The 72,089-nt window shown below is 43.9% G+C and overlaps 1 long non-coding RNA gene across 1 annotated transcript; it reads right to left on the bottom strand.

Annotated features, from left to right (window-relative positions):
• Positions 1–15,621: 15,621 nt before the first annotated feature.
• LOC120970329 (uncharacterized) lies at positions 15,622–44,458 on the bottom strand. The gene is made up of 3 exons (XR_012188486.1): positions 44,316–44,458; positions 16,466–16,552; positions 15,622–15,967 (listed from the first exon to the last, which is right to left on the bottom strand). It is a non-coding gene; the product is annotated as an uncharacterized lncRNA (long non-coding RNA).
• Between the last annotated feature and the right edge of the window lie 27,631 nt (positions 44,459–72,089).

Below are 72,089 nucleotides of genomic sequence, written 5' to 3' on the forward strand. Positions count from 1 at the left end.
AATTGTCGTGGGTGCTGTGGATGGTGATGCCAACGTGTGAAAAAAGTTTCGTGATGTTTTACGGAGTAGAAAAAAAACCCGTAGTTGCGCACCCCCTCTCCGGTAGACCGAAAAGTAGCTGGTTGCACTGGGGCTACGTGATCGCATGCATGCAAGTGCACCAAAGTGTGCGTACATGTGGGCACGGCCAACGTAGGCCCCCACGCAAGGTTAGAACGAAAACGGACACAAAACGAACGTTGCGTCACGTCCGGCCAGTGTTTTAGTGATTTTTGACCGAGAAAATCCTAGGAAATGCATCAAGCGTCGAAAAAATAAGCAAATTGTCGTGGGTGCTGTGGATGGTGATGCCAACATGTGGAAAAAGTTTCGTGATGTCTGATGGAGTAGAAAAAAAGTAGTTGGGAACCCCTTTCCGGCAGACCGAAAAGTAGCTGGTTGCACTAGGGCTACGTGATCGCATGCATGCAAGTGCACCAAAGTGTGCATACATGTGGGCACGACCAACGTAGGCCCCCTCGCAAGGTTGGAACAAAAACGGACACAAAACGAACATTGCGTCACGTCCGGCCAGTGTTTTAGTGATTTTTGACCATGAAAATCCTAGTAAATGCATCGAGCGTGGGAAAAAATATGCAAATTGTCGTGGGTGCTGTGGATGGTGATGACAACGTGTGAAAAAAGTTTCATGACGTTTGACAGAGTAAAAAAAAAACATAGTTGCGAACCCCCTCTCCTGTAGACCGAAAAGTAGCTGGTTGCACTGGGGCTACGTGATCGCATGCATGCAAGTGCACCAAAGTGTGCGTACATGTGGGCACGGCCAACGTAGGCCCCCACGGAAGGTTGGAACGAAAATGGACACAAAATGAACGTTGCGCCATGTCCGGCCAGTGTTTTAGTGTTTTTTGATCGGGAAAATCCTAGGAAATGCATCGAGCGTCGGAAAAATATGCAAATTGGCGTGTGTGCTGTGGATAGTGATGCGAACGTGTGGAAAGAGTTTCGTGACGTTTGACGGAGTAAAAAAACCCGTAGTTGGGAACCCCCTCTCCGGCAGACCGAAAAGTAGCTGGTTGCACTGGGGCTACGTGATCGCATGCATGCAAGTGCACCAAAGTGTGCATACATGTGGGCACGGCCAACGTAGGCTCCCACGCAAGGTTGGATTGAAAACGGACACAAAACGAACGTTGCGTCACGTCCGGCCAGTGTTTTCGTGATTTTTGACCGAGAAAATCCTAAGAAAAGCATCGAGCGTCGGAAAAATATGCAAATTGTCGTGGGCGCTGTGGATGGTGATGCCAACGTGTGGAAAAAGTTTCGTGACGTTTGACGGAGTAGAAAAAAAACGTAGTTGTGAACCCCCTCTCCGGCTGACCGAAAAGTAGCTGGTTGCACTGGGGCTACGAGATCGCATGCATACAAGTGGACCAAAGTGTGCGTACATGTGGGCACGGCCAACGTAGGCCCCCATGCAAGGTTGGAACGAAAACGGACAGAAAACAAACATTGCGTCACGTCCGGCTAGTGTTTTAGTGATTTTTGATCGGGAAAATCCTAGGAAATGCATCGAGTGTCGGAAAAATATGCAAATTGGCGTGTGTGCTGTGGATGGTGATGCCAACGTGTGGAAATAGTTTCGTGATGTTTTACGGAGTAGAAAAAAACCGTAGTTGCGAACCCCCTCTCCGGCAGACCGAAAAGTAGCTGGTTGCACTGGGGCTACGTGATCGCATGCATGCAAGTGCACCAAAGTGTGCGTACATGTGGGCACGGCCAACGTAGGCCCCCACGCAAGGTTGGAACAAAAACGGACGTTGAGTCACGTCCGGCCAGTGTTTTAGTGATTTTTTACCGGGAAAATCCTAGGAAATGCATCGAGCGTCGGAAAAATATGCAAATTGTCGTGGGTGCTTTGGATGGTGATGCCTACGTGTGGAAAAAGTTTCGTGACGTTTGACATAGTAGAAAAAAAACGTAGTTGCGAACCCCCTCTCCGGCAGACCGAAAAGTAGCTGGTTGCACTGGGGCTACGTGATCGCATGCATGCAAGTGCACCAAAGTGTGCGTACATGTGGGCACGGCCAACGTAGGCCCCCACGCAAGGTTGGAACGAAAACGGACACAAAACGAACGTTGCGTCACGTCCGGCCAGTGTTTTAGTGATTTTTGACCGGGAAAATCCTAGGAAATGCATCGAGTGTCGGAAAAATATGCAAGTTGTCGTGGGTGCTGTGGATGGTGATGCCAACGTGTGGAAAAAGTTTCGTGACGTTTGACGAAGTAGAAAAAATACCGTAGTTGCGAACCCTCTCTCCGGCAGACCGAAAAGTAGCTGGTTGCACTGGGGCTACGTGATCGCATGCATGCAAGTGCACCAAATTATGCGTACATGTGGGCACGACCAACGTAGGCCCCCACGCAAGGTTGGATCGAAAACGGACACAAAACGAATGTTGCGTCATGTCCGGCCAGTGTTTTAGTGTTTTTTGACAAGGAAAATCCTAGGAAATGCATCGAGCGTCGGGAAAATATGAAAATTGGCGTGTGTGCTGTGGATGGTGATGCCAACATGTGGAAATTTTTTTGTGACGTTTGACGGAGTAGAAAAAAACCATAGTTGGGAACCCCCTCTCCGGCAGACCGAAAAGTAGCTGGTTGCACTGGGGCTACGTGATCGCATGCATGCAAGTGCACCAAAGTGTGCGTACATGTGGGCACGGCCAACGTAGGCCCCCACGCATGGTTGGAACAAAAACGGACACAAAACGGACGTTGCGTCACGTCCGGCCAGTGTTTTAGTGATTTTTTTACCGGGAAAATCCTAGGAAATGCATCGAGCGTCGGAAAAATATGCAAATTGTCATGGGTGCTGTGGATGGTGATGCCAACGTGTGGAAAAAATTTCGTGACGTTTGACGGAGTAGAAAAAAACGTAGTTGCAAATCCCCTCTCCGGCAGACCGAAAAGTAGCTGGTTGCACCGGGGCTACGTGATCGCATGCATGCAAGTGCACCAAAGTGTGCGTACATGTGGGCATGGCCAACGTAGGCCCCCACGCAAGGTTGGAACGAAAACGGACACAAAATGAACGTTGTGTCACGTCCGGCCAGTGTTTTAGTGATTTTTGACCGGAAAAATCCTAGGAAATGCATCGAGCGTCGGAAAAATATGCAAATTATCGTGGGTGCTGTGGATGGTGATGCCAAGGTGTGGAAAATGTTTCGTGACGTTTGACGAAGTAAAAAAAAGTTGGAAACATGTTTGTTTTTCGTGTAAGGTTAAAAAATACACAAAATTACAAAATTATACGAATAAATAAAAACATATTTAATAGTGCGATGTGACTGTACATAACTGCCCGGGCAGTACCAAGACAGTGTACTGCCGGACAGTTATGTAGAGTCATATCACAATATTAAATATGACCATGCATGGGTTAACCGACGCGGCTATTTAAGCTGGTCGGGGCGTCCTTCGGCGGCCGAGGTGGGACTAAACTAGCATGCCTGCCGCCCGCCGACCCTCATCCACCCGTGTCGTCTGGGGCCCGGCCCAATCATTGAGGACGACAGTGGAGACAGAGGCGACGTGGGCCCGACCGAACCTATCGTGATTATGTAGCGACCAGACCTCAAACAGTCTGATCTCTGTGCATCAGTGTCATCCCTAGATCGGTAATGCTGACACGCACAGTACTTGAAGGATTTAAAATAGAGTAGCAATCACACACTTATTACATCGGATGTCTCAAAAGAGAACTTATTACAATAAATATGGCTTAAGGCCATCTGAAAACGATAACAGCGGAAGGCTTGGAAGATAAAGTGAGTCCATCAACTCCAACAGCATCACTGAGTATAAGACCACGACCTACGACACCTTAATCGTCGTCTGAAAAGTCTGCAACATAAACATTGCAGCCCGAAAACGGGTCAGCACATGGAATATGCTGGCAATGTAACACATAGAGAGTATTGAACAGAATAATGCTATCACTACATGCATATTTGGCTGGTGGAAAGCTCTATGGTTACAGTTTTGCGAAAAGCCAACTTTTCCCTACTGCAAAGGAATAAATTTTATTTAACTATCATGGTGGTTGTTAAACATTGAGAAGGTACCTCCAACTCACTCCCAATTAAAAACGTGATCAAACCCAATCAAATTTAAATTAAGTAACATGATGATGAGATCCACATGATAATCCAAGAACTAGATACTCAAGATATCCATAACCGGGGACACGGCTAACCATGATTAGTTTGTACACTCTGCAGAGGTTTGCGCACTTTTCCCCACAAGACTCAATCTCCTCCGTTGGATTTCTCGCACTACATGGTGTTTGAGAAACGGATGACCGAGACACAGTCTTTCAGAAGCATTAACTCTCTACTCCGGGTAGACAGTACCACCTACATCCCCTACATCTACTAGTCTACCTCTTCAAGAGCTCACACAACCTACTCAACTATGCTAGAGCCCATAATAGCTTGTGGCTGCACACGGAAGTTTCTAGCATGAATAATCTTTCGATCCCTTAGAGTCTGGGTGACGGTCCATAGGATGATCACACGGGTACTCCGGGATATCCAAAAATACAGGCAACACTGGGTTCTCCAGGTGCCTCAATCCACCCAGTGGTTTATTTAAGTAGCCACCTTAAGTTGAACCATTAATTAACAATCTCACATCTGTCATGAATTCACTCAAACCCAATCCACATCTACTAGCAAAGCATAGCAATATAAGCAACGTAGAAGTAACTCCCAAAGGTTTGATAATAAACAGGGCAATAGGTACTACCTCATCTACTTCCCAATACCCACAATTTAATTAGTTCCTAATCATGCAATGTTTGAGGATTGAAACTAATGCAATAAAACTGGGTAGTAATGGGATATGATCAAAGTGTTACTTGCATTGCTGATGATCCGTGAAACCTAGAGACTCGTAGTAGCACGCTTCGCACTCCGGGTACTCTATCGTAAGCAAACAACAACATACATAAGCAATCAAGCAAGGGTGCATGGGTAAAACTCAAATAAGAGATCTAACCAGAAAGTTCAACTTAAGAACTCCGGTTTGCAAAAAGAATCAAATCGAACGAAGCAACGAAACTCAAACTGCGAAAGAAACAAGCTCCGTTTACTAATCTGGATTCAAGTCAAATTTTACAGTAGCAAAATCTTGTTTAAGTTGGTTAAACAGAAAGAGGGTTTCAAGATGAAACTCTAGGCGCTTGAATCGCCTGATTCCGATAAACGAGCGAAAAGTTATACTAAAACGAAAATCGGATCAGAAATCGCGATGGGAAATAATCGCGGAAAATCCGAGAAAAAGAAAAACGGACGAACAGGCTAACGAACGAACGTTCGCTGTCTGCGGCTAAACGACAAAAACCGTTCGTTAAAACGAACGTCCGCAAAATAAATAAATAAACCGGAAAAAACTAAACCGATCTATAAAAAAAAATAAACCGCGGCGGCGGATGGCGGCTCCGACGGCGAGGGGGATCGGCGGCGGGGTGGCGGAACGGGGCGGCGGCGGCTCCGGCGGCGGCGGCGGGACTCGGTGGTGCGGGCGGCGGATCGGAGGCGGGGCTAGGGTTTCGGGGGGGGGGGGCTGGCGGCTCGGGCCTCCCGGCTTATAAGGCCGGCCGGGCGAGGTGTCCGGGACGGACACGGCCCGGTAGGTCGGTTCGTTTTTTTTTTAAATTCCAACGTACAGAAAAAGAAAGAAAAGAAATACTAAACGGACTCCAAAAATTCCGAAATAAATTTTCCCCGTCCTTTAAAAATAAGCTGGACAAGATGAATATTTATTTGGGCCTAAAAAGCAATTTCGAAAAACATGTATTTTTCCTATGCAAATAAAATAGAAATAAAATCCGAATAAAATCAAACATTTGTTTTTAATATTTTTCCTCCAATATTTCATTATTTTTGGGGAAGTCATATTATCCCCTCTCATATATTTTGAATATGAAAGTATTTTCGGAGAGAAAAATAATTAAAACAAATTGATCCTCGTTTCGATATTTGATAAAATTCAAATATGAAAAATCGTGAAATCCTCAACTCTCTCCGTGGGTCCTTGAGTTGCTTAGAATTTCGAGGATCGCAAATCGAAATGGAATAAAATATGATATGCATGATGATCTAATGTATAACATTTCAAAAAATGAAAATTTGGGATGTTACATATTAGGACCTGGCACGCCCGCCGCCATATGCCCTCGTCACCCACGACGCCCTGCCCCAAGCCCTAACCCACGCCGCCATCTGCCCCCGACCCCCTGACGCCCCTCACCCTATCCTCGTCAGCACGCCGCCGTCCATCCTCCCCCTCTGGCCCCGTGACGCCGCGCCGCCGTCCGTCCTCCGCCGTTTGAGAACACGCCATCCGCCGTCCGCCGATCGACAGCACGCCATCCGCCGTGGTCGTCCGTCCACATCTGGCTCATCACGTCGCCCGAAGTGTCTGACGTAGCCGGCCGCAGTTCCACAGCACGCCGCCGTCGTCGCCCCCCCCGGCCGGCCACCTACGGCCGTAATGGTGGGAGGTAATTTTTTGTTTTTCGAACGGTGCATTCATCATGTTCATCATCTTGACATGTAAAGCAGCTAATATTTTTTTGCTCCTATTCGTAGTGATGGAGGAGTACGGAGAGATTTGTTGTTCTGTTGAGAAGTGGTGTCTGCTGGTCAGCAAACTGACCTCTAGGCAAAAAAAGCGTTTTGCAAGCACTAGACTAGAAAAAATATTGATGATTCCTAGTGTGCTCATGCGCAAGTGTTTGCTAAAGTTCATTATTAAATCATATGCGTTGGACAGAAAAAGTTTCATCATGCCATCAAGAAACGGTGCGATATCATTACGCACTGAAGATGTGTTTGATATTTTTGGGCTAGAGAACAAGGGCAGAGATGCCATGAAAGCTTTAGGTAAAGGGGGGGGGGGTTAAAGGCGAAGGTGAAGGTGCCGAGTCGTTTCATAGATTCCAGTACGAATGAAATAATGATAGACCATCTTATACAGGACATCACTACTAGTGGCACGTATGATGATGATTACCTGCGTCGAATTGTGTTGGTTCTTCTTGGCACGGTCCTTGCACCACACTCCACGGTAGAAGTTCCTAATGCTTTTTACAAGTTAGTGGAGGATGTGGAGAGCATCAAATCATTTAACTGGAATGCGTTTACTTTACGTGTTTGCGTCGATGGCATCACGAAGACTGTATCAGATCTTACAAAATTTACATGGCTGGTGGGAAACCTTGACCTCATACAGGTAAATTGTATGTTATATATTTTATTTTCAACTATAGGTTGTACTGTTAAGATTGCTAATATATTTCATGTTCATGCAGTATTTGTTTTGGGAGAAAGTGCAGCCACTTGATGAAGAGACATTCAATCCACTGGCTCATGAATATCCGCTGATGCTTAACTGGCTAGAAGTTGAGGCTATGAAGCGTGACGCGTACGACACATCATACGGCCGCGGGAATGGGAGGGTAAGTATTTATGGTTCGCATGCATGCAGTTATGGAACGTTTTTAATGTTGAGTAATTTAAACTGATTTAACATGGCACAAATTGATGACATAATAAGTGAGAAGTACAGACAGACATTAATTGCTCAAGAGGGGAAATTTGTAGAGGAAGAATCTGAGCCAGAAGATAGAACAGGTCATTCACGAAAAAGGAAAAATAATAGAGACGAGGCTTCCTCGAGCAAGGACACTACCTTAGATCAAGTGATGAAATGCATCAAAGATATGCAAAAAGAAATTCGCCTTGTCCCTAAAAAATGTGCTGAGGTAATTACTGATGTGTACTTCAAATTACATGGGATTATTCATAATGTTTGCATGTACTTAATGCTTCCCATGTGTTATTGCAGATAGTACTGTAAGAGCTGGAGAAGAAGGTCTTGTCTTCAAGACAAAGAGAGGGTTTGGTGATGATGTTGAGTTTGTGGAGCATAGTGAAGACTGGATGAGGAAGTATGGTCCATCAAAATATTTTCCAGATGTAAAATCAACTCCTGCAAAGGAAAATATGGACAACGTGGTGGAGGCATCCTTCACCAATGGGAACGGGAAGAAGTCCGCACGTGAGAAAGGTATGCATCACAACACACCCGGTACATGAGATGAAGGGGACCCCTTCGTTTTGAGGAGAATGGTAATTCAACCGACCCATCTTTTGCAACAGTAGACACGAAGAACTCTAAGCACAATTTTCTGGAGCATTTTACAAACCAAACTAAAATGGTGTCTAGAGTTAATGATGAGTATTTCATTAAATATAAGGTACTTCACTTTTGTATGATCCTTCATAGTACATAACTATTTGTGTGTCCAAGAACTTGAATAAACTTTGTTGCAGGCATACTTTCCTTTTCATGTGGAAGAAAATCACTGGATAACAATTCTCATGCACAACAAGAAAAAAGAGTTTCAAGTTTTAAATTCTACTGGTAAATGGAGCAAGAGAGTTCTTGCAAAAATTACTAAGCTGGTAAGCTTCTTTCTTTACATGAAACAAGATATATAGTAATTAGTTATGTACTTCATATGAACTTCACATTTTATTTCAGAGGGCAGAAATAGCTAAAGATACGTTGGAGGTGAACTCCCTTATACAAACGGAACATCCAGACGTATCTTCCTGGCCAATAAATGAGTATGATATGCCGTTACAAGAGGACGGGTATGTTCAACTGTTTAATTTCTAAGTACTTCTCTGACCCAGCAATGCCTGACTCGCGGTTTTTTGCAGAGTTTCTTGTGGTTTGTTTGTGGTGAAATGCATTCAAAACTGGAACGGAGATGAATGGATATTTGACTTTGATCAAGCTGAGGTTAATGCTTCAAGGGACGCATTCTAGCTGAAATACTTTTTCCAGAATGCAACACGATGGAAACTGTGAAAGAGAAGATTCTGAAGATCATGGACAAGAAATTAGTCCGTTGATGGGTTTTTGGCTACGAGGACATTATTTTTCTTATTATCGCAACTAAATAAACGTGCCGTTGACAGCACTTGGAACAATTTGGATATTAAGACATTTTTATTGTAATGGGGCATGATTATGCACGTCTCGCAACTAAATAAAGGTGCCGTCGTCGGTACTAGCTACAATATTGATTTTCCAACTATATATGTTCAGCTTCTATGTGCTATATGCTTATGTGATGATGATGCCGTCGTCTGTTGGCTCTTAGAGTCTCATATAAATGGAGGCGGATGGCTGCCTGTATGTGCAATATTATTATGTGATGATAATGCCGCCGTTTGTTGGCGGTTAGAGGCACATATAAATGCAGGCGGACGCCTGCTTGTTTGCTGACAAAAAAATTTGACTTGAAAAAAAAACACAGCCCGACCTTCGCTTGTGGACCCATAGGGGACTGTGCAACCAACCCAAATCTAGCCGATAGGCGACTCGTGCGGTCGATACGTACCCCACAAGGGCCCACAAGGGAGGCCCAACGGGGCTGACAAGGCGCTGGTAATAGAGGAGTTCGAGAGAACAAGCCAACACGGCTATTTAAGCCGGTCGGTGCGCCCTTCCATTGGCGAGGTTGACTAAGTAGGAGCCGGCTTTGCATGCGGTCGACGCAATGCTGACGAGGCTCCATTTCTCCAATGTCGCCGCCCGGCCCATGTCGGCCCAATACGAAAGGCCCAGTCACCGTCGCCTCGCGCGCCCGACGTAGGAGTTTAGTCCCACCTCGGAAGCTGACGGGGGAGAGGACCGACTTAAATATGCCGGCGTGGTACAGAGGTCGAACTCCTCTGCTAGTACTGCTTGACATCGCCGCCCTGTTGGATCCGGCTGCTGGGCCCTTGTTGGGCTCTATGGACCTCCCGAGTCGCCTCGTCGGCTTGATTTGGGGGAATATATCCCAACTTGCGGTCCAGCAGCTGCCGGTCGGGCATGTTTTTTTGCACAACGACGACCGGCCATGTTTTTTGCAACATGTACAGTAATGTACAGTAACAAAAAGGCAGTATATTAAAACTGTGAACTCTTTCACATAGCAGTACAAATAAGAAGGCAATTCATTCAACAAATATGATGTGTCATATCACATATGTTCACATAAGTATTTTCATCACACATAAACAAATCGAGACATAAAGTTTTCTGCTCTATGGACCTCCCGAGTCGCCTCGTCGGCTTGATTTGGGGGGAATATATCCCAACTTGCGGTCCAGCAGCTGCCGGTCGGGCATGTTTTTTTGCACAACGACGACCGGCCATGTTTTTTGCAACATGTACAGTAATGTACAGTAACAAAAAGGCAGTATATTAAAACTTCGAACTCTTTCACATAGCAGTACAAATAAGAAGGCAATTCATTCAACAAATATGATGTGTCATATCACATATGTTCACATAAGTATTTTCATCACACATAAACAAATCGAGACATAAAGTTTTCTGCTCTATGGACCTCCCGAGTCGCCTCGTCGGCTTGATTTGGGGGGAATATATCCCAACTTGCGGTCCAGCAGCTGCCGGTCGGGCATGTTTTTTTGCACAACGACGACCGGCCATGTTTTTTGCAACATGTACAGTAATGTACAGTAACAAAAAGGCAGTATATTAAAACTGTGAACTCTTTCACATAGCAGTACAAATAAGAAGGCAATTCATTCAACAAATATGATGTGTCATATCACATATGTTCACATAAGTATTTTCATCACACATAAACAAATCGAGACATAAAGTTTTCTGGCACACACGTACGAATAAGAAACAACATAGGTTATTCGGACTAGACTCGTGCGACCAATTTTATTCTTCCAACATACCAAGATGCTTCTCTACGCCCTATTCCTGAACATAACATAAAAATATGGGTGAGAAAATATAGTTGGTAAAATCAAAGTAGCAACATAAGAAAAATAAGAAGGTAGCATCTTACCTCTGCTTTTTTCGACATGTAGCCTTGTTATGACCTGGTTGACTACACAGACTGCACAAAGGACCACTTTTTTCTCTGTAAAATCTTTTGGCCTACCATTCTTTGTAACGTCGGGGCCCCCTTTGACTGCCCCTTCTTAGGTGCACCCTTCGTCGAAACTTTCTGAGGATCACCAATACCAGGTCCAACTTGTTGCGCTTAACTTGCCTCCTTCTTAAGCTTAGCATACCTTCTACTTCCTATAAGTTCCTCCTCTGGTATCTTTTTCTGCGCTATTATGTTGTCCAGACACTTGATCAACTCGTCAAACAAGAAGGGATCATTTGCTACAACATGAGCAGCCTCTGCGGTTTTTATGCCTATTTGACTATACCGGTCTCTCTCTAATGGCCCTGGCCAACCCCATCCAAACATATCACTCTTCCGCTGCACAGGCAATCCATCTCTCGCATTTTTTGACAACCGATGAAGGACAGAACACTTTGGTATTTCAGTTATGCTCAGATGATGGAGAACAAAAAGAATGTGTTTGCATGGCAGGCCTTTCCGAACCATCCTAAGACAACTGCATGTTATAGTTTCTTCTGAGTTACCTGGTTCATAAACAACATTCTACACTTGTGGTTATCCTTCCATGTCACCATAAAAGTCTGACGCTCAATTCCCGCGAGCGTCTCAAATATCTCCAGCTGACCCATCTTTTGCAAATAATCTTCCAAGATGTAGAAATTAGCAGGTGTGAATACTTTGGCGGCATGCTCCTCAAGTGCCTTATATCCAGTAACCGACGGTTGTTCTTTCTGGTGTGCCTCGCAGTCATCGTACGCCTCATTCTCACGCAGGCGAACTATACAGTTCTCGTAATGCACAACCAAATCAACTATTGTCATACCGTAGTCCAGGTGAAGGTGAAGGCAGGAGTTGAGGCTTTCGCTCCTCTGGTTACTTCGCATACCAACAAAAAAAACCATCGGAAAGATATGAAGCTGCCCAAAGTCTCTTCTTCCTGTACATCCTGTCAAGCCACTCTTGAGTTCTATCCGTCTTCCACTTATATAGAAAGCGGTCCATCTCTGCTCAAAGTTTGCTTGAGAGGTGGCATAGTATAGGAGCGATCTGAACTCATCTAGTGACTTGTAATGCAGGTGCCTCTGCATATTTTTCCCGACATGCCAGGAGCAAAGACGATGGAACACATCTGAAAGGACAGTCCGAATAGCCCAGATCATTGCAGCGTCACCGTGTGTGATTATTGACTTTGGCTTCACCTGACAGTTTGCCTTCATAAATGTCTGCAGCAGCCACACATATGTCCCTTCCGTCTCGTGAGCAATGATGGCACATCCAAACACTGTGGTGCAACGGTGGTTGTTAACTCCGACAAAGGGGACGAACGGCATACCATACCTGTTCATCTTATACATGCTATCAAACACGACCACATCTCCGTAGTCCTGATAGTCCCTCCGCGACTGTGCATCACACCAAAACATACTCTTCAGTCGCCCTTCCTTGTCAAGCACATACTCAAAAAAACTCAGGGTCCTTCTCCTTCCTGCTCCTCATAATGCCAACTGCCGTCTCAGCGTCACCCTTTGCAATGAGCTTCATTTTTTCTCCGCAACAAAGATTGTAAATGTCCCTCCTGATAAGCCCGCACTTATCGTACGAACCGTATCTGCTGATAAAGTTGTCCATTATTATATGCTTTCTTATCCCGGCCGCTTCCAACGCCAATATCTCTGCCCTCGTGCCTTCTCCAATCCGTCTGTGTGAGCACAGAAAACAAACCTCGTCGGGCCTAGCCATCGCGTGGTTGTGATCATCCACGAATGACGCGACGAACCAAACGCCACGTTCTCTGTCCAGCTTCACCACCATATGTGCACCGCAGTCGCAATGAGTCTCCGGTCTAAGCCTGCGCTTGCGGCCCTCCATGGTTATAAACTTGCTCTGCCTTCTACCTGCCCTGGAGCAAAGAAATCTCCGGTACCGTATCATTCCTGAAGCACCTCGTTTGACCTTCTGTTTTCTGATGCTAAACCCGTTCTCTTTGGCGTGATTGTTATAGAATATGTATGCATCACCTTGCGACCGAAAGGTCATAGCCATCACCTTCCAATGTGTCTCAACCATTTGCTGCTGCCTTCGAGCCTCCTTAATGTCGATCTCCACCTCATCGTGATCACCGCTAATACCATCTGACTCCTACAAAATTCATATGAAAATATATATGTTAATTACTATCATTTAATTCATACTATTCATCGATGTACAACATCTATCTACGAACCTGGCTCAAGTTATCTGCGAATGATTCCTGTAAACTATTTTGCACATTGTCAACATCCACATCTTCCTGCAAATTTGTATACATAGAGAAATAGTTAGCCATTCCATACATTGCAGGTTCAAAGATGAAATCAAAATACACGGCACTTACGTTTTCACTATTTGCGCCATGTTCATTATGATCAAAATCCTCCGGACGCAAGATATCATATGACAACACGGAATCATTGTCGCTGCTGTCATCATCTTCATTAAAAATATCGTTATCATTCCGAGTCGCCTTATTAGTACCACTCTCATCCCCCGTCAATGCGGTTTGTTCATCCATGGCAACACGCCTAACTCACCAAACTGCACAACATTGTGAATTCATCATCTGTTAAGTTTGTACAGTGGATCATGCCCAAGTGCAACACTAACTGTCTACAACATGCGGTCGTCCGGGGAGGCGCCGCTGCGACGGCATGTTTACGTGAACCATAAACCCTAGATCACTATGTGTGACTCCTATCATGTAGCATGCTAGGTTTAGACGACGAGATTAGATGGCAAACCTTGGGCCGCGGAGTAGACGTCTCCAGTGTACGATGACGGGCCCTCAGGACGGGGTCTAGCCAGCGGCGACGTGCAAGACGAGGGTGAGATGCAAGACGGTGGCGACGTGGAAACGAGGGCCGCGGTGTAGACGTCGCCGGCGTAGGTCGACACGGGCTGGATCCGCGGCGGGGGGACGACAGCGCGGTCAGTCGCAGCCGACAAGCCGCCGGACGACGACATTCAGATGCGGCGTCGGATGGGGTTCAGTCGGCGGCAATAGCACAGTTGGAAAATGGACGTGATCGGCGTGCGTGATCGTCAGGCGGGCGAGAAGATCGTGCAGACGCCTTTTTTCCCCTACACGCGCGGCGGTCTTTTTTTTGCATTCCTGGAGGTATACGAACGTCGGTCTATACGGTATGATAGGAGGTGGGTATACATTTCTTCCGTATGACCATTCTGCCCTTCTACGTTTCGGGGGGGGGGGGGTGTCTTCTGAAGAAAGCCCCGTAAAAAAATAGTGGAATACATTATCATCGGAACTCGAAACATTCGAGTCTCTTCTTAGTAGAGCATAGTAACCTCGAGAGATTTCAATGCTGCATATAAAACATGTTGGAAATATGAACAATTTACCAAATGATTTTATTAACAAAAATACTAGATAAAACATGACTATTAAAGAAGAGATCAAACAAGTTATGCAATCTGACAGAGAGAAGGTAAATAGCATCTAGAGAGAAGGTAAATAGCATCTGCATATATGAACTAGAACCAAACATATCTAGAGCACACACTAGAGCCAGAAACTGAAGCAGAACCTCAAACAGAAAGAGTATGAGAACGTACTGAACAGCAGCAGATGCACCAGTCTTGGGTCGGTGTTCTCGCCAGTCATGTCGTCGAAGAGGTTTTCGACATCGGGGAAGTAGTCGTCGCAGTCCGGGGCGTCCGTGACGAAGGAGTCAGTAGTCGCGCGGAGCGCTCCCCAAAAACCTTATCACCCTTCTCCCGTACAGGACTCAAAGTGGTGCGGTTTCGGAGGCCTACTGTGCTGACACGCGGTGCACGCCGCAAGCCGGGATGAGGAAGACAACAACAACCCAGAGATTGGAACCGGTGGCGAGAGGAAGAAGAAGTTCTGGTGCGTCTCTCTGAGAGGAGCGACCTCCCTTTTATAGGCGCAAGAGAAGGAGGCGAGAGGCCATCGACGGGAGGTGAAGCAAAAGAGGAAGACGAAGCGAACTGACTTCAACCAAAGAGGCGCGCCGTTCGGATTTAGTTTCCACTAGAAAAAAACGTTTCAGCTCCCGCGTGACCTTTCGTATACCTGTCGTGCGTGACAAAAATTTAGACATCGGCTCGGCTCATTCCCGCAACCCGCGGCGCGTCATGACGAGGCGGGCGGCGAAGGAGGAGCACGCGTGGATGTCCCTTTTGTTCTCATGCTCATACATACTAGATCGGGATCGCGCCCTGGCGCGAGGGTGCCGGTCCAAACGTTTTTTGTCAAGTAGGGAATGCTTAGCCAGTAGCAATACATGTATATCATATGTATTCATATATGGTAACAATACAGCGAAAGAGAAACATTCAAACATGATAGAAGTGAGACATAATACTACTCAGTACCAGCATGAAACTATAAGGCATAATCGATCTCAGTTCGTTCATTAGATTAAAAAAAGTCACTCGATAGGAAGCTCGAAATCAAAAGCGCAGCCATTCGATACGATGGTTAATAACAAAAGTGATATAATATGAGAAAGTTATTGGAGTAGAAACATAATAAAGAAGAAGCAACTAAGCATGTTAACAAACATGACCAAATGGAACACCCTAAGGTGATGGACAATTGTTGATCTAGTGATCCATAACGTATACGTGCCTTCCACTGCCCTCAGAATTGTTACAGGGAACCTCACATGGATCCTGGCACACTTGTATAAATTTCTCTCATGCAAAGTGTCCACAAACATGTCTATGACCTCATTAGGCACCGTCTCGTTGGCATGATTTCCCTACAGAAGAGCACACATGTATACTCTTGATAGGGCCATCATCAAAGCCACCCCGCTGGTACCATAGCCTGGAGATTCGCAGGTAGATGTGCTGGTTCCACACGGCCGAGAAAATGCCAGATAAGTCGACAAAATTGTACAGAAGCAGAGGGGGTTGGATAATCTATGGCACATATGAAAGAAAAACCAGTTTTAGCACAAGTTTTAGGTAAGAATGATACTTGGACAGTAAATAAAAAAAACTGATTAGAGTTATTTCTCAGTTTAGATAGAATGGAAAGAACCAATGATTGTTTACATATAGCAGAATTATGTCCGTGTTCAGATCAAAAAGAAATAGGCACCGATTGTTTCCATATAGCAGAATAAATGCTAGGTGAGTAATTTGTTGATGCCAAAATAACATAATTAGATACATATCCATAATTAGTTAAAACCATGGAAAGAAATCATATATAGTATAAGCTGGAAGACATAGTACGTCAAATCTGAAGGAGAAGCACTCTAGATAACAACCATTGATTTGATAATCAGCAACATCAATATAAATGAGAACAATCTTTAACCGTAGTGTCCTATACAGCACCCGGAAAACACAATTAGCTTACTCTACCTATATAACTTTCTTGGAGAGGTCGAACGAGAGAAAGATGAAGGGTACCTGACCAATGGGGACGAGATCACTTCTTTGGTGTGCCCCCGCTCCGGTCAAACCACAAGACAACCCTCCACCACGGCACCGACCGAACTGCAAACCATATAGAAACATCAATAGTCATCTTTAGTTCAGCTAGGTTGATATATGGCAATGGGAATCAAATAAGTTGTGTGTCTAGTATGCATCAGTATTTAGTAGTCAACTTTTTTGCAACACTATAGAAACTGAACTTGTAGTAAAATTTTTCTCACCACCAAGGATCAATGCACTTTTAAAAAAATATCAATTTAGAAACCAAATGCATCACCAGAAAGATATAAACATATGGTTTAATATAAATATATATGGCCTGTTTGGATGCTGCCCGAGCCAACCCTGCCAATCACGGGGGCACCAAAATTTTGGCAGAGCAATCGGCCGCCTGCTTCTCGCCAAATAACTGGCGTGGAATTGAACTGAGATGTGGAGCTAGCCTGGGCACGCCAAAGAATCGGCGTCCATCCAAACGCATAGCAACCACTCTGTCAACGACCAATTTTGTGGCACGGCGGCTCTGGGATCCAATCCAAACAACCCCATAATAGAGCAACAAAGAAATTGTCCGCTGGGATTGAGCTGACCTAATGATAAGGCAAGATGATTTCCATATCGGATATGCACAGCCCACAAAACTTAAACCAAAATTTAAGTGCCCAGATGCAATATCATGCATAGTTCTAGATAATGAACAATGACGTAGAGATCGATGAAAATCTAGGTTCCACTTGGTTCTTCAGAAACCAAGAACAAAATGTACAAAGTAACAAAATTATATATTTTTTCCCTTTGTAACAGGGTACGCCATGCGAGTTCTGCATCATGCCAGTTCTGAATATGGTAGGGAGGTTCAATTTATCAATTAGCTGAGGCATAGGTTGCATTTGCCTAATATATGAAGTATGTCAGATGTTAATAGATTAAGTAAATTACTTAGTACCATGGATTTCGGTGGTGAAAAACATAAAACACTATATGTATACTGAATGTTTAATTAGACAAATTCAAACTATTATTCAGAGAGCTGTTTTACGGTGATTGGGTTAGTACTTGGAGTACTTAGCAGTACTTACATGTCTGATCACGTCTGATTTTTATTAGCCGTCCGATCTTGCGGGGAATTTTAATTGATTAAATTTAATATGTTAATTGCGATAAGGGCATAATGGTCCAGGGGGAAATATCTTTTCTTGAACCGATCACCTGAGGACCAGATCCATGTCTACTCGATCCAGTTCAGAATCCTCCTCCGATGTATTCGTTGCCGCCCGCCGCTCCTGACCTTCTCCGTCCTCGACCTGCCTGGTGAGAGGAATAAATTCATCGTCCTCGTCCTCCACCCAACCAACCCCAGCCCCCACACCGTCACCGAAGAAGAAGAAGGCCGGATCTGCGCCGGCTGAATCGGCGGCGACGGCGGCGGGCGATCCCATCTCTTCGCGCGTACCATCCTTAAGGTATGAATTCGGCTTGGTGTTCTGCTCGTTCTCTTGGCCGTTGCGCCCCTCCACCGTGCATGCAGTACAACCTCAACCCCACAAGATCCGGGTAATTTAGCAGTATGCGAGATTTGTACGGACTAGAACAACGAATAGAAAGCTTCATCGTGGCATAGTTTCTCTTGAGCTAATCGCATCATGTTAGTTTAACTAAGATGTTGAGGGCATTGCTTACTTCCTTTGGTACCGCAGAAAAAAAGTGACATGCTTGACGTTTGAGATGAGATATAGTAAAGGAAGATGAGATACTGGTTCCATAGTTGACTTAATTTAGTTTATTAAAGTCATCATCACTTTAGGTTTGCATAGTGCATGAAATATAGTTTAAAGGAAGATGAGATACTACTTGTTGGGCGTTGATGATTGGTTTCCCTCACATGTCAAACGAGCAAAGTCTTTTCCATGCACTTGTCTTTGCCTATGAGCTATTTTACACCTGCAACATTGATAAACAGAAAGATGTTGATGATTGGTTTCCTTCACATGTCATATGCAGGAAGACATGGCGTATGCAAGTGATGAGAGTATGTTCGAGTATCTAAATGTTGTCAGCAAGATGTTTGATAGTGAGACTGAAGGCTATGAATTCTACAACAAATATGCTCTTGAAAAAGGTTTTAGTGTGAGGAAAAGCTACGTTGAGTGGGATGGATCCAACAAATACATAATTTTAAGGAAAATTGTGTGTAGTCGTCAAGGGTTTCGCGAAGAGAAGCACATGAAAAGAAAGATGGAAGATAGAAAGAGGAGGCCACGAAGTTTAACTCATGTTGGGTGTAATGCTAAATTGGTCATTACGAGACAGGAGGAAACCGGTCGGTGGTTTGTCAAGGATTTCATCGATGAGCACAGCCATCCTCTAGCCCCACGGGATCTTTCTTGTCTGCTGCGTTCGCATAGACGAATTAGCGATGAGCAGAAAGCGGACATTGCGGACATGGAAAAATGTGGGATCCGCAAATACCGTATTATGGATATTTTGTGCTTTCAATATGGTGGATTTGATAAGGTTGGATGCATAAAGAGGGACATTTATAATTTCTGCCATGCTAATAAGCAGGAGACAATCAGTGCCGGTGATGCTAATACGGTGATCATGCACATGATGGCGAGGCAAGAGCGAGATGTGGATTTTTTCTTCAAGTACTTGGTAGACGAGCATGGCCATCTGAAGGGACTCTTTTGGGCTGATAGTTAATCGCGACTTGACTACGAGGCTTTCGGAGACGTCATTGTTTTTGATAGCACATACAGAACCAACAAATACAATCTACCATTCGTGCCGTTTGTCGGGTTGAATCACCACCGGAGCACTGCCATTTTTGGCTGTGGTATAATTTCTCATGAAACAAGCCAGGCATACGAGTGGATGTTGCGGACCTTTTCTGATTGCATGGCACAGAAGCATCCGATATCTGTGATCACAGATGGGGACCTTGCAATGCAGAGAGCAATCAGGGTGGTCTGGCCAGACTCAAACCATAGACTATGTATATGGCACATTCAGCAAAACATTGTACGCCATCTGCATGATGACGACGTAAAGGAGGAATTCAGATCTTTCATTTATGATACTTCTTCCATTGAAGAGCATGAGATAGAATGGATATACTTCTTACAACGGAATAAAGTAACCAGTGAGGAGTCTTGGCTGCATCAGATGTATCAAATGAGAAAGTTGTGGTATGCTCCATATCTTGAGGGGCGTTGTTTCCTAGGATTGAGCAGCAATCAGAGGAGTGAGAGCTTGAACTCTGTGCTACATACGCATCTTGAGGGTAAGATGTCGTTGTTTGAAATGCTAGAGCACTATGAGCGTTGCCTTGCGTCGCGACGGATTAACGAAGCTCTCCATGACGTCGAAGCCTTGCAGTCCGTTCCATTTACAGAGGAAAATGCTTCGCCGCTTGAGAAACACGCCGCAACAGTTTTCACACCTAGTGTCTTTAAGATGGTCTTATGGAGCATAGATGCTGTCAGCAAATGTCAGATCAGAGAGATACTAGATGGATCAGAAGATTCCACTTATGTTGTGTCCAAGCAGGAAAGAATGGATAAAAAGTTTGGAGTGCGCATTGAAGAGCAAGGAGGTCTTTTGCACAGGGTGAGTTGTTCTTGCCGTAAGCTGGAATGCGCAGGCACACCATGTTCCCACATTTTTTACATATTGGGGATTTTAAAACAAACAATTCTGCCCAGTTGTTGCGTTCCCACTAGGTGGACTATGAATGCAAAATGTGAATACACACCTACCAGAAAAAACCAGATGTATGACTATTCGGTAAGCCTGCAGAGGTACTGCGAGTTGCGGAATTGTAGTCACGCCGCAAGTTTCAAGGCATGCCACTCTGATGAGGACTATCACCGTCTAATTATGCTTTTGCAAGCAAAACATCATGTCAAGCAATCAAGTTTTGAACAAGCTGACAGCAAGGAGTCAACTAATGCTCAGCATAACAACATTAGGTTTGGCCCGTTGATGCCGCACTCGGAGAAAGTTGATAAGGTTCTGGATCCCGTGCATGTGCCAGGCCGAGGTGCACCGAAGAAAAGGCTGCAGGCAAAGACAAAGAAGTCAAGATCACAGAATATCTGTGGCTATTGCAAGAATCCTGGTCAAAATCGACGTAAATGCGCTAAATTGCTAGAGGTACGAAATATGTTCATATTTATTTTTTGCATGTGTTTTACTCATAATTGATGTCCATGTGATTTATTCTATTCTTCTGTGTAGGATCTCGAGGCTGAACTGTGATGTCTACATACAGCATGAACCGACGATGAGCCAGAGAAAGTCGTGTGCCATTCAGCTTTGTGTGACGTGGTCTTTACATCCTATTTCATCGTGACAGTAATTTAGTGAAGTGCGGTTGTACTGCCATGTTACTGTATTAGTTCGACATCTTTCGTTTCCATTTTCTGTGTGTATCATTTGATGTCCAACTTTAAGAATGATGATGTATTTCGAACAGGAATAAGGGCTAGCATGGAGCACTTGTTATTGTCGAGTAGAATAATTTTTGTGATGTATTTCTGCACGCACGCACGGCCGCCAGACGGATCTCCCGCGCAATCCCACGGTCTGCATGGCTCATGCATGGCACGCCGTTTTCCTACGTCGACCCAAACACCAGCCCATCCGAGGTTGCAGCTCCGGACGGCCCACGTCACGTACGATCTCGCGCGTTGTTCTCGTGTAACTAAAAATAGTCCCACCTCGCCCCTCGACCAGCTCCTTTACCTGCTTAAATACCTTCATCGAGGTGATTTTAGCAAGCGTTGGTCCTCATTGTAGGATGAATATGATTCTTCACCCTTACTATGGTTGTCATGCATATTCATAATCATCATGCATATTCTTCATTTAGAGATCATTAATGACTGACGTATTTTTTAAATAAGCGGGGCCCAGTGGGGTGTGCTTGGAAATATTTGAGAAACCTCCATGCACGTTCATCTTTGCTGCATGCAAATCGGGCGGCAGCCGCTGTGCCAGCAGCTGTCAAGGCCTTGATGAATCACTATTCACATGCAGGTCCCCGACTCTTGCATGCAGGTGCCTGGTTTTTGCATGAAGGTCCTTGGGTCGCATCATTGGTTGAGGAAGTATCTCTAGAGTGTTTCGAACTGACATTGCCCAGGGCATAAAGAATTCAAAAAAATACAAAACCTTGGAAACCTAGCATTGTTTGTGCTAGAGATCATGTGTGCCAAAATTGAGGTGATTTGGAGGTGGTCGAAAAAATGCCCGCATTCCGGAGGGACCATTTGGTCACTTAAGCCAGTTTTTGAAAAAAGGTGAATTTTTCCACCACCTCCAAATCACCCAAATTTTCTTGTACATGGTGACACACATGTGCCAAACATGTCTATGAAAGAAATTTTTGAAAAAAATTATTTTACAATGCCCCCTTGAGGCATAGACCGATGTTTTCAGCAGTCAGTCTAGAGGGCATTATAAATTCAAAAAAATACAGAACCTTGGAAACCTAGCATTGTTTGTGCAAGAGATCATGTGTGCCAAAATTGAGGTGATTTGGAGGTGGTCGAAAAAATGCCCGCATTCCGGAGGGACCATTTGGTCTAACTTAAGCCAGTTTTTGAAAAAGGTGAATTTTTCCACCACCTCCAAATCACCCAAATTTTCTTGTACATGGTGACACACATGTGCCAAACATGTCTATGAAAGAAATTTTAAAAAAAAATTATTTTACAATACCCCCTTGAGGCATAGACCGATGTTTTCAGCAGTCAGTCTAGAGGGCATTATAAATTCAAAAAAAATTTCAAAAAATACAAAACCTTGGAAACCTAGCATTGTTTGTGCAAGAGATCATGTGTGCCAAAATTGAGGTGATTTGGAGGTGGTCGAAAAAATGCCCGCATTCCGGAGGGACCATTTGGTCTTATAACTTCAGCCAGTTTTTTAGGCATAGATCGACGTTTTGAGCATTAAATCAGGGTGTGTACAACTCTAGCTTGTTCTTGCCAAAATGCAGCATTATGGACAGGCTGCAATGGAAATAATGGTGACAAATGAAAAAAATGAAATAGACAAAAAAAGCCCGCCTACTTGCCCGCTTTCACAATTCAATGGCCTGCATACGACTAGTAACCCAATCATTTATTGGGCCAGGATGCAGAGGCCCGCCAGATTGTGAAAACAGGTAGCAAGTAGGCCCCACAGGGCAGGGACGGAGACGGTTAGGCAATATGCTGCCCACTTTAGAAAGGAACTTGAGAGGGAAAGCTCAGCCCGCTATATAAACCGGTGCTAGCTCCCCTCGCTCGGCGAGGTGGGACTAAACTCCCTGCACCCCTGGGATGTGCCCGGCGCGAAGCTCGCTTGGGCCTAATTCGGGTGGGCCGTCCCACGCCAGCCTCACCCGCTGGGTCGCTGGATGGACCGTTGGGCCATCTCGTTGTCTGCGCCTGAGGCCTGCATGCATGGGAAGGGCGGCGACGTGGGTTTGCATGCGCGGGTGGCGGACGTGCATGCATGCGAGCGAGGCGATTAAAACCTTGTTTTCACACTTTTCGATTCAACGTGGCAATTAAAACCTTGGTTTCACACTTTTTTGATCCACCCGCATGTATTCAACGTGGCAATTAAAGCCTTGGTTTCACACTTTTTTGATCCACCCGCATCTATTCAACGTGGCAATTAAAGTGGCATATGGATCGTTCGACGCGGCTAGTTTGAACGTAAGCGCGTTCGGTTCCCTTCCCTTCCCCTTTCCCTATTTAAACCACCAGCCCTCACCTTCTGCACACATCCATTTGCGCCGCCCTTCTCTTCTTCCCCAAACCTAGAGCACTCTCTGAGCGAGCCGCGAGGATGCAGTACAACGGCCCCACCTACCGGCTCCCACCGACCGTGCCAGAGAGACAGTATCCGGCCGGCGTTGTCGTGGAGAGCACGCTTCGCGTGTGGGCGTTCTCACGCTGGAGGGGTGCAAGGGGCTTTGCCCGGTGGTTCCTCCGTGCGGGCTTCGCCCACCTCCCGGCGGGCTCGCTGGTGATGTTCCGACTGGATGAAGTGCGTCCAAACTCCTGGTCTCCGCCGATAGGGCTCACCGTCACCTTCACCAACAGATTTGATGCGTACTACCTCCTCGGCAAGGTGTTTTGGTGTGGATGCGAATTCATCGCATTCACAACCCACAACATCTTCACAAACTTCGACTGCGTCTTCCCCACCCGCGACGGTATGCACACCCTCCCCTACTACATCGGCGAGGACGGGATGGAGAGGAGCACTGGAGAGGAGGCGCAGTGAAGATGGTGGTGAAGGCCCGGTCTCGTCAGCTTGTCTTGCCCTAGCGTGTTAGGGCAAGTTTTTTATCTTTTAAATATTTCTATTAAATCATGTTGTTGGTTCTACCGTGAACTTTATCTATCCGAACTATGTTATGATTTCTACCCGTCTATTTGATATGTTGTTGGTTATCTGTGTTTTGCTTGCTATTTCTATCTTCTTCCCTTGATATTTCTATCTTATTTGACGTCAAAACCAGCAAGTTTTGGGGTTAGCTCAGATTTCACGCGGCCCACGAGGGTGTGCTTGCGCGCTTGATGGAAAAAATTGGTGTCATTCAACTTAGCCGTTCGGGTAGCAGGGGATGTTCCGTCTGGGAAGACGGATTTTTTCGGCATGCTTGAAATGGACCCAAATTTTTTTTGAAACCCTTGTACCAACATGACAAGCATCCATGCCAACTGGAAATTGTTTTGCGATGTTGTATGGTTTTGTAGGCTATAATGATTACACGTGTAGATGAAAGGCACGAAAAAACAGTTTCAACAAAGACAACATAAATGATTTTTTTACAAGTTTTATAGATGGAAACTTCTTTAGATGCAATGCCATCTCACAAACAACTCAGAAACAACTGTATGATTGATCATAAAACACATGCATTGTTGTTCAAAGAACTGTCTCATGAATAAATTGTACCATAATTGCGAACATAGTGTGAAACAAAAAAAAATGTTTGTTTGCAACAAAATAATCCTGGTTTGAAGCTTAAACTGGTTGAAAAACAATTGAGCCTACTCCATATGGTCTTCTGCACTGCCAAAATCCAGTGACCTCTTGCGTTGCGACGTTGGAGATTGCGTCGGGCTTGGCGACGACCCATGTGCTTCAATCTTTTTCTCTTTAACATCAATGTAACCATACAACTGAAGTTGTTCTTGTTCTTTCTCCGCCAACTCTCTAGCAAGACCCTCTATTTCTTGGATTCTCACTTCCTGTAGAAAACCTTAGGAATTGTATTAGGAAGAACTTAAAAATGACGTAGCCATAAACTAGATGCATGTAACATGTAAAATTTGAACCTCTGGATCAATGTCATCCTCGGGAAAACAACCCGTAGTTCTATTGTACACAATGTACAGGTGACATGTCTTGCTGCCATTCAGATCAGAAAGCATTTTTTCTACATCATCTGGTCCTGCAATCAAGAACATTCCTTCTGGCAGCTTCCACGCAGACCCGGGTAAGAAGTAGTATAGTTCTGCTCCCAGTTTGCAACCAAAAGTATCTCTCATTTCACTCATAATGAGATCGTAGGTCACTTTGGCGGGTTCAAAAATTCAGACTTCTGCCGGGTGTTCATCAAAGTATGCTCTCGGGACATGTGACATCTCATCATCCCTACTAACAAAAAAATTCCATGACCAGCACCTAGTATCTCACATCAGAGTTAATACATTCAATGAGTAAAGGGGCAAACATAATTTTTTATGTGCATAGCAACATTGCGGTGTTGTTACCTGCTTTTGTGGAATGTATCCTTCATGTGGAGTGACTGGGGATTGTGCCATCTCAAACCTTCTCACCTTGTTATGTGGAATGTATCCTTCATGTGGTGTGACTGGGGACTCTGCCATCACACGTTTCTTATCCTGCGTATGAAACGTCGACAGTGGGTTTACACACAAATTTTAAAAGGTCATACCATATCTTGGGTATGGCATCGTTGTGAGGTACTTACAAGGGGAGAATTGAAGATATGTTGTTGGGGTGGAGTGATGTGGCATTGAACGGGTGACTCTATCGCAATGTCTCGAGTGGATGGCGACTGTGCCGTCTCATGATGCTTAGCCTACATACAATCGCCGACATAAGGTTGCCACAAATTGAAGATGTTTGTATCATAGAATACGTAGGTCCTTAATATATAGAATCGGTGCGAGATACTTACAGGGGGAGAAAAATTGAAGACATGTTGTCGGGGTGGCCGTGAGATCGCACGGGCTTCTAACATATGTCCTTCCAAACGGACCTTCTCCAGCATGGCCTTATAATCCATGTCCGACCGCTCCTGTAGCAGCTTGCTGTCCATATCCGAACGTGCCTGCAACACATAGGCATCCATCCTGACTCACTCTGTCTGTATAATACTGTCCACAAGCTTCCGGTCCTTCTGCAACGTTTGATGCATTTCCTTGTAGCCAAGGAAAAACTTTTTTCCATGTCCTCACAGTCCCGCCTATACTTTTCTTCAATCTCAAGACGCATCTTCGCCATCTTACGGGAAAACTCCTCACGCTCCTCCTTTATCATCCAGTCCACGTATGAACGTTCTTTTTTGAGTTTCTTATCTACCTCAGCGCGATCCTTTTGCACCTTCAAGTCGATCTCCCGGCACGCTTCATGCAAAGACTTGTCGTACTCCGCACGGTTGTTATGTGCCTCTGATACCATGGTCCCTACAACAACACATATACCATAGTATGAAAACTGTATCCACAACCTCATCCAACTAATTCCTAACAATACCACCGAGAAAATATATTCATAACCAGTTCGTACGAACAATACTACAAACTATCAATCAAAAAGCTCTTGCATGACATCCTGTACTCCAATTACACCAGAACTACTCACCTATGGCAAAGGCTGTATTTTCTAATCTCTTCGGAAATGACTTCTTGGTCGAATCAATGGAAAAAATAATCAGCACTGCAATCGAAGATGGGAGGAGCCGTGGAGGAGACCTTTTTAATCCGGCGTCGGCGTGGTCGCTTGAGAAGCGATGGCGCGATCCCGGCGATGGCTATGTGAGGAGAAACAAGGTAGATGGGGGTGGTTAGGATAGGGTTGATATGCGGTAGAATGGGCAGGTATATATCCGTGATTGTAGGGTTAATTAGTTATTTTGAAGTAATGCACTTCGATGCAAGTTTTTTTTAACGAGCACGATCTTTTGGGGGCTTCCAAAACATGTGCACTGACCGCGGGTCCAACCACATATCACAGAAGCCCGAGCCATCGCCGTGCCCGTGCCAACCCGCGGCCCACCATTGCCTCCCATTCCCTTGCCCAACCAAATTGTTATTCTTCTCCGGCGATGAAGCCTGCCATCGTCGGCGGACGGTGAGAGACGAGAGATGTCCATGTCCAGTTCGGCCTCTCCGTCATCATGGCCGCGGTATGGTTCACTACCGATGACCAGATGCCCCGACTGCCCACGCATCGCGCCACTGAAGCGTTTGACAGCCATATCGGAGAAGAATGGAAACCATGGGCGGGAATTTGTGAAATGCGAGAGCAAACCAGAAGCGGGGAAGGTTAAATCTATGTTCTGTTGTGTCTTTTTGCTATGAATTCTGACCCCAGATTTATTTATATTTCCTCGGAATTGGTATTTAGGGTTTCCCTTCCCTTTTCAAGAAGCTGAAAACATGCAAGCATTTTGAGTGGCTGGATGAATACGTTGAGAGGCTTCAAACGGATGGCTTAATTGATTTGAGGCACGGGGCAACCCTAGAGGTAGATCTGCCATCGGCGGTGGATAATAAGGGCTATGCCAATGTTCCTCCGATGGTGGCGGATGCGGAACTCAAGGTGGAATTGAAGAAGATCAACAAGAACTTAAGGCAGTTGATCGATCTGAAGAAGCACGCAAATCTGATGGCCGCGGGATTTTATTTTTCAATAATTGTTGTGGGATTTGTTTACTTGTTGATCATCAGTCGTTAGTAGTTGTTAACAAATTATTTCAGTCAGCTTCTGTATAAGCAATGTCATGTGTGCTTAATGCCTTGTATGACCAGACAAAGGAAAAGCTCATTTGAAATATATTGGAAAGGGCAAATAAAATTGAAAACTGATTTCTTGTTTCCAAAATAAAATTTGTAACTTATTGTTCTCTAAAAAAGGAAGAGCAATAAATTCCTTCCACGAATTTCCAGAAATAATTGTCAACCCATTTTTGTTGGTAATTACGTGATATGTTTGGCGCAATTAGTGGCTAACTGTTTTTTTGAGGAATAGTGGCTACTTGGTTTGATACATGCCAAACGTTACGTTCAGATTAGTTGCATTATTTCGTTCATTTTTTACCCAAAAAATCTATACAAAGTGTTAATTGGACAATGTGAACAATGTGGCACGAAGATTGTCGGCCGAGCCAGTGGATGGACCGGATCGATGGTACCGGATGGAATCCATTGTAAACCAACCCTAAACCCTAAACCCAAAAACCCAAAAAACCCTGAACCCTAAACCCTGATAACCCTAACCCCCCCCACACAAAACCGTAAAAACATTCAAAATTTTGCCCCACATGGAAACCATTATGCATGAATTCTGTATGGGGTCATGGGATGCCATGAAGAAAGTTTGGGATCATTAGTACATGTACATGCAAGTACGATCTCTGACACGCGCATTTCCGGTCCCTGTACATGTACATGTAAACCAACCCAACATCGATCCGGTTCAGTGGATGGATGCATGCTCTATGTGGCACGAAGTATGTCGGTCGAGCCAGTCGACGGACCAGATCGATGCTACCCGAGGGATTCCATTGTAGACCAACGCTCGACCTATGTCCGGTGTGTGTGATAGGTCCACTGTAAGACAAACATAGTTCCGTCAACCCTAAAATTGTAAACACTGATAACCCTAACCCCCCCACTAAACCGTAAAAACATTCAAAATTTTGCCCCACATGGAAACCATTATGCATGCATTCTCTATGGGGTCATGGGATGCCATGAAGAAAGTTTGGGATTATACACGCAAGTACGATCTCTGACACGTGCATTTTCGGCCTAGCATGTCAACACCCCGAAAGCACTAGCTGGGTTCCTCACCTGTATGAAACCAACCCAACATCGATCCGGTCCAGTGGATGGATGCATGCTCTATGTGGGACGAAGTTTGTCGGCCGAGCCAGTCAACGGACCGGATCGATGCTACTGGAGGGAATCCATTGTAGACCAACGCTCCACCAATGTCCGGTGTGTGTGCTACGTCCACTGTAAGACAAACATAGTTCCGTCGACCCTAAAACCCTTAAACCCTAAACCCTGATAACCCTAACCCCCCCACTAAACCGTAAAAACATTCAAAATTTTGCCCCACATGGAAACCATTATGCATGCATTCTCTATGTGGTCATGGGATGCCATTAAGAAAGTTTGGGATCATTAGTACATGTACACGCAAGTACGATCTCTGACACGCGCATTTCCGGGCTTGCATGTCAACACTAAACCCTAAACCCTGATAACCCTACCCCCCACTAAACCCTAAACCCTGAACCCTGATAACCCTAACCCCCCCACTAAACCCTGAACCCTGAACCCCTAAACCCCTAAACCCTAATAACCCTAAACCCCTAAACCCCTAAACGAGTTGACAAGATTTTCTTATTTTTTTATATCATTTATCCAAATCTCACATAACTCACGCGGCCCACCCCTCCCTAAATCCAGCGATTACAGCTCCGCATTCCAACCACCCGGGCCGTCCGCACCTCCCACGACCGCTGCAAGATCAGATCAGAGACGCCGGTCGCCCACGGAATACAGTAGTCGGCGGCCACCACTCGCCGCCCACCGCCAACGTGATCTGAGGGGTCGGACGTCAGTGTTCTTCTCGCCGCCTCCTCCTCGCGTGAACGCGCCATTTTTCCTTTGCGTCGTCGACCGCGCTATACCAGCACTTATAGTTTGCGACGCACTAACCGCCGCCATCTACTCGGCGGCACCGTCTCCGAGAGAAGGTATTACCTGATCGTAACTCTTTATAATCGTTGCCGGCCGCTCCTTTAGTAGTTGAACCCTCATAGGTTTTGCACCCAAATAGGTTCTGTGCTTAAACCCATAAGTGGATCATATGTTAAATGACCCAGTTAATTTTGTTAAAATTAATTCGCTGCTAATTTTGTTATACATTTTCCAATTTTGTTCAGATTAATTGAGCCGGATTTTATCATTGCATATGAGCCAGCAATGTCAGTTTCAGATACGAACCTTCATAATGGAGAAAAGCCCATCTCCGAAATTACCGATGCGGTAAGTAATTGACTGTTTGTGTACAATCATTTCGTACACATAATTCGTGTGTACTCAGTATAATTTAATGGCATGTAACAGGAACTCGGCGAAAAGCATGGTCATATGAAGTTAGTATGCTCACAGACAAGGTTCGGAAAAACCATGAAACTGTTGTCACCAGACCACAAAAAGTACATCATATCAGAAACCAGTCTTGGCGGTCTAACCTAGATGCATGAAGTGACTCTACGGCGCATAATGTTGGTTAGACTAGCCAAGAGCATAGATATGGACACCCAATCCATTACCATCGAAAAAATGCCAATTCCTATAACAAAAGAGGACGTGCAGTGTATATTTGGCATTCCGATAGAAGGGGAGGATATAGAGCCACATCTGGAAATGCAAACCGACACAGAATTGTTTACCGCCTATGCAAACAATGGGAAAATTTTGATTTCTGACCTTGAAACGGCGATCCGAGCTTCCAAAGCCCCAGACGGCGATTTCCTGAGACGGTTCATTCTATATGCAATTGGTACTGTTCTAGCACCAACAGCACAACATTATGTGGACTCGAAATTTCTCAACCTTGTTACAGATCTTCAAAACCTTCGGAAATTTAACTGGGGATGTTTCACACTTAATCACTTCTTCAAGTCCGTTCACAAGTTTAGAAATCGAGATCACGTAAATCTACAAGGAAATCTAATTCTGCTCCAGGTTAGTGCTAGATCACTACTTAATGTCCTTTAATTATTGTTCTGTTGCATATCTGTATGGTGATGAACTAATTTATTGTGTAGTATTGGTACTGGGAGCACGTGCGTAGTGGCCGATTGATGTATGCTTCTACACCCCCTCCATTGATCGCACGATGGGACGAAATGACGGCTACTTTAAGAAGCGATGCTTACGACAAAGGAGGTCTTCATAACGGGCTGGTACCTATCTACAATTGAACTTTCTATATCCGATTTTTTATTTGGTACTAATGGTTCATTATATTTTATAAAAAAAGGCTGTCATGGAAATTTGTACTCCTCAACGACCGTCTGAGAATTCTAATAATTTTCCAAGAAAAAATGATGAACATGTGCATCAACATGATTCGTATCGAGCACCATCACAAGGACAACAATTTAGTAGCCAGCAAGTATGTACTCCAAAGACTATTTGTTTTTGCAATATCACAAATAGGTGTCATGGAACCTCATTCATTTAGCTATTGTTATCAACGGGGTTTTATTTTGTTTACACAGATTGACATGGTAGTTGAAGCCATGAATGCACGCTTAGCTGATCATGAAAAGAAGGTAGGCAGGAAGTTAATGGAAATTGAGCACAGATTTGATGTCAAATACCAGACGCTAGGTGAAGACTTGATCGACATGAAGACTAAAACTGGCACTAATCCTAGGTTGTCGAAGGCCGAGGACGAAATTAAAGACTTAAGGAGGGAACTACATGTATGTCATACTGTGCATTTTGTATTTTGTATGAATATGTTCCTTCATGTTCATTATTGTTTGCATTGTTACAGGAATTAAAATACAAATTTACAAGCAACCGACAATCAGTGTCACAGAAAGGAGGCGTGCAGGTGATCTTTATGGCCCAACACGTTAATATCTAAAAGTAACAAACTAATGATGAACTACCTTTGTTCTTTGTAGGATCAAGTCAATGTGTGCAATTCATCCCTGACAGGAACTCCTAGGGCTAGCCAATTCACGGCAGGGACTTCGACTACACCAAGTGCAAGACATGTGACGGAAAACAATGAGAAACCACAATTAACTCCGATGAAGCCTGGTAATGATTACAAGTTCACAGATGAGGACACAGAGACAGCCGTTTACATCCGCGGAACATACGACCCTGTTGAAATAGCTAGAATCGGAGACATTACCCTCACAGCAGAAAAACTGAAGTGAAATTTGGACGACAAATACATTTATGGTGATGTAAGCCCATTATACTCTACTCTACATCATTACTGCAACAACTTTCTTATTATTATATGATTGAAAATTTGGCAGGTTATTATGGCATATGCTCGCATTAGCCAAATTGAGAATGATACTACCTCAATCATATCCCCTGAAGAAACCGAAAAGCTGTTACAAATGAAGGGGGTGGTTCCTGTTGGACGTGCAGCCTCATGGTTAGCTCGTGTAGCAGAAAAATTTGTAGGGCGCCGAAAGGTACATGTTTTCCTCACTTTCATAGTTTATGTACACACTGTACACGACAAATTTCGGTTCTCAACCCAACCCAAATTTTACTGCAGGTGCATGTCCCACTGAATGTACACCAAAACCATTGGATGCTAATGATGTTTAATTTTGACAAAAAAGAAATTCAGACTCTGAACTCCATGAATTATCATTGCGAGAAGACCAAGGAAGATTCTCTTGTAAGTGTTCTCTTGCTGCCTCTTTTGATCCGCATGGCACATGAGCTCCCAAAGTACCGTAACCCTATGTATAACTCATCGTACCCTAGGTGGACTCGATTCAGTTCTGCATCAACGAAGCTGTCAAGAATGGGTTGATATCACCAGCTAAGAACATCAATTTTGCCGAATGGACCAAAAAACGCTATGAGAACATACCACAACAGACCGATGGGTACGCATGGCCTCATAAATTATTATTTGCCTACACGAATAAGATTACTGATCTTTAACTAAACATTGCAAGACTTCCTGTGCGGTTTGGACACTGCAGTACATGTTGTCATGGAACGGGGATGAAATGACCGATATTTTCAACCAGGTAATTGAATGCCTAATTTACATTTGTACTTTGTTTAGCTTGAAAGCTATGCTGACGTAAGTGTCGGTTATCAAATATAGGCAAGGATAGATATTTTCAGGTGGAAAATATGTACAGCCTTACTGCATTCAAATTGCAACGCACTTCGTCTCGAATCATATAAGTTCCCCATAACGGTTAGTGCTACATCAGGAATATATCATTTATTTCATAAGTCTCATGATTAGAACTAACGCAGCACTCTCTCTTATACAGAAGGAGGTGTACGATGCCTAGCAAGCAGTTCTACCTGATGGTTCAGAAGACGACGTACAATTAGTCAACAATCCTGATGGTTCCAACGAACCCGACACATCCAACTCCCAGAAGGATACCGGTGCACCCAACTCCCCCAAAAGTGGTGCACCCAACTCCCCAAAAAGGAAGAGAGCACGTGGACGCTCGAGAAAGCTAGTCGATCCCGAGGAAGCAGCAAAAACAAAGAGTCTTAAAGAACTGAAACTTAAATTTGACAGCAAGACCATAGCCAACCAAGTGTCTTCGTTACCATCACGGTCACGCAGAGAGCATAAACCAGCACCAGCTTTATTGAGCCCATTCAAACACAAATAGGTAGCATCAATTGATAAATGCTCATGCTCATGCTCTACTTTTAGCATCATTTCATACACGTTTAGTTCTTATCAGAAAGTGGAAATAGGTACTTTTGGCAATCATGAGCATCCTCTACTTATAGCAATATCTAATGCATCATCAGTACAAAGCTTGATTTGGCAATAGGTGGAATCGGCAATCATTTGCATGCTTTAATTTTGTGAAGCTATAATCATGCTGAGTTATACACTAAACTTAATCATGCCAAGCTATAACTACCATAGTCATAAACCAGGCTTTTCTTAAGCACAGGTGCTTATTTGTACAGGGTAGACGCATAACTAGGTGTCTCTACTGTAGAAATAGGCACCGGTGCTTCAGAAAAACCCTATTTATTTTTCTAAGCACCACCCTAAGCATCTAGCATTGTACAAGGCTTAACATGCATCACCAAAATAGTATTAACAACTTGGAACACTAAACCAGAGTAGCAGCAAACTCTTAAGATAAACAGCATAGGTTCAGACACACCATAGGACATCAATTTTAGAGTCGAACAACAAAGAAACATAGATAACATAAGAGGACACGGCGGTCCTGGGGCAGCAGCAGCACTCTAGCAGCACATCACTTCTCTCCCTTCTTCAATGGAGGTTGTAGGGCTCATTGACTTTGACAATCTCGAGGAAGCGTGCATAGGCCGCATGTTTAGCCAGAGTACTGGCCTTATGGTTCTTACCATGTCCATTGCCAGTGCTGAAGGCATGCTGGATCATGCCATCTATGCCGCCACCGATCACCTTGCAACAGAAAGGGCACCCAATCTTGCCAAAGAAACGGTACTTGATCTTGCCAGCAATCAGATGCCTCAGGGTGTAGCGGCTCTTGCTGTGCCTGCTGTCCATGCCGTAGTCCACGTCGTCGTCATCCTCCTGTGAATTAGTGAATTAGTACACATAGAAGAACTCAGCTAATCTATTATGGTACATTGCCTTAATTACAATGTTTTGAAAGTACACATGTGTAACATGGCAACTATCTATTCGCTAGAAATAAGGCGTATGTGCACATACATAATTGAGCCAAAGAAATTGACATGCATAAATATGGACGGTGGAATAGTTGCATTTATAGATTAGTGCACAAGTAGTACATAATTAACACATGAAAGACTTCATGAACTGGCTTGGTTTAATGATATTTGATACTTGTTACAGGTGTAATTCTGATTGGAATCAGAAAAATGGCTTCATTGTACTCCTCCATGTTTCACACAAGGGGGGTTTGTTCTATCTACTGGAATGAAGAAACCATTATTCTTTCTGACAGCGGCAATACTGCTTCTCCAACATTGTTAGACCCTGATAAGTTTCAGAAGGAAATTGGTAAAGGAGCTATGGGGTGTCTCACTGCTCATATTGATGAGAGATGTGGCTGTGATCATCTAGATAATATACTGGGGAAAATTGGCTACATGAAATGTTTTGATTTTGTGTCAGCCCATAATTATTAAGGGAGCAATCACTTCCTTTGCAAAATGGAAATCTGTACAGAATTTGCAAATGGATCCTCTATGAACATGTGTGCAAACTGATCATCTATGAACATGTGTGCAAATTAATTCATCTACATAAACTAAAATGAATCAGGAACTGCAGCATTTTGTCACTGTCCTGGGGAAGCCAATGGAGAATCCTGCCATATATCCATTGTTTAACCCACTTTTTTCATTAATGTATCCCTGCCATGAACATTTTCTTGTATTTGGGTTCATTACCCCACTTCTTTCATTAATGTATCCCTTGTGAAACTTATGCTCATCTAGTTAACAAGACAAACCCCAATGCCATGAAAAAAACAGAGTATCTGCTGGAATCAGAATGTGAATCAGATTTAAAATTCCACATCCAACATGAAGATCTATGCTACATCCCTACAATCCTACATACGTAAAACTAGCACGCCCTAATGAATTTGATGCTCATCTAGTTAACAAGAAAAACCTCAATGCCATGAAAAAAACCAGAGTATCTGCTGGAATCAAATTTAAAAATCCAGATCCAACATGAAGATCTATGCTAAATCCCTACAATCCTACATATGTACAACTAGCACGCCCAAGTGAAATTGATGCTCATCTAGTTAACAAGAAAAACCCCAATGTCATAAAAAAACAGAGCAAAAAACAGAGTACTACCTCAGATAGCTCGTCGATGGCATCCTCGTCGAAGTCCCTGCCCTTCCTGCAATCTACGTCAAACTCCTTTATGGCGTTCTCCTCGTAGAGCTCTTCGATTTCGTCATGCACCTTGCGCTTAAGCCTTCTCATCTCCTCCTCCTCCAGATCTTCCCCGACCTTCTACTCACCGACGGGTGCCTCCACGGCTGCGATGGCAGCGGGAGCAGGCACAACGGTCGCTGCACCGCCAACTTTCACCGCTACGGCGGACTCAGCCGCTCCACCCACGGCTGCAGCCACGGCAGCAGACTGCTCTGCTCCGATGGTTGCCTCCGGCTCGTCCGCCGCATCTTCACGCCCGCGTTTCATCGTCGGTCGAAGACAGGAGGAGGGAGGCGTAGGAAGGGAGGAGGGTGGTGAGGAAGGAGGAGAGGGTGGTGAGGTGGTGAGGAAGGAAGAGAGGGTGGTTAGGTTCGGGAGAGGACGAGGGTTTTCTACCCGATTTGGGGAAGAAATGCACTGCTGCTGCCTGTTGGCGTTACCGAGAAGCCGCGGGTGCCGATTTGACTTGACACACCCACCCGGCCGTCCCCATTCCACGTGGGGACGTGGCGGTCGTGCACGCGGTCGTGCACCTCCTGCGGTTTGCCATCAATTGCTATCGGTCTCACAAGTGGGTCCCCTTGTCATCCACACAACCACGCCACCACATGTACTACATTTTTCTTTCTCCCCGTCTCGACCACTCCACATCTTTCTTTCTCCCCTTCTCGACCAGCGCCGCCGCCGCCGCCATCTCCCGACGACCCCTCTCTTCGCTACCGGTGCGCGGCGGCCGCCAACTCCGGCAAGTACGTGAGATCTCCCCTCTTCTTCCCTTCCCCAACCGCGTCTCCCTACGGAGGCGGATCTGAGCCGATTGGCTGTTGCCGGCCAGAGCTCGTCGGATCTCTCGATGTCATGTCTGATCTAGATTCATGACGTGCCCTCGCATATGGCTTTGTCCACGGTTTGAACCTTTGGATTCAATCCAAAAGTTGGAAACGGTTTGGACTGGGTTGGATGACGAGCATGTATAGTTCGGTTTGGTCTAGATTCTAAATGAAAATATCTGGATTGGTTTGGTTTTGATGTGTGCCGTGGATTGGACTGGTTTTAGTTTGGATGCCGAACTATTCCCAGGTTTAGATGAGACGGGCATTGCCATTGTCATTGGCATTGCTTTATTACGTAGATGATAGTAAATAGATTGATTGGCCATTGCCAGTATAGGTTATCACTATGATTTATTATATGTATGATCTTTGTATTGTACTATGTACAATTCAACTTAGAGTTCAACATGTTCTGTGTAGAATGGAGGAAGCACCATGTGGACGCTGCAACTCACGGTGCCGGACCAGCCTTTCTACTGCCACGCTGTTCGGCATCTACTTCCAGCCTTCTTTTGTTGTTGCAGCGGTAACAATTTATATGAACCTTCTGACAGTACATTCTTTTTTTTGCTATTTCCACTAATGTATTGTGTCTGTTATTTGTTTTTATCTTACACAGATCGTACCATACAATGTGAGATTGCCATTCAATGAGCTCATCGGAGACACCGTGACCTTCGATGCTCTTGGGGGCCCATACACTATGCAGGTCGAGAAGGGGCGAAAGATAACCCAGATATGAGGAGATGATTGGGATCGTTTCATCGCCCGCATGCGTCTTAGTGGGGGTGAATTGATCAGCTTCTCCTTCAGAAGAGATAGGCCCAGGATTTCTGTTATCTATCTAAATTTGATTCCGGATAGTGAGGATGAAGTTCATGAGGAGGAAGATGGTGCTGATTCAGATGATGATGAGAACCCACTTGTTGAACACCTGTATGCCCAAGGACTCAGACTGGGTGACGAGGAAATCGGCAACCTCTGGGACATGCTTCCGCTACGTGAAGACTACCTATGGAAGCCATTCGTGACCCGCCTCACAAAGACGAATGTTAAACGGCATATCATGGTATGTTACTTAGTGTGGTAATTACATGATATGCATGCTTAGTTAGTGTAGTAGTTCATATGATATGCATGTTGTAGTACTGTGATGAGAGGCCTAGTTTAGAATTCATTTAGTGAAGAATTTTATGACATGCATGTAGTGTAGTAATATGTGATGATATGCTTAGTGTACGCAGTAATCTAATGATATGCCTAATTACTGTAGTAATTTGATGCTTGGCGTATAGTGTAGTGATGTGATGATATATATGCTCAGTGTTGAATCCAATGATATATGTGTCTTGAAGTGTATGCTTTGTTGATAATTGCACGTGACATGATCATATATCATGTCAACTGTTTTCAGAAATTACCTAAGAGGTTACTTGATAGCTGTGGCATCGACCCGGACGAAGAAGGCATGGCTGCTGGACTACGCCTTACTAGAACGGGCTCCATCACCAGCTGTGCCTATGCAGTGGACACGGACGGTCGCACTATCTTGAGAAGGGCAGGGTGGAAGAAGTTCCTTCGTGGCAAGAATCTTCGGGTAGGACAGGCCATCCTACTCACTGTTGCGAACACCAGTCGCCATGACTTGAGGATGATGATCACCATCCACCTCATTTAGAACTTGTTATGTTAGCTCTTGTTTGCGAGTACTTGTCGTGTATTACCGTACCTATATCTACTCATATCTAGGTACTATTGCTTGTGATGGATTGCAACTATTATTAACTGGTAACTAATGCTCTACTAGCTATGATTATTCCACTGTGTGATGTTTTATAGACTGTAGTGTGACATGGTAACTGTTATATATGGTAGAGGCTGGTCTCTAAGACCTTGTACAATGCAAGGTGCTTAGGGATGTGCTTAGAACCAGTGCCTATTTATACAGGAGAGACGCCTAGTTAAGCGTCTACCTTGTACAAATAAGCACCGGTGCTTAAGGAAAACCTGGTTTATTTCTCTAAGCACCTCTCCTAAGCACCCTGCATTGTACAAGGCCTAATTGGACCGACATGTTGAACTAGTATCAATGGTAGAGGCTGGCTGCCACAAAGTTCCATTCACAAGCTACTATGAATTTGAAATAATGCATAACAAAATACGAAGCTTTTCTTAAGCACAGGTGCTTTTTTGTACAGGGTAGACGCTTAACTAGGCGTCTCTCCTGTAGAAATAGGCACCGGTGCTTCAGAAAAACCTGTTTATTTTTCTATGCACCACCGTACTCATCAAGCATTGTACAAGGCTTATCATGCATCACCAAAATAGTATTAACAACTTGGAACACTAAACCAGAGTAGCAGCAAACTCTTAAGATAAACGGCAGATCAACCACCGCACAGCATAAGTTCAGACACACCATAGGACATATTCAGACACACCGAACAACAAAGAAACATAGATATCATAAAAGGACACGGCGCTAGCAACTTGAAGGCAGACTTTGATCTCTCTTCATGCCGCGTAGTGGCAGTGGTAGTAGGGGTCAGCCTCCTGTGCTTCTAAAATTTCCACACCTGATTTGATGTTGTCTATTATCTTCCAAGCCTTGTAGGTGGCGTACGCATCGTTCGCTGCGTACTCGATGAGGTAGTCTGGCAGCGGGCTGATCCCCCACAGTTTATGGTCTTCGGTCCTGTTGATCTTCTTCTTCATGTTTTGGTAAAATGGGTGGATGACGCTGGCTGCAACATCAGCCAAGGAGTCGTACTGCTTCTTTCTGCAGGCATATGGAACTCTATAGTTTTTCTGAATGTCGATGTACTTTTCGGGGTTGATCTCCAAACCAGACATCTTCAGCATCTGTTTGTCATTATGAATGCTGAAACCGGCAAAGGTGAACAACTTCTTCTCCTGGAGGAAGCTCTTGAGGCGCTTGGGCCTTCAAGGGGAGAGACATATTGAAGATTAGTAGTAATTTTGAAGATTTAAGAGTTGTTTGGTTTGTGACTAAGTTTGCCAAAGATTGCCACACCTAAGGTTAGGCAAGTTTGACCAACTTAGGTGTGTGTTTGGTTCAAGCCACACCTTAGGCAAGCCACACTTGGGTCCCACATGGCATACACACAAAAAGTGTGGCAAGATTCCCTTAGGCTTGCCAACTTGTGGCCCTCATTTTGATGAACTAACCTTAGGCAAACTTGGCAAAAATTGTGGCAAAGTGTTACAATGCTAGTGCTAGAACCAAACAATACGAGTGATGAATGCATGAAGTACATGATGTTATTGCTCTTTTTGGATCATACAGTTGAAAATAACACTACAGCAAACTACTTCACTACATCAACTTCAGAAACAACTTTTAATACATCTAGTCCAGTGCATCCACAATGGTAGACACAACACTAATGCATCAATATCAGAAACTACACTAGTATATCAGAAACTACACTAGTAGACACAACACTAATACATCTAGTCCAGTGCATCAACTTCAGAAAATAACACTAATGCATCCACATCGGTAGACACAACACTAATGCATCAAGATCAGAAACTACACTAGTATATCAAGTTTGGTGATTAATCTGGTGCAAGATTTTAAGATACTAATCCAGTGCATCAGGGTAAAAATCTATGCCAGTGCATGTACTTGAGAAACCACACTAGTGCGTCCACTTCACAATCTACACAAGTACATGTAGTTGAGAAACTAGGGTATATGAGTAGGATGGCTCACCATTTTGTGGCCGCAGCGATGTGGTACACCAGGCAGAGTTCCTCCACGCATAACTGCAGAACTGCTGCGTACTGCGGAGGTTCGTCATCCCTGGTATACTCCACATCAACGCCGACGAATCTAGGATACATGCCGGCGGCTTTCATGAAGAGCCTCCTGAGCATTTCGTCGGCAGTGTCTGGATTGCTGGTGCAGACGACCTCCAGCGTCTCTTTGCCGTGGAGTTCCACCTTGTCAAGTTTGGTGGTGTAGTCGTGCTTCTCACCGGGGACCTGAACGTCGTCTTCCTTGATGCTCTGCTCTTCCTTGATGCTCTGGTCAGACGTCTCGCCACACCGACGCTTGGTAGACGGCTCCTCCGCCATTGCCCTTCTCCAGCGACGGCGGTTTTGAGACAGAGACGGTGGTTGCAGTTTGTGGAGTAGATGGACGTGGTTCGCATAATGAGGGAGGAATGGAGGAGAAGGTGCCTTTTTGAGTTCTGGGGGAGGCGGTTCGTCGCATGAGGGAGGCGCTCGTCGTTATCGTGATCGTGGGGGTCGTAGGGCTCGTGCTGTTGGTGTTCCATTCTGTAACCACCCACGGGCCTGCATCGTGGCCCATATCACTGGGTTTGTAGTCGTATGCAGGCCGTGGTGTGTGAGAAAACTCATGTTAGGTAGGTGGGATTTTCTCCTCCTTCACCCGGCGGCCGTGATGTAAACATGAGAAGCAAGTTTGCTAAGGTTGTAAACGGACCCAATATTTTTCTACATCTTTGTATCAACATGAAAAGCAATCATGACTAGTTTGCTAAGGTTGTCGGCATTTGTATGAATTTTCTAAGGTTTTTGCAACGATAAAATGCTTAAAACACTTCTGACATGTTGTGATGTTTTCGGTATTTAGTGGTCTACTCGCTGGGATTATTCCACTGTGTGATGTTTTGTACGTGCTAGGTTGTAGTATGAAATGCTAACTGCTCTATATGGTAGTGGTTGGTCTCTAATTGGACCGACATGTTGAACTAGTATCAATGGTAGAGGCGTTTCGTTGTGCGCCACATCCAACAGTGCACATAATTAATTATCCAAAGATTAAGGTATCAAACCCTTGGTCATACAAAGCAACATTTCGTTCCTAAAAATTAAGGTACTTCCACATTCAAACTAACTAATACTACAAATTCGAAGGAACTACTTAATACATTAACAGCACATAGGGAAGTAGCCCTGGTCCAACGACTTGAGAAAGGACGAACAAAAGCTGAAAGAAGAAGGATCAGCCAGTAGCAGCACTATCAGCCTCCCAGCCTCACAACTTCAGCCAGCCTGGTGAACTCCAGGTTTTTTCTTGCAAAACACACATGGGATGTTGGAGGCAAGAGAATAAATTTGCCAGGGGTCTTGTCATGGCATCTAATCGCACGGAATGCTAGTACAAATGATGGACAACAAGACATCCAACATGAGCAAATTCATAGGAGTTCTAGATCCATGGATACCATCAAGAAAAAATGCTCAGTTCTAATTCAGACACAAGACTTGGTGAAAACATGCATATTCATATCAGCAACATTGATATGACATCTTTGCAAGCTTGGGTCAGTGACTTGTCTTGTGTTTCAGGGCATGACAATAATTTTAACAATAAATAGACATGAAATTGACCCAAACTCATGTACAAAGTTAGGACATATGATGCATGGATTAATTCACAAATAAATGACAAAATGCCAACTTTGTATAGAATTTGCAGTACTGAAATATTTCAGTGTGTACCGGTGTGTACTGAAATTGCAGTACTGAAATAATTCAGTGTGCATCGGTGTGTACTGAAATTTTCGAAATATTTCATTGCCTACCGGTGTGTACCGAAATATTTCAGTGTCTACCACTGCAACATTACAAATTTTGCCTAGGGCAGTACCGAAATATTTCAGTGCCTACCGGTGTGTACCAAAATATTTCAGTGTCCACCACTACAACATTACAAATTTTGCCTAGGGCAGTACCGAAATATTTCAGTGCCTACCGGTGTGTACCAAAATATTTCAGTGTCCACCACTACAACATTACAAATTTTGCCTAGGGCAGTACCGAAATATTTCAGTGCCTACCGGTGTGTACCAAAATATTTCAGTGTCTACCACTAGAACATTACTAATTTTTCCTAGGGTTCATATGATGCCTAGGGTTCACATACATCATAATCATCCTCCAAATCCATGTACTCAAATATTCATGCAATTCATTGAGATTAAAATGCCATATAGCATTCCCTCTCTGAGCTATTACGATCAGTATCACCACGATGTAAGCACGAGCAGTAGGAAGATGAGGAGTGGGGAAGCTTACTCTAAACATAGCTACCGCCGCCGTTCAGACGAGGAGAGCGGCGAGGGAATCGTGGAGAACGGCGGGGAAGCGAGGTCGCGACCACTGTCCTCCTCATCTTGTGCTTCGAAGTCTCCGATGACTCGGTTGGAGGCTGCACAATCTGCAACGACACCTCGTGCATGGTGGGTTCCTGATCTAGTGGATGCTCTACCCTGGATCTGAACGCCCACCACCTCCGCCTGGTCCACTTACTGGACGAATTGGCCTGCTCCATCGCCCAGAGGAGGATCTCGATCTTGTGAATCGGTTGTGCGGGCGGGGGGCAAAGCTTTGCCCTCTCCTTCTTCGTCAAATTCTTGAGAGTGGCCATTGCCGTCCAACTCATCTGCCTTGTGTTGTCAAACCAAGAACGGATCTCCCTCAACCTGGCCAACTTGACCTGGTCGCCGCCGGCGATCTGCACGAAGTCGGTGTTCTCGCCGCCGACCATCAGCTCGATCTGCCGATTCTTGCTTCGATGGAAGAGGGGGGGGGGGTTGCCTGAGTGGAGAGAAGTTGCAGCGGCGAGAAGGAGGAGATGACTACGGTGGACTTGGAGGAGAGGGCGGAGATGGCCGTCGATGAGTAATTGTGGAAGATGTAGCACCATGGCGGCGGTTTTGCATTCGACGAGAGGGGCGGCGCGTGCAAATTTTCCTAGGACTAAACTGCCCCTATATTAAAACGCGTCCCCACCTTGTCACGAGTACCGGCCCCACTCGTTTTGGTACTTTCACGTACTTTCATCGGAGTACTACCCAGTACTTCGTATTTGTCTGCCGTTAGATCGACATCAACGAACGGTTCTAAAAAAGCCCAACCACTCTAAAACTTGTATTATTCAGAATGTTACAGCCAAAAATAGTGTACCCAAGCAAAAAGTCAATGGCACTGAGATGCATGGTGACATCTTCTTACTGGTCTCCTTTCCAAAAGAAGTTCAATAAGCACTACACTAATTGACCAACTGAACATGAAAGACACAAACATTGCGAAAACTAAAAAAATTGCTATATACTTTCTATCTCCTATAGGACACTGATTTATGATAACAGAAATCCGAGGGTGAGCCCTCGTCGTTAAGTAAAACTATATATTTTCTATAAAAATTCTTGCAAGATTAAATTAATAACATCCTTGACTTCAAGTGAACCCAACAGTTTGGTGGACATATCAGAGGCGGGGGAAGAGAGAGTAAATAGAACATACATGCATTTTATTTCCTTCACAATTTGTGCTTTCACGCATAAAGAAACAATGACTGCCCATTAGACTATCACAAAGAAACTCTAAGGAAATTAAACCGTAACAGTAGGAGACTAGAAACTAAAGAGGGAATATGTTGAGGCAGCCTCTATACAGTAGGAGGGATTAGCTAAATTCTGTTGCTTGTAAAAGAACTACCATAATGTGACTGGCATTGATCATTCACATGATCAAGTCATGTGTGTACCAAGACAAAATCAAATACATGGTACCGGCACATTGATGCATAAAACAAAAAGATTCCTTGCCTATTGGCATTACAGACCATGATTCTGCTAACAAAAGAAATGCAAAATTGGCATTACAGATCACAACTCCGCTCACTAAAATAATCAAGGGAAGTACAAAGAATATATATAGACACACACACACACATCATATTTGGGCTGAGTACAGCAGCAGAAACCAGAAGGAACAATAATAAAAACAAAGCATCCGAAACAGAGTGTCTCCCGAGTAGAGGACGGTGGCATGAATAATAATGCAGTGATGGATTGCAAAAGAAAAAGAGAAAAAGAGAACAGAGGATTATTGCATTATTATTCATGGCGCAGCTCAACACCTCCTTTTCAAATTGGAGTATATTCATTTCATTTCAGTGCATACATTTCATTTCGGTGTACAACAACATAAAAGGAGCAAAGCAACCAGCAAGGGAGAAGAGGCACTGACCGTGGACAAGGGAGAAGAGGCTGCCGTTGGGGTAGTAGTCGCTCCTCCTCTGCCTGCTCCACGTCGAAGGCCACACGCCCGAGCCTCAACGCCGTCACGGCCGTTGCAACCTGCCATGGACGAAGTTGACTCGAAGTTAAGTTCAGGTCTGTTTCAGAATGAACAACAACATATGCATGCAGAGAGCATGTATCAACACATCACCCACATGCATGATGATGATCCAGAGCTATCAAATCTTCAGACTTCAGATTACTTTAGAGTACACTCTAGCTTGAAGTAACAGGCGTGATTGATCTTGCATTAGGGCTCAGAAAAGTAGGGGTTGTTGTTGAGGTTCAGGATCCTGTGAGCTTCGAGTGTTGCCGCCTGGCAGAGTAAATCATGTCTAGACCTGGAATTTGTAACCAGCAGAAAAAGGACTGTCTGCAATCAATCTCCATGCATGACGAAGAGCTAGCTTGATGGATCGATGACGATTGCTCACCTTCTCCAGGAAGAACAGGCGGTCGATGAACTGCGCGGAAACCTCGTCCAGCTCCACAACATCGGTTACCTGCAGCGGTCAGAGAGAGGGATGGTGAGCAGAAGCAGCGCGAGATTGACGGGGAGAGGAGTCCCGCGTCTTTAATCGAATGTGTCTCACCTTGAGGTCCTTGACGTCTCTGCAGCCCGTACTCTAAAGCAAGCTCGGCACAGGCACAATTTGCAAGATCCGGGGCATGAAATGAACGCCCAAAAGGGAGTGCAGCAACAATGGAAAGAAACGCTAAAAGGGAACATGGAGCAGAAACCAACCCAAAATGCAAGCAAGAATTTTTAAAAGGGAACATAGAGCAGCATGAGCATGAGGCATAGAAAAATGGGGTCACCTTAAGATCAAGAATCAGTGGCTCTCTCTCAGTTCAAATTAGAAGGAAAGAACCACTATTATTGATTAGAGTTATTTGTAATTAGGCAAAGCACTACAACACTGGATCCTAAGCAACAGTTGAGGCATACAAAACTACAAGTGTTTGTTCTTTTCATATATAAACAACCTTTAGTATCTCAACCAGAACCAAAGCAAAACAAAAATCATGGTTAAGTAACCAGCAAAGGAAGAATGAACCTTTTTTGAATTTTAAAGTAGCAAGACATGAAAAGTTCTTTTTTGCCTTCAATACTACACACATTAGGGGAGGTAGGTGCAGTTTTATTGCATAGTGGGCTCAGATTCGCCTTTCCTCGATCATATAACCTACCCCCATCATCTCTTACACTAGATCAATCTGTTTATACAGTAGAGCTGCCCTGGTTATCACTCAACAAGAATGACCATCCAAGGACAGAACAATAAGTACCACAAAATCAAAAAGGATTCTAGAGACAAGAGTGAGGATCCAACTTGATACCCACAGGTAACTCGATTGCTCAAAGGCACACTTATTTCAGCGACGGTTAATCATCATTCCCCTAGCAAGAATGGCTTCCGACCGATGGGGCACGTGATTCACACGTGATGGCACGAGATATCTCATCGCGGGTGTAACTATTCATTGCTACAGGAGCTCGGGCTCGACCCAATGGCCGAGATCAATCCGGAGCGAGATCCGACGGCTAGAATCGCATAAGGAAATCAATCCGACGGCCGAAAGTGCCTGAGCTCTGAGGAACCAGGGAACTTGCCACGGGTCTTATTTCTGGATGGATCACCAGATCAATATGTTCTCACGAGGGTGAAACTGCCCTGGTTATCACTCATCAGAAATGACCATCCAAGGACAGGAGCCACTAAAATAAGAACGTGATCAAAATGACTCAAAGAAACGAGGGAGGATCCAAATTAATACCCACAAGTGCCTCGATTGCTCGAGAGCATGCCTATATCAGCCATAACTGATCATCATAGCCCTGCCCATGTCCCATACAGTAGCCGAAGCAGAGCAGGGGAAGGTGGAGCTCACTGAGGGAGGTTGTATCCGAGGCAGTACTCAGTGGGTGCTGGGGTTGCGCCTGAACACCGTCCAACCGACGAGGAACCACGTCGGAGTTGCTCCTTCTACTGTCCCGCCGACGAGCACGAACGCCACTGGCAGCGAAGCGGCCAAGGAGACGAGGAGGTAATGTGTAGCACATCTAGGAGCACCATCAGGGGCGGAGATGACCAGGGCCTAGTCAGTTCTCTTTTAGCTGCAATCAAGGATAAGATTTGTTAGAACATTCTTGTGGTCAAAACTTATCAATGGGCCTATTTCTTAGCTGCTTGTAGTGCCGAAGGTAAAATCAAAAGGCCTTTTACTGCTACCTTGCATGAAGAGTTTCTATTCACACATGTGTACTGCTATATGAACCTGCACATGCTGACTAATTAAAAAACAAAAGCTACTGAGATGTGAACTGCTATATGAACCTGCACATGCTGACTATACACACGTCATGCTATATGCTCGATGCACTCCACATGTACTTCTTGAAACTTTTGCAGTCACCTTGATAGCTCTATGATTCCTTCAATGTGAAACTATGTTAAAAGAAACTGCAGCCAATGAACAGATTGTCCATCATTTTCTTCCCCTTAATTTTTTTCTCTCTTGTCAAACATGTCTTATTCAATTGTTCCTTTGGTGCTTTCATCAACTTTCATCATCATTGAGAAAACAAATTTGTCACAATACCTATTACAAGCTTGCACCATTAATGAATATCTGCTGTTTTAAACGAAGTGATTCATCATACTTAAGGGAGAAATCGTAGTAATACTTAACTTACGTTATAGATTCTGTGTGAAATTAATTGGCTGAAAATCAAATCAACAACTCTATCTTTGTGATGCCCTATGATGTCACCACCAAAGTAGATCTAAGTACACCCATATAACTGTTACACCCATATTTTCTGTGATTATTTGTAGTCTCAAGTTCAAACTATTCTTATTAAATCACTACCCTCTCAAAAGAAAACCAATAAACCACCTATGATGACATTGTATGGATATCAATGTGAGGTATTGGTGTTGCTAAGTTAGCAATTACCTGCCAAGATCTGCAGCAAAAGTGTTCGTTGATGGACCAATTCATCCCGCTTCCTGAGACCAGAACTATAACGATTGGTGGTCCAGTTCTGCTAGAGGAACATGGAGCTGGCCTTGCCACTTTCTTGTGTCAATCAGACAGAGCCGCCTACAGTTCGTCCATGACATAATGTCCGCTGAGTCTACTTCTGCGCCCAAAATGACCGAGAAAATGCAGGTGAATAAATTCGTCTTTCTTGGCACGTTTTGCAGATGAAGGATGAAGGAAGGAGACATGACCTGTGTGGCCGGTGGGCGCCGTCCGTAGCGAGCAGAAGCAGGCGTCCCTCGATCTGGAATCAGTTGAGCAACAGGAGCAGACATGGATTCCTCTCTTGGCGCGAGCATCTCTTGATGGATCTTTTGACGCAGGGGCATGTTCTCCTCACCTTCTTCTCGTAGGGGAACGGCTGCTCACCGGGGAGCTCCTGGTCGGGCTGCGCGGCGGCCACCGCGGCCCCCTCCTGCCAGCGGTGGAGGCGGCACGCCAATTAGAGCAGCGCGGCCGCCTCAGCCATCTCTTGACGGTTGCCGGCGGTGGAGGTGGCGTGCCACCCAGAGCTCGAGCAGGCTGAGGGGAAGATAGTCAGGAAGCCGAGCTCCAGCGGCGAAGGAGGGAGGAGAGAGCTGAGGCGGGAGGAAGGGCAAAAGATGCGGCTAGGGTTCGGCGTGAGGTTTGGAGGGAGGAGAGAGCTGAGGCGGGAGGAAGAGAAGAGGCAGCTAGGGTTTCTCCACGGGCGCCACAGCCTTTTATACACCTGTACGTGAAATGATGTAAATGCCCCAGTGGGGGCATGGAATTCACACGTGGTGGCACGAACGAGAGGGCACGATTCATTACTAAGCGTCTATTTTTTATCCGGCGGCTGAGATCCATCCGGAGCGAGATCCGACGGACGAAAACGCATCAGGAAACGATCGGATGGCCGAGAGTCGCTAAACTCTGAGAGAGCCCGGTGCTACTGCCTATTCTTGTTTCTAGATGGGGAAAGAACCTCCCTCATAAAGAGGTCCAGCTCCCTCTAAACTAGCAATGTGGGACTAAACTTTATTAGTGCCCATTGCCTTGCACGAATGGGCTAAGTGGGCCTCTAGGATTTATTAGGAATTTCTGAAATTATTATTGGGCTGACCCATAGATATATAAAATTCCAGCAATCCCCCACCAGATCCCAGAGGCACACACAATTTGCCTTTGGTTCCAAAAAAATTATTTTATATACCGGTACTGAAGTGGAGACTTTTAAGTTGAACTTCCACCTAGAACTCTATGTTACACTAGTAAGCAACTTGAACAGTGGACTGGGCCTTGAACTGCAAATTTCCTGCGAATCTCGCTTCACACAAAGCCTTGACCGATACTGGGCTACCATGGGTTTTCCTCGCGGGTGGAGCTTATGCGTCACACTCCGAGACCTTTCATGAGTTTACTAGAGAGAACCCTACTCTCATGGATTGCGACCTTTGACAATCAGACTCATATAGGTGTGTTCTTCAACATATGTTCTGCAGGATAACATGTCTGCTTAAATGAGCCACTTAGAACACATTAAGATAACCATCAACCTGCCATGCAGATTTAGGAGAGTATTGCATCTTCATGGAGTGGTATTGTTAATTGTAAGGATACTCTCCTCTCAGTTGACCAACAACTTGTCTTCCACATCTAATTCACGGGATCTCCGATCATATAGACTAGGTTACCGCTGTGAACAACTCATATTGTGGGTCTCATACCCATCTCCCTTGATGCATTATCTATCACATTACCTGATAGACCCTTAGTAAAAGGATCTGCCAGATTTTTAGACGTTTGGATATAATCCAATGGAATAACTCCAGAGTTTCTCATTTTCCTGACAGACTTTAACCTTTTCTGAACGTGTCTTGATGACTTCATGTTATCCTTTGAGTTGCTCACTTTCGTGATCACAGTTTGATTATCGCAGTTCATAAGGATACCCGGTACAGGTTTCTCAACTACTAGCAAGTCATTCAAGAGCCGACGAAGCCAATCCGCTTCGATCGTAGCTGTATCTAGTGCTGGGAGCTCTACTTCCATTGTTGACCTCGTTAAGATGGTCTGCTTGAAAGACTTCCAAGAAACAGCTCAACCCCGATGAGTGAATACATATCCGCTCGTGGCCTTTATCTCATCAGCATCTAAGATCCAGTTTAAGTCACTATACCCTTCAAGCACCTTTCGGGGCCCAGTGTAGTGAATTCCATAATTTGCAGTGCCTTTCAAATAATGCAAAACTCTCTCTAGAGCTTTCCAATGCACATCTCCTGGTTTTGAGACAAACCGACTAAGTTTGCTAACAACAAAAGAGATGTCGGGTCTTGTAGCGCTGGTTAAGTACATAAGCGAGCCACTAATCTAAGAATATTTCAATTGATCTCTAGCAATTCTTCAATTCTTTCGAAGCAAGACACTGGCATCATATGGTGTTGCCGAGGGCTTGCTGTCACTATAGCCAAAGCGACTCAAGATATTTTCCACATAGTGAGATTGAAGCAATTTAATCCCACCATCATCGTCTCTCAACAACTTGATGTTCAAAATGACATCAGCCACTCCTAAATCCTTCATCTCAAAACAACGAGATAGGAAATCCTTGACCTCCTTAATAATATTCAGATTTGTTCCGAAAATCAGTATGTCATCAACATACAAGCAAAGGATAACTCCCTCGCCCCCACCATGGCGATAGTACACACATTTATCAGCTTTGTTTACAACAAAGCCTGAAGTTGTTAAAGTTCTTTCAAACTTCTCATGCCACTGCTTGGGTCCTTGATTAAGTCCATACAAAGACTTCAGCAACTTGCACACTTTTCCTTCCTGACCATCTACTACAAACCCATCAGGTTGTTCCATATAAATTTCCTCATCCAACTCTCCATTTAGGAAAGCAGTCTTAACATCCATTTGATGAAAGAGAAGACCATGTGAGGCAGCTAGTGAAAGTAGCACTCGAATAGTGGTCAGTCGCGCCACATGTGAGTAAGTATCAAAGAAGACTTCACTTTCCTTTTGGGTATAACCCTTGGCCACGAGCCGTGCCTTGTACTTCTCAATAGTACCATCAGGCCTAAGTTTCTTCTTGAATACCCATTCGCACCTTATAGGTTTGCACCCATAAGGACAATCAATTATCTCCCAAATTTCATTTGCCAAGATGGAATCCATCTCACTCCGGACCGCTTCTTTCCAGCAGTCAGCATCTTCAGATGCATATGCCTCTGAAATAGAACTGGGAGTGTCATCTATGAGACACACAAGAAAATCTTCACCAAAGGACTTTGCAGTCCTCTTGTCTCTTGCTCCTAGTACTAACTTCATTGTTCTCCTCCACAAAATTTTCAAAGTGTTCTATCAAATGGTAGGTTCAGTAACTGTAACTGATTCTTGATTCAATGAACTAGGCATCTCCTGAGTAGATGAGGTAGCCATATCTTTCATGGGAAAGATATCTTCAAAGAAAGTCGCATCATTCGACTCCATGATTGTACCGACATGCATGTCAGATACCTCAGATTTTACAACCAAGAATCTATAACCAATGCTATGAAACGCATATCCTAGGAAAACGCAATCCACAGTCTTTGGTCCAAGCTTGCGCTTCTTTGGGATTGGCACATTGACTTTCACCAAACAACCCCAGGTTCATAGATAAGAGAGTTTTAACCTTTTCTTCTCCCATTTCTCGAATGGAGTTATCTCTTTGTTCTTTGTGGGAACTCGGTTTAGGACATGACATGCAGTCAATATCGCCCCCACCATGCCTTGGAGAGACCCGATATGTCTAACATGGCGTTAACCAAATCGGTTAGAGTACGATTGTTTCTTTCAGGTACACCATTTGACTGAGGTGAATAGGGAGGCGTCCTCTCATGGATTATACCATGTTTCGCACAAAAAGAATCAAATTCATTGGAAAAATACTCTCCATTACGGTCGGACCTAAGCCTCTTGATTTTACGATCAAGTTGGTTTTCCATTTCAGCTTTATAGATCTTGAAAAAGTTCATAGGCTCATCCTTAGATTTCAGAAGATACACATGGCAGTATCTAGTGGAGTCATCAATTGATGTCATGAAATATTTCTTTCCACCTTTTGTCAAAACACCATTCGTTTCACATAGATCTGAATGTATGAGCTCTAGTGGTGCAATATTTCTCATTTCCGCAGTCATGTGAGACTTACGAGGTTGCTTAGCTTGCACACAAACTTAACACTTAGATCCCTTGACAGTGGTGAAACTAGGGATTAAGTTCAATTTGGCTAGTCACAACATGCAACCAAAGTTAACATGACAGAGATGTGAATGTCACACATTTGATTCACTATTGTTGCAAACATGATTAACAACTTTATTGCAAACATCTAACAAGGATAAACGAAACAGGCTTCCTGACTCATAGCCTTTGCCAACAAACGTTCCATACTCGGATATTACAAATTTGTTCGACTCAAAAACAAGCTTGTAGCTATCTCTACACAGAAGAGATCCACTAACAAGATTTTTATTGATGGAGGGGACATAATGCACATTCTTCAACCGCACGATCTTCCCCAAAGTAAACTTCAGATCAACCGTGCCAACACCACGAACAAAATCACTTGAACCGTTGCCCATCAGCACGTTGGAAGTCCCTGTAGTCTAATGAAAAACATGGAAATATCACCGCATACATGCACATTAGCACCCGTGTCAATCAACCAATCAGTAGAATGACTACTGAAAGAATAGTGGGAAATATACCATACCCATCATCCTTCATGTCAGTGTCTCCAATGACAACATTAGCGGTCTTGCCGCCTTTCCCTAGATGACGCTTGTCATAGCGATTAGGGCAACTAGGAGCCCAATGATCAGGATCTCCACACACATGAAAAGCACCTTTCTTCTTGTCATTCTTCTTCTTGAAGTCCATGTGTTGTATAGCCTTGTTCTTCCCATCAAAATTTGCTTTACCATCAAACTTGCCCTTGTTCTTGAACTTGTGGGACTGGAAGTTTTTCTTGTGTACCAGATTGGCACTAGATCCTCCCTCAATACCTCGAGCATGTATGTCTCTTGCTCTCGCCTTTTCTTCCACGTCAAGAGTACCAATGAGATCCGGAACGGAAAACTCCTGCCTCTTATGCTTTAGTAAGGTAGCAAAGTTCCTCCACAAAGGAGGAAGCTTAGTGATGATACCTCCGGCAACAAACTTGTCCGGTAGCATACAATTGAAGTGCTCAAGTTCTCTAGCAAATCACTGTATCTCATGAGCTTGCTCAACCACGGAGCGCTCTTCAGTCATCCTGTAGTCATAGAATTGTTCCATGATGTACAACTCAGTGCCAACATCCGAGACCCCAAACTTGGCCTCGAGTGCATCCCACATATCTTTTCCATTATCAGTTGATGCATAAACACCAACTATGTTCTCACCAAGAAAACTCAAGAGAGCAGCCCTAAACATGGTATCCATTTTCTAAAAAGCTTGTTCCTGTTGAGCATCATAATCTCCTCCAGGTATACCAAGAGTGGCATCATAGCAATGGTTTGAAACCATAAGACTGCTCTCACGCGCCACCTCTTATAGTGGATACCCTCAAACACAGGAGGTCTCATGGAAGCAGCAAAACCACTTGGGGTAAATTGCCTACAATAAGGTTTTTGGATTGTTGGAAATATGAGCAATTTACCAAATGATTTTATTAACAAAAATACTGGATAAAACATGACTATTAAAGAAGAGATCAAACAAGTCATGCAATCTGACAGAGAGAAGGTAAATAGCATTTGCATATATGAACTAGAGCCAAACATATCTAGAGCAGACACTTGAGCCAGAAACTAAAGCAGAACCTCAAACAGAAAGAGTACGAGAATGTAGTGAACAACAACAAATGCACCAGTCTTGGGGTCAGTTTCCTCGTCAGTCATGTTGTCGAAGAGGTTGTCGACGTCGGGGAAGAAGTCGTCGTTGGGGAAGTAGTCGTCGAAGTCCGGGGCGACCGTGACGAAGGAGTCAGTAGTCGCGTGGAACACTGCCCAAAAACCTTATCACCCTTCTCCTGTATATGACTCAAAGTGGTGCGGTTTCGGAGGCCTGCTGTCCCGACCCGCGGTGCATGCCGCAAGCCGGGATGAGGAAGATAGGAACAACTCAGATATTGGACCGGTGGCGAGAGTAAGAAGAAGTTCTGGTACGTCTCTCTGAGAGGAGCGACCTCCCTTTTATAGGCGCAACAGAAGGAGGCGAGAGGCCAGCGACGGGAGGTGGAGCAAAAGAGGGAGACGAAGCGAACAGGCTTCAACCGAAGAGGCATGCCGTTTGGATTTAGTGTCCACTACAGAAAACATTTCAGCTCCCACGTGACCTTTCGTATACCCGTCGTGCGTGGCAAAAACTTAGACATCGGCTTGGCTAATTCCCACAACCCGCGGCGCATCGTGACGAGGCGTGGCGAGGCGGGCGGCGGAGGAGGAGCACGCGCGGATGTCCCTCTTGTTCTCATGCTCATACATGTGGGGAAAGAACCTCCCTTATAAAGAGGTCCAACTCCCTCTAAACTACCAATGTGGACTAAACTTTAGTAGTGCCCCTTGCCTTGCATGAATGGGCTAAGTGGGCCTCTAGGATTTATTAGGAATTTATGAATTTGTTATTGGGCTGGCCCATAAATAGATAAAATTCCAGCAATCCCCCACCAGATCCCAGAGGCACACACAATTTGCCTTTGGTTCCAAAACACTATTTTATATACCGGTACTGCAGTGGAGACTGTTAAGTTGAACTTCCACCTAGAACTCTATGTTACACTAGTAAGCAACTTGAACAGTGCATTGGGCCTTGAACTGCAAGTTTTCTGCGAATCTAGCTTCACACAAAGCCTTGACCGATACTGGGCTACCGTGGGCCTTCCCTGCGGGTGGAGCTTATGCGTCGTACTCCGAGACCTTTCATGAGTTTACTAGAGAGAAACCTACTCTCATAGATTGCGAAGTTTGACAATCATTCTCATATAGGTGTGTTCTTCAAAAGATGTTCTGCAGGACAACATCTCTGCTTAAATGAGCCACTTAGAACACATTAAGATATACATAAACCTGCCATGCAGATTTAGGAGAGTATTGCATCTTCATAGAGTGGTATTGTTAATTGTAAGGATACTCTCCTCTCAGTTGACCAACAGCTTGTCTTCCACATCTAATTCACGGGATCTCCGATCACATAGATTAGGTTACCACTGTGAACAACTCATATTGTGGGTCTCATACCTATCTCCCTTGATGCATTATCTATCACATTACGTGATAGACCCTTAGTAAAAGGATCTGCCAGATTTTTAGACGTTTGGATATAATCCAATGCAATAACTCTGGAGTTTCTCATTTTTCTGAAAGACTTTAACCTTCTCTGAACGTGTCTTGATGACTTCATGTTATCCTTTGAGCTGCTCACTTTTGTGATCACAGTTTGATTGTCGCAGTTCATAAGGATACCCGGTACAGGTTTCTCGACTACCGACAAGTCATTCAAGAGCCGAGGAAGCCAATCCACTTCGACCATAGCTGTATCTAGTGTTGTGAGCTCCGCTTCCATTGTTGACCTCGTTAAGATGGTCTGCTTGAAAGACTTCCAGGAAACAGCACCACCCCCATGAGTGAATACATATCCGCTCGTGGCCTTTAACTCATCAGCATCTGAGATCCAGTTTGAATCACTATACACTTCAAGCACCTTTGGGTGCCCACTGTAGCGAATTCCATAATTTGTAGTGCCTTTAAAATAACGCAAAACTCTCTCTAGAGCTTTCCAATGCACATCTCCTGGTTTCGAGACAAACCGACTCAGTTTGCTAACAGCAAAAGAGATGTCAGGTCTTGTAGCACTGGTTAAGTACATAAGCGAGCCAATAATATGAAAATATTTCAATTGATCTCTAGCAATTCTTCAATTCTTTCGAAGTAGCACGCTGGCATCATATGGTGTTGGAGAGGGCTTGTAGTCACTATAGCCAAAGCGACTCAAGATCTTTTCCACATAGTGAGATTGAAGCAATGTAATCCCACCATCATCGTCTCTCAGCAACTCAATGTTTAGAATGACATCAGCCACTCCTAAATCCTTCATCTCAAAACAACGAGATAGGTAATCCTGGACCTTCTTAATAACACATAGATTTGTTCCGAAAATCAGTATGTCATCAACATACAAGCAAAGGATAACTCCCTCGCCCCCACAATGGCGATAGTACACACATTTATCAGCTTCGTTTACAACAAAGGTTGCAGCTGTTAAAGTTCTTTCAAACTTCTCATGCCACTGCTTGGGTGCTTGCTTAAGTCCATACAAAGACTTCAGCAACTTGCACACTTTTCCTTCCTAACCATCTACTACAAACCCATCTGGTTGTTCCATATAAATTTCCTCATACAACTCTCCATTTAGGAAAGCAGTCTTAACATCCATTTGATGAACGAGAAGACCATGTGAGGCAGCTAGTGAAAGTAGTACTTAAATAGTGGTCAGGCGCGCCTCAGGTGAGTAAGTATCAAAGAAGTCTTCACATTCCTTTTGGGTATAACCCTTAGCCACGAGCCGTGCCTTGTACTTCTCAATAGTACCATCAGGCCTAAGTTTCTTCTTGAATACCCATTTGCACCCTATAGGTTTGCACCCATAAGGAAGATCAGTTATCTCCCAAGTTTCATTTGCTAAGATGGAATCCATCTCACTCCGGACCGCTTCTTTCCAGCAGTCAGCATCTTCAGATGCATATGCCTCTGAAATAGAACTGGCAGTGTCATCTATGAGACACACAAGAAAATCATCACCAAAGGACTTTGCAGTCCTCTGTCTCTTGCTCCTAGTAGGATTTTCATTGTTCTCCTCCACAGAATTTTCGAAGTGTTCTATCAAAATGGTAGGTTCAATAACTGTAACTGATTCTTGATTCGATGAACTAGGCATCTCCTGAGTAGATGAGGTAGCCATATCATTCATGGGAGAGATATCTTCGAAGAAAGTCGCATCATTCGACTCCATGATTGTACCGACATGCATGTGAGATACCTCAGATTTTACAATCAACAATCTATAACCAATGCTATGAAAAGCATATCCCAGGAAAACACAATCCACAGTCTTTGGTCCAAGCTTGCGCTTCTTTGGGATTGGCACATTGACTTTTGCCAAACAACCCCAGGTTCGTAGATAAGAGAGTTTTAAGCTTTTCTTCTCCCATTCCTCGAATGGAATTATCTCTTTGTTCTTTGTGGGAACTCGGTTTAGGACATGACATGCAGTCAATATCACCCCCTGATACGTCCATTTTGCATCATGTTTTCTTGTTGTTATTTATGTTGTTATTATGCATAATAATGCTTTATGGAGTAGTTCTAATGCCTTTTCTCTCATAATTTGCAAGGAATGCACCAAGGGTGAGAATTCCGGCAGCTGGAAATTTGGACCTGAAAAAGCTACGTCAGGCCACCTATTCTGCACAACTCCAAACAAGCTGAAACTTCACGGAGATTTTTTATTGAATATATGAAAAATACTGGAGCTGATAACCACCAAAGGGGTCCCACCAAGTGGGCACAACCCACCTGTGCGCGCCAGGCCCCCCAGGCGCGCCCTGGTGGGTTGTGCTCACCCAGGCCCATCTCCGGTGACCATCTTCTGGTATATAAGCCATTCTGACGTAGAAAAAATAAGGGGGAGACTTTTGGGACGGAGTGCCGCCGTCTCGAGGTGGAACTTGGGCAGGAGCACTTTTGCTCTCCGGCGGAGTGATTTCGCCGGGGGAACTTCCCTCCCGGAGGGGGAAATCATCGTCATCATCATCACCAACAACTCTCCAATCTTGGGGAGGGCTGTCTTCATCAACATCTTCAACAGCACCATCTCATCTCAAACCCTAGTTCATCTCATGTGTTCAATCTTGTTACCGAAACTATATATTGGTGCATGTGGGTGACTAGTAGTGTTGATTACATCTTGCAGTTGATTACTATATGGTTTATTTGGTGGAAGATTATATGTTCAGATCCATTATGCTATTTAATACCCCTATGATCTTGAGAATGTTCATCATTTGTGAGTAGTACCTTGTTCTTGAGGTCACGGGAGAAATCATGTTGCAAGTAACCATGTGAATTTGATATGTGTTCGATATTTTGATAGTATGTATGTTGTGATTCCCTTAGTGGTGTCATGTGAACGTCGACTACATGACAGTTCACCATATTTGGGCCTAAGGGAATGCATTGTGGAGTATTAATTACACGGTGGGTTGCGAGAGTGACAGAAGCTTAAACCCCAGTTTATGCGCTATTCCGTAAGGGACCGATTGGATCCAAAAGTTTAATGCTATGGTTAGAATTTATTCTTAATACTTTTCTCGTAGTTGCGGATGCTTGCGGGAGGGTTAATCATAAGTAGGAGGTTTGTTCAAGTAAGAACAACACCTAAGCACCGATCCACCCACATATCAAATTATCAAAGTAGCGAACACGAATTGAACCAACATGATGAAAGTGACTAGATGAAATTCCCGTGTACCCTCAAGAACGCTTTGCTTATTATAAGAGACCGTCTTGGCCGGTCCTTTGGCTCGAAAGGATTGGGCTATCTTGCTGCACTTTTGCTACTACTATCGTTACTTGCTCGTTACAAAATTATCTTGCTATCAAACTACTCTGCTACTTACAATTTCAGCACTTGCAGATATTACCTTACTGAAAAACACTTGTCATTTCCTTCTGCTCCTCGGTGGGTTCGACACTCTTACTTATCAAAAAGAGCTACAATTGATCCCCTATAGTTGTGGGTCATCAAGGCAATTTTCAGGCGCCATTGCCGGGGAGTGAAGCGCTTCTGGTAAGTGGAAATTGGTAAGGAAACATTCATATAGTGTCAAAGCTTGCATCGACGTAACCGTTTACGACGAGCTCTTTGTCACCTCCATAAACGAGAATTATATCCTTGGTCCTTTTCAGGTACTTCAGGATGTTCTTGACCGCTGTCCAGTGATCCACTCCTGGATTACTTTGGTACCTCCCTGCTAGACTTATAGCAAGGCACACATCAGGTCTGGTACACAACATTGCATACATGATAGAACCTATGGCTGAAGCATAGGGAATGACTTTCATTTTCTCTTTATCTTCTGCAGTGGTCAGGCATTGAGTCCGACTCAACTTCACACCTTGTAACACAGGTAAGAACCCTTTCTTTGACTGATCCATTTTGAACTTCTTCAAAACTTTATCAAGGTATGTGCTTTGTGTAAGTCCAATTAAGTGTCTTGATCTATCTCTATAGATCTTGATGCCTAATATATAAGCAGCTTCACCGATGTCTTTCATTGAAAAATTCTTATTCAAGTATCGTTTTATGCTATCCAGAAATTCTACGTCATTTCCAATCAACAATATGTCATCTACATATAATATAAAAAATGCTACAGAGCTCCCACTCACTTTCTTGTAAATACATGCTTCTCCAAAAGTCTGTATAAAACCATATGCTTTGATCACTTCATCAAAGCGCATATTCCAACTCCGAGATGCTTGCACCAGTCCATAGATGGATCGCTGGAGCTTGCACACTTTGTTAGCACCTTTAGGATCGAAAAAACCTTCTGGTTGCATCATATACAACTCTTCTTTGAGAAATCCATTAAGGAATGCAGTTTTGACATCCATTTGCCAGATTTCATAATCATAAAATGTGGCAATTGCTAACATGATTCGGATAGACTTAAGCATCGCTACGGGTGAGAAAGTCTCATTGTAGTCAACTCCTTGAACTTGTCGAAATCCTTTCACAACAAGTCGAGCTTTGTAGACAGTAACATTACCATCGGTGTCAGTCTTCTTCTTAAAGATCCATTTATTTTCAATGGCTTGCCGATCATCGGGCAAGTCAACCAAAGTTCACACTTTGTTCTCATACATGGATCCCATCTCAGATTTCATGGCCTCAAGCCATTTTGCGGAATCTGGGCTCATCATCGCTTCCTCATAGTTCGTAGGTTCATCATGGTCTAGTAACATGACTTCCAGAACAGGGTTACCATACCACTCTGGTGCGGAACGTACTCTGGTTGACCTACGAGGTTTGGTAGTAACTTGATTCGAAGTTTCATGATCATCATCATTAACTTCCTCACTAATTGGTGTAGGCATCACTGGAACTGATTTCTGTGATGAACTACTTTCCAATTCGGGAGAAGGTACAATTAGCTCATCAACTTCTACTTTCCTCCCACCCACTTCTTTCGAGAGAAACTCTTTCTCTAGAAAGGATCCATTCTTAGCAACGAATATCTTGCCTTCAGATCTGTGATAGAAGGTGTACCCAACAGTTTCCTTTGGGTATCCTATGAAGACACATTTCTCCGATTTGGGTTCGAGCTTATCAGGTTGAAGTTTTTTCACATAAGCATCCCAGCCCCAAACTTTAAGAAACGACAACTTGGGTTTCTTGCCAAACCACAGTTCATAAGGTGTCGTCTCAACGGATTGGTGCCCTATATAACGTGAATGCAGCTGTCTCTAAAGCATAACCCCAAAACGATAGTGGTAAATCGGTAAGAGACATCATAGATCGTACCATATCTAATAAAGTATGGTTACGATGTTCGGACACACCATTACGCTGTGGTGTTCTAGGTGGCGTGAGCTGTGAAACTATTCCACATTGTTTCAAACGAAGACCAAACTCATAACTCAAATATTCGCCTTCGCAATCAGATCGTAGAAACTATATTTTCTTGTTATGATGATTCTCTACTTCACTCTGAAATTCTTTGAACTTTTCAAATGTTTCAGACTTATGTTTCATTAAGTAGATATACCCATATCTGCTCAAATCATCTGTGAAGGTCAGAAAATAACGATAACCACCGCGAGCCTCAACACTCATCGGACAATATACATCAGTATGTATTTCTTCCAACAAGTCAGTTGCTCACTCCATTGTTCTGGAGAACGGAGTCTTAGTCATCTTGCCCATGAGGCATGGTTCGCAAGCACCAAGTGATTCATAATCAAGTGATTCCAAAAGCCCATCAGCATGGAGTTTCTTCATGCGCTTTAGACCAATATGACCTAAACGGCAGTGCCACAAATATGTTGCACAATCATTATCAACTTTGCATCTTTTGGCATCAATATTATTAATATGTGTATCACTACGATGGAGATTCAACAAAAATAGACCACTCATCAAGGGTGCATGACCATAAAAGATATTACTCATATAAATAGAACAACCATTATTCTCTAATTTAAATGAATAACCGTCTCGCAACAAACAAGATCCAGATATAATGTTCATGCTCAACGCTGGCACCAAATAACAATCATTTAGGTCTAAAACTAATCCCGAAAGTAGATGTAGAGGTAGCGTGCCAACAGTGATCACATCGACTTTGGAACCATTTCCCACGCGCATCGTCACCTCGTCCTTAGCCAATCTTCATTTAATCCGCAGCCCCTACAAATATGAGCAACCGAACCAGTATCAAATACCCAGGCGCTACTACGAGCATTAGTAAGGTACACATCAATAACATGTATATCAAATATACCTTTGTTCACTCTGCCATCCTTCTTATCCGCCAAATACTTGGGGCAGTTCCGCTTCCAGTGACCAGTCCCTTTGCAGTAGAAGCACTCAGTTTCAGGCTTGGCTCCAGACTTGGGTTTCTTCCCGGGAGTAGCAACTGGATTGCTATTATTCTTGAAGTTCCCTTCTTTCCCTTTCCCTTTTTCTTGAAACTAGTGGTCTTGTTAACCATCAACACTTGATGCTCCTTCTTGATTTCTACCTCCACAGCTTTGAGCATAGCGAAGAGCTCGGGAATTGTCTTCTGCATCCCTTGCATATTTTTTTGACTGTACACAGTAGGGAAAAACCCCACTGCAATTTTTATATTATAATAAGGGACAAAAACAAAAGGTTCCTCTGTACAAAAGGCTTGAGAGAAGCCAAAAGAACAAAAAAGAAAACGAAAAAACAGGGGAAAAACTAGCTACTAGAATTACAACACAAGATTATCAAGCCAAGAACAGTAGGCTCCAGCATAGCTCTTCTTAATTATAAATCTGAGTAGGTTTAGCTCCTCCAAGAAGATAGCTTTCCATCTCTGAATGCTAGGATGAATTGCTTGGAAGATCAAGTTGTTCCTTGAGATCCAGATAGCCCAAGAACCAAGGATGATTATTTCCATGAAAAATGGCACATGAAGTTTCTGCTTGAGGTCAAGAAAAGCTTCCAGAACTGAAACATTTGCCTGTCTTGAAGGGCATATCAGGTCCCAACACTGTGCTGCAAAAGGACAAGTCCAGAAAAGATGCTGGAGAGTTTCCTCCTGTGGGCAATTGTTGACAACACAGTTATAGTTGTCCAGATGGAAAGTTTTCCTTCTCAGAAGATTCCTAGTATTGAGCCTGTCATGAAGTAGTCTAAAAAAACACCTTGTGTTTTGGCTGACAGGAGTTGTTCCAGATTCAGTTGAATTGTTGTGGCACAATTTTAACTCCCATCAGAACTTTATATGCTTTAGCAACTGAAAATTGCTCATTTCCCCAAATGTAGCTCCAGGTGTGAGTGCAATCTAGTGTGTCAGAGGCCCTTAAAGCAATGCAAATGTCTTCCATAGCTTCAAATTCCTAGAAAGCTTGTACAGTCAGAGGTAAATGAAATAGATCCTCCAAGTATTCAGTGTGGATAATGGTGTGGACAGTAGCAGTCTTGTTCTTCACAAAGGAAAATAGGTGAGGGAACATGTCTTGCAAACAAGCCGAGTGCCAAAGATCAGTCCAAAATAATGCACTTTTGCCATCACCTATGTTGCATCTGGCCAATGACTTATAGTTATCAATAAGCTTAAGGTTTGCCTTCCACCAAAAGGATCCAATCCAGTTACTACCAGGCAGTGAATCATTGTTGTAATATGATTCCCAAATCAAATTGACCCAAGGAATACTGTGTCTGTTATAGAACTTGTGCAGGTTCTTAAGAAGCAGGGCTTTATTCTGAACAAAGATATTCATCACCCCCAAACCACCCTGATTTTTTGGTCTGCAAACAGTGCTCCATGCCACCATGGCAGGCCTATGATCCTCCAGGTCAGGGCCTCTCCAAAGGCAATGCCTCAAGTACTTGATGGCTTGAGTTTTAATAGTGACAGGCACATCAAGGCATCCCATGAGACAGATCAACAAAGAATTGAGGACAGATTTCAGCAGCAACAATCTCCCAGCCATTGTCATGGAGGATAAAGCCACAAGCTTCTTCTGCAGTCTTGTGACAAGAGGGAAGCATTGCTCAACAGTAGGCTTATGAAGACCTAAAGGTGCTCCCAAATATTGAATTGGGAAAGATTCCTTTTTGCAGTGAAAAGTGTTTATCAAAATCTCCACCTTCTCTTCTGGCACATTTATTGGAATCATACTTGATTTATTATAGTTCACCTTAAGGCCAGTGGCATCTGCAAAAGTATTGAGAAGGGCTTTTAGACAATGTAGTTGCTTGGCATCTACTTGTAGGAGAACTAGGGTGTCATCAACATACTGGACAATTGGAAAATCAGGACATGACTCCACTTGCAAGGGGGAGTTTAGCAAACCCAGGTGCATGGCCTTATTTAGGACTGACTGAAGTAGGTCTGCAGCAAGCACAAAAAGAAGAGGGGACAGAGGGTCCCCCTGCCTGACACCTCTAAGGCAATAAAACTTCTTGCTAGGAACACCATCGAGCAAGATAGCAAATGAAGCAGAGGTGAACAGCATTTTGATCCATGTAATCCATCTGCCCCCAAAACCTTTTGCCTTTAAAATATCCAACATTGCCTGGTGTTCAATGGTGTCAAAAGCCTTTTCAAAATCCAATTTAAGTACAATGATTTCTTCCTTAGACTTATGACAATGGTGCAGATATTCATATGCCCAACCCAAACAATCATGAATGGATCTTTCTTTAAGAAAACCATATTGATTGATGTGAACTAACTTGAGAATCACCTTCTGTAACCTGTTTGCCAGCAACTTAGTGACAAGCTTCAGACAGCAGTTCAGTAATGAGATTGGTCTAAAATCATTTGCTGTCAGGGGGGTACTACCTTTGGGAATGAGAGTTATGTATGAAGTATTTAAGCTCTCAAGTGAAAATTGCCCTGCATGAAAATCATAAATGAATTTGAGCACATCTCCCTTAATAATGTCCCAGCAAGACTTGAGAAATTCATTGTTAAAACCATCAGGGCCTGGTGATTTGTCTGTTGGGAGATCTTTGACCACAGCATCAATTTCTTCTTCAGTGAAAGGTAATTCAAGGTTATCAAAAATTTCAGAATCTTGTCTCTGCCCAAACAAGGAAACCAAATCAAAGTGCATAGAAGTTTTTTGAGATGTGCCCATTCTTTTCTTATATGTATCCAAGAGAATTGCAGCTTTCTCAGCATGATCATATATCTCAACTTGGTCATCATTTTGAAGAACAGCAATATGGTTATGCCTGTAGTTAATTGAAGCTTTAGTGTGAATTTTTTGTGTGTTTTCATCTCCAAACTTCACCCCCTTGATTTCCTGTGACGCCCCCGATTCAATCGTACACTAATCATACACGCAAACGTGTACGATCAAGATCAGGGACTCACGAGAAGATATCACAACACAACTCTAAAAATAAAATAAGTCATACAAGCATCATAATACAAGCCAGGGGCCTCGAGGGCTCGAATACAAGTGCTCGATCATAGACAAGTCTGCGGAAGCAACAATATCTGAGTACAGACATAAGTTAAACAAGTTTGCCTTAAGAAGGCTAGCACAAACTGGGATACAGATCGAAAGAGGCGCAGGCCTCCTGCCTGGGATCCACGTAACTGAAGGAAATATGCCCTGGAGGCAATAATAGAGTATTATATATTTCCTTATATCATGATAAATGTTTATTATTCATGCTAGAATTGTATTAACCGGAAACATAATACATGTGTGAATACATAGACAAACAGAGTGTCACTAGTATGCCTCTACTTGACTAGCTCGTTAATCAAAGATGGTTATGTTTCCTAGACATAGACATGAGTTGTCATTTGATTAACGGGATCACCTCATTAGGAGAATGACGTGATTGACATGACCCATTCCGTTAGCTTAGCACCCGATCGTTTAGTATGTTGCTATTGCTTTCTTCATGACTTATACATGTTCCTATGACTATGAGATTATGCAACTCCCGTTTACCGGAGGAACACTTTGTGTGCTACCAAACGTCACAACGTAAATGGGTGATTATAAAGGTGCTCTACAGGTGTCTCCAAAGGTACTTGTTGGGTTGGCGTATTTCGAGATTAGGATTTGTCACTTTGATTGTCGGAGAGGTATCTCTAGGCCCACTCGGTAATGCACATCACTATAAGCCTTGCAAGCATTGTGACTAATGAGTTAGTTGCGGGATGATGTATTAAGGAACGAGTAAAGAGACTTGCCGGTAACGAGATTGAACTAGGTATCGAGATACCGACGATCGAATCTCGGGCAAGTAACATACCGATGACAAAGGGAACAACGTATGTTGTTATGCGGTCTGACCGATAAAGGTCTTCATAGAATATGTGGGAGCCAATATGGGCATCCAGGTCCCGCTATTGGTTATTGACCGGAGAGGTGTCTCGGTCATGTCTACATAGTTCTCGAACCCGTAGGGTCCGCACGCTTAACGTTACGATGACAGTTTTATTGAGTTTTGATGTACCGAAGGAGTTCGGAGTCCCGGATGAGATCGGGGACATGACGAGGAGTCTCGAAATGGCCAAGACATAAAAATCGATATATTGGACGACTATATTCAGACTTCGGAAAGGTTCCGAGTGATTCGGGTATTTTTCGGAGTACCGGAGAGTTACGGGAATTCGTATTGGGCCTTAATGGGCCATACGGGAAAGGAGAGAAAGGCCTCAAAAGGTGGCCACGCCCCTCCCCATGATCTGGTCCGAATTGGACTAGGGAAGGGGGGCGCCCCCTTCCTTCTTTTTCCTTCTCCCTTCCCTTCTCCTATTCCAACAAGGAAAGGAGGAGTCCCACTCCCGGTGGGAGTAGGACTCCCCCTTCTGGCGCGCCTCTCCTCCCTAGGTCGGCGGCCTCCCCCTTGCTCCTTTATATACGGGGCAGGGGGCACCCCATGGACACACTTGATATACGATATTTTAGCCGTGTGCGGTGCCCCCCTCCACCATATTACACCTCGACAATACCGTTGCGGAGCTTAGGCGAAGCCTTGCGTCGGTGGAACATCATCATCGTCACCACGCCGTCATGCTGACGAAACTCTCCCTCAACACTCGGCTGGATCGGAGTTCGAGGGACGTCATCGAGCTGAACGTGCGTAGAACTTGGAGGTGCCGTACGTTCGGTACTTGATCGGTCGGATCGTGAAGATGTACGACTACATCAACCGCGTTGTGATAACGCTTCCGCAGTCGGTCTATGAGGGTACGTGCACAACACTCTCCCCTCTCGTTGCTATGCATCACCATGATCTTGCGTGTGCGTAGGAAATTTTTTGAAATTACTACGTTCCCCAACAGTGGCATCCGAGCCTGGTTTTATGCGTTGATGCTATGCACGAGTAGAACACAAGTGAGTTGTGGGCGATATAAGTCATACTACTTACCTGCATGTCATACTTTGGTTCAGCGGTATTGTGAGATGAAGCGGCCCGGACCGACATTACGCGTACGCTGACGCGAGACTGGTTTCACTGTTGCGAGCACTCATTGCTTAAAGGTGACCGGCGGGTGTCTGTCTCTCTCACTTTAGTTGAACCGAGTGTGGCTACGCCCGGTCCTTGCGAAGGTTAAAACAGCACCAACTTGACAAACTATCATTGTGGTTTTGATGCGTAGGTAAGAACGGTTCTTGCTAAAGCCCATAGCAGCCACGTAAAACTTGCAACAACAAAGTAGAGGACGTCTAACTTGTTTTTGCAGGGCATGTTGTGATGTGATATGGTCAAGACATGATGTCATATAATTTGTTGTATGAGATGATCATGTTTTGTAACCGAGTTACCGGCAACTGGCAGGAGCCATATGGTTGTCGCTTTATTGTATGAGATGCAATCGCCATGTAATAGTTTTACTTTATCACTAAGCGGTAGCGATAGTCGTAAAAGCAATGAGTTGGCGAGACGACAACGATACTACGATGGAGATCAAGGTGTCGCGCCGGTGATGATGGTGATCATGACGGTGCTTCGTAGATGGAGATCACAAACACGATGCTTCGGAGATGGAGATCACGAACACGGTGCGCCGGTAACGATGGTGATCATAACGGTGCTTCGAAGATGGAGATCACAAGCACGGTGCTTCGGAGATGGAGATCACAAGCACAAGATGATGATGGCCATATCATATCACTTATATTGATTGCATGTGATGTTAATCCTTTATGCATCTTATCTTGCTTTGATTGACGGTAGCATTATAAGATGATCTCTCACTAAAATTTCAAGATAAAAGTGTTCTCCCTGAGTATGCACCGTTGCGAAAGTTCTTCGTGCGGAGACACCACGTGATGATCGGGTGTGATAGGCTCTACGTTCAAATACAACGGGTGCAAAACAGTTGCACACGCGGAATACTCAGGTTAAACTTGACGAGCCTAGCATATGCAGATATGGCCTCGGAACACAGAGACCGAAAGGTCGAGCGTGAATCATATAGTAGATATGATCAACATAGTGATGTTCACCATTGAAACTACTCCATCTCACGTGATGATCGGACATGGTTTAGTTGATTTGGATCACGTAATGACTTAGATGATTAGAGGGATATCTATCTAAGTGGGAGTTCTTAAGTAATATGATTAATTGAACTTAAATTTATCATGAACTTAGTCCTGATAGTATTTTGCAAATTATGTTATAGATCAATAGCCCGCGTTGTTGCTTCCCTGTGTTTATTTTTGATATGTTCCTAGAGGAAAAATTATGTTGAAAGATGTTAGTAGCAAAGATGCGGATTGGATCCGTGATCTGAGGATTATCCTCATTGCTGCACAGAAAAATTATGTCCTTGATGCACCGCTAGGTGACAGACCTATTGCAGGAGCAGATGCAGACGTTATGAACGTTTGGCTAGCTCAATATGATGACTACTTGATAGTTTAGTGCACCATGCTTAACGGCTTAGAATCGGGACTTCAAAGACGTTTTGAACGTCATGGACCATATGAGATGTTCCAGGAGTTGAAGTTAATATTTCAAGCAAATACCCGAGTTGAGAGATATGAAGTCTCCAACAAGTTCTATATCTAAAAGATGGAGGAGAATCGCTCAACTAGTGAGCATGTGCTCAGATTGTCTGGGTACTACAATCGCTTGAATCAAGTGGGAGTTAATCTTCCAGATAAAATAGTGATTGACAGAATTCTCTAGTCACCATCACCAAGTTAGTAGAACTTTGTGATGAACTATAGTATGTAAGGGATGACGAAAGTAATTCCCGAGCTCTTCGCGATGCTGAAATCGACGAAGGTAGAAATCAAGAAAGAGCATCAAGTGTTGATGGTTAACAAGACCACTAGTTTCAAGAAAAGGGCAAAGGGATAGAAGGGGAACTTCAAGAAGAACGGCAAGCAAGTTTCTGCTCAAGTGAAGAAGCCTAAGTCTGGTCCTAAGCCTGAGAATAAGTGCTTCTACTGCAAAGGGACTGGTCACTGGAAGCGGAACTACCCCAACTATTTGGTGGATAAGAAGGATCGCAAAGTGAACAAAGGTATATTGGATATACATGTTATTGATGTGTACTTTACTAGTGTTTATAGCAACCCCTCGGTATTTGATACTGGTTCAGTTGCTAAGAGTAGTAACTCGAAACGGGAGTTGCAGAATAAACAGAGACTAGTAAAAGGCGAGGTGACGATGTGTGTTGGAAGTAGTTCCAAGATTGATATGATCATCATCGCACACTCCCTGTACTTTCGGGATTAGTGTTGAAACTAAATAAGTGTTATTTGGTGTTTGCGTTGAGCATGAATATGATTTGATCATGTTTTTTGCAATACGGTTATTCATTTAAGTTAGAGAACAATTGTTGTTCTGTTTACATGAATAAAAACCTTCTATGGTCATACACACCAACGAAAATGGTTTGTTTGATCTCGATCGTAGTGATACACATAATCATAATATTGAAGCCAAAAGATGCAAAGTTAATAATGATAGTGCAACTTATTTGTGGCACTGTCGTTTAGGTCATATTGGTGTAAAGCGCATGAAGAAACTCCATACTGATGGGATTTTGGAATCACTTGATTATGAATCACTTGATACTTGCGAACCGTGCCTCATGGGCAAGATGACTAAAACGCCGTTCTCCGGAACTATGGAGAGAGCAACATATTTGTTGGAAGTCATACATACAGATGTATGTGGTCCAATGAATATTGAGGCTCGTGGCGGATATCGTTATTTTCTCACCTTCACAGATGATTTGAGCAGATATGGGTATATCTACTTAATAAAACATAAGTCTGAAACAGTTGAAAAGTTCATATAATTTCAGAGTGAAGTGGAAAATCATCGTAACAAGAAAAATAAAGTTTCTACGATCTGATCGTAGAGAAGAGTATTTGAGTTACGAGTTTGGCTTTCAGTTAAAACAATGTGAAATAGTTTCACTACTCACGCCACCTGGAACACCATAGCATAATGGTGTGTCCGAACGTCATAACCGTACTTTATTGGATATAGTGCAATCTATGATGTCTCTTACCAATTTACCACTATCGTTTTGGGGTTATGCATTAGAGACAGCTACATTCACGTTAAATAGGGCACCATCAAAATCCGTTGAGACGACATCTTATGAACTGTGGTTTGGAAAGAAACCAAAGTTGTCGTTTCTTAAAGTTTGGGGTTGCGATGCTTATGTGAAAAAGTTTCATCCTGATAAGCTCAAACCCAAATCGGAGAAATGTGTCTTTATAGGATACCCAAAGGAGATAGTTGGGTACACCTTCTATCACAGATCCGAAGGCAAGACATTCGTTGCTAAGAATGGATCCTTTCTAGAGAAGGAGTTTCTCTCGAAAGAAGTGAGTGGGAGGAAAGTAGAACTTGATGAGGTAATTGTACCTGCTCCCTTATTGGAAAGTAGTTCATCACAGAAACCAGTTTCTGTGACGCCTATACCAATTAGTGAGGAAGTTAATGATGATGATCATGGAACTTCAGATCAAGTTATTACTGAACCTCGTAGGTCAACCAGAGTGAGATCCGCACCAGAGTGGTACGGTAATTAAGTTCTGGAGGTCATGTTACTTGACCATGACGAACCTATGAACTATGAGGAAGCGATGATGAGCCCAGATTCTGCAAAATGGCTTGAGGCCATGAAATCTGAGATGGGATCCATGTATGAGAACAAAGTGTGGACTTTGGATGACTTGCCCGATGATCGGCAAGCCATAGAAAATAAATGGATCTTCAAGAGGAAGACGGACGCTGATAGTAGTGTTACTATCTACAAAGCTAGACTTGTCGGAAAAAGGTTTTGTGACAAAGTTCAAGGTGTTGACTACGATGAGATTTTCTCACTCGTATCTATGCTTAAAGTCTGTCTGAATCATATTAGCAATTGCCGCATTTTATGAAATCTGGCAAATGGATAAACAAAACTACATTCCTTAATGGATTTATTAAAGAAGAGTTGTATATGATGCAACCAGGAGGTTTTGTCAATCCTAAAAGTGCTAACAAAATATGCAAGCTCCAGCGATCCATCTATGGACTGGTGCAAGCATCTCGGAGTTGGAATATACACTTTGATAAGTTGATCAAAGGATATAGTTTTATACAGACTTGCGGTGAAGCCTGTATTTACAAGAAAGTGAGTGGGAGCTCTACAACATTTCTGATAAGTATATGTGAATGACATATTGTTGATCGGAAATAATGTAGAATTATTCTGCAAAGCATAAAGGAGTGTTTGAAAGGAGTTTTTCAAAGAAAGACCTCGGTGAAGCTGCTTACATATTGAGCATCAAGATCTATAGAGATAGATGAAGACGCTTGATAAGTTTTTTAATGAGTACATACCTTTACAAGATTTTGAAGTAGTTCAAAATAGAACAGTCAAAGAAAGAGTTCTTGCCTGTGTTACAAGGTGTGAAATTGAGTAAGACTCAAAGCCCGACCACGGCAGAAGATAGAAAGAGAATGAAAGTCATTCCATATGCCTTGGCCATAGGTTCTATAAAGTATGCCATGCTGTGTACCAGATCTATTGTATACCCTACACTGATTTTGGCAAGGGAGTACAATAGTGATCTAGGAGTAGATCACTGGACAGCGGTCAAAATTATCCTTAGTGGAATAAGGATATGTTTCTCGATTATGGAAGTGACAAAAGGTTCGTCATAAAGGGTTACGTCGATGCAAGTTTTGACACTAATCTAGATGACTCTAAGTCTCGGTCTAGATACATATTGAAAGTGGGAGCAATTAGCTAAGAGTAGCTCCGTGCAGAGCATTGTAAACATAGAAATTTGCAAAATACTTACGGATCTGAATGTGACAGACCCGTTGACTAAAATTATCTCACAATCAAAACATGATCACACCTTAGTACTCTTTGGGTGTTAATCACATAGCGATGTGAACTAGATTATTGACTCTAGTAAACCCTTTGAGTGTTGGTCACATAGAGATGTGAACTATGGGTGTTAATCACATGGTGATGTGAATTATTGATGTTAAATCACATGGCGATGTGAACTAGATTATTGACTCTAGTGCAAGTGGGAGACTGAAGTAAATATGCCCTAGAGGCAATAATAGAGTATTATATATTTCCTTATATCATGATAAATGTTTATTATTCATGCTAGAATTGTATTAACTGGAAACATAATACATGTGTGAATACATAGACAAACAGAGTGTCACTAGTATGCCTCTACTTGACTAGCTCGTTAATCAAAGATGGTTATGTTTCCTAGCCATAGACATGAGTTGTCATTTGATTAACGGGATCACCTCATTAGGAGAATGACGTGATTGACATGACCCATTCCGTTAGCTTAGCACCCGATCGTTCAGTATGTTGCTATTGCTTTCTTCATGACTTATACATGTTCCTATGACCATGAGATTATGCAACTCCCGTTTACCGGAGGAACACTTTGTGTGCTACCAAACGTCACAACGTAAATGGGTGATTATAGAGGTGCTCTACAGGTGTCTCCAAAGGTACTTGTTGGGTTGGCGTATTTCGAGATTAGGATTTGTCACTCCGATTGTCGGAGAGGTATCTCTGGGCCCACTCGGTAATGCACATCACTATAAGCCTTGCAAGCATTGTGACTAATGAGTTAGTTGCGGGATGATGTATTAAGGAACGAGTAAAGAGACTTGCCGGTAACGAGATTGAACTAGGTATCGAGATACCGACGATCGAATCTCGGGCAAGTAACATACCGATGACAAAGGGAACAACGTATGTTGTTATGCGGTCTGACCGATAAAGATCTTCGTAGAATCTGTGGGAGCCAATATGGGCATCCTGGTCCCGCTATTGGTTATTGACAGGAGAGGTGTCTCGGTCATGTCTACATAGTTCTCGAACCCGTAGGGTCCGCACGCTTAACGTTAAGATGACAGTTTTATTGAGTTTTGATGTACCGAAGGG

The sequence above is a fragment of the Aegilops tauschii genome, chromosome 7 (assembly GCF_002575655.3).
Source record: "Aegilops tauschii subsp. strangulata cultivar AL8/78 chromosome 7, Aet v6.0, whole genome shotgun sequence".
Taxonomy (NCBI): Eukaryota; Viridiplantae; Streptophyta; class Magnoliopsida; order Poales; family Poaceae; genus Aegilops; species Aegilops tauschii.